Raw genomic sequence first — 72,089 nt, 5'->3', positions numbered from 1 at the left:
TCTTCGTAGTTTACGAAAACACGAAATAAGCATGTGGCGCGAAATAGGATCGCACAAAAGTATTTGTCCGCCACCAATCGGAGCCATACGCATTCTTCGCAGTTTACTTAAACACGAAATAAGCAGGTGGCGCGAAATAGGATCACACAAAAAGTATTTGTCCGGCACCAAACGGAGCCATACGCACTCTTCGCAGTTTACGAAAACACGAAATAAGCAGGTGGCGCGAAATAGGATCACACAAAAAGTATTTTTCCGGCACCAAACGGAGCTTTCCCCAGGTGGTCGAAATTATTCCGGAGCCCTCCACTACGGCACCTTCCTTCCTTTCTGTCACTCCCTTCCTTATCCCTTCCCTTATAGCGTGGTTAAGGTGTCCAACGATATATGAGACAGATACTGCGCCATTGCCTTTCCCCCAAAAACCAATTAAAAAAACAAAAAACGGAGCCATACGCACTCTTCGTAGTTTATGGAAACACGAAATAAGCAGGTGGTGCGAAATAGGATCACACAAAAAATATTTGTCCGGCACCAAACGGAGCCATACGCACTCTTCGTAGTTTACGAAAACACGAAATAAGCAGGTGGCGCGAAATAGGATCACACAAAAATTATTTGTCCTGCAGCAATCGTAGCCATACGCGCTTTTCGCAGTTTACGAAAACAGGAAATAAGCAGGTGGCGCGAAATAGGATCACACAAAAAATATTTGTCCGGCACCATACGGAGCCATACGCACTCTTCGTAGTTACGAAAACACGAAATAAGCAGGTGGCGCGAAATAGGATCACACAAAAATTATTTGTCCTGCACCAATCGTAGCCATACGCGCTTTTCGCAGTTTACGAAAACAGGAAATAAGCAGGTGGCGCGAAATAGGATCACACAAAAAGTATTTGTCCGGCACCAAACGGAGCATACGCACTCTTCGCAGTTTACGAAAATACGAAATAAGCAGGTGGCGCGAAATAGGATCCCACAAAAAGTATTTGTACGGCACCAATCGGAGCCATACGCATTCTTCGCAGTTTACTAAAACACGAAATAAGCAGGTGGCGCGAAATAGGATCCAACAAAAATTATTTGTCCGGCACCAATCGGAGCCATACGCACTCTTCGTAGTTTACGAAAACACGAAATAAGCAGGTGGCGCGAAATAGGATCGCACAAAAAGTATTTGTCCGGCACCAAACGGAGCCATACGCACTCTTCGCAGTGTACGAAAACACGAAATAAGCAGGTGGCGCGAAATAGGATCGCACAAAAAGTATTTGTCCGCCACCAATCGGAGCCATACGCATTCTTCGCAGTTTACTAAAACACGAAATAAGCAGGTGGCGCGAAATAGGATCACACAAAAAGTATTTGTCCGGCACCAAACGGAGCCATACGCACTCTTCGTAGTTTACGAAAACACGAAATAAGCAGGTGGCGCGAAATAGGATCACACAAAAAGTATTTGTCCGGCACCAAACGGAGCCATACGCACTCTTCGCAGTTTACGAAAACACGAAATAAGCAGGTGGCGCGAAATAGGATCCCACAAACAGTATTTGTCCGGCACCAAACGGAGCCATACGCACTCTTCGCCGTTTACGAAAACACGAAATTAGCAGGTGGCCCGAAATAGGATCACACAAAAAGTATTTGTCCGGCACCAAACGGAGCCATACGCACTCTTCGCAGTTTACGAAAACACGAAATAAGCAGGTGGCGCGAAATAGGATCACACAAAAAGTATTTGTCCGCCACCAATCGGAGCCATACGCACTCTTCGCAGTTTACTAAAACACGAAATAAGCAGGTGGCGCGAAATAGGATCACACAAAAAGTATTTGTACGGCACCAAACGGAGCCATACGCACTCTTCGTAGTTTACGAAAACACGAAATAAGCAGGTGGCGCGAAATAGGATCGCACAAAAAGTATTTCTCCGCCACCAATCGGAGCCATACGCATTCTTCGCAGTTTACTAAAACACGAAATAAGCAGGTGGCGCGAAATAGGATCACACAAAAAGTATTTGTCCGGCACCAAACGGAGCCATACGCACTCTTCGCAGTTTACGAAAACACGAAATAAGCAGGTGGCGCGAAATAGGATCACACAAAAAGTATTTTTCCGGCACCAAACGGAGCTTTCCCCAGGTGGTCGAAATTATTCCGGAGCCCTCCACTACGGCACCTTCCTTCCTTTCTTTCACTCCCTTCCTTATCCCTTCCCTTATAGCGTGGTTCAGGTGTCCAACGATATATCAGACAGATACTGCGCCATTGCCTTTCCCCCAAAAACCAATTAAAAAACAAAAAACGGAGCCATACGCACTCTTCGTAGTTTATGGAAACACGAAATAAGCAGGTGGTGCGAAATAGGATCACACAAAAAGTATTTGTCCGGCACCAAACGGAGCCATACGCGCTTTTCGCAGTTTACGAAAACAGGAAATAAGCAGGTGACGCGAAATAGGATCACGCAAAAAGTATTTGTCCGGCACCAAACGGAGCCATACGCACTCTTCGTAGTTTACGAAAACACACGAAATAAGCAGGTGGCGCGAAATAGGATCACACAAAAATTATTTGTCCTGCACCAATCGTAGCCATACGCGCTTTTCGCAGTTTACGAAAACAGGAAATAAGCAGGTGGCGCGAAATAGGATCACACAAAAAGTATTTGTCCGGCACCAAACGGAGCATACGCACTCTTCGCAGTTTACGAAAACACGAAATAAGCAGGTGGCGCGAAATAGGATCCCACAAGAAGTATTTGTACGGCACCAAACGGAGCCATACGCACTCTTCGTAGTTTACGAAAACACGAAATAAGCAGGTGGCGCGAAATAGGATCGCACAAAAAGTATTTGTCCGCCACCAATCGGAGCCATACGCATTCTTCGCAGTTTACTAAAACACGAAATAAGCAGGTGCGCGAAATAGGATCACACAAAAAGTATTTGTCCGACACCAAACGGAGCCATACGCACTCTTCGCAGCTTACGAAAACACGAAATAAGCAGGTGGCGCGAAATAGGATCCAACAAAAATTATTTGTCCGGCATCAATCGGAGCCATACGCACTTTTCGCAGTTACGAAAACACGAAGTAAGCAGGTGGCGCGAAATAGGATCACACAAAAAGTATTTTTCCGGCACCAAACGGAGCTTTCCCCAGGTGGTCGAAATTATTCCGGAGCCCTCCACTACGGCACCTTCCTTCCTTTCTTTCACTCCCTCCCTTATCCCTTCCCTTATAGCGCGGTTCAGGTGTCCAACGATATATGAGACAGATACTGCGCCATTGCCTTTCCCCCCAAAACCAATTAAAAAAACAAAAAACGGAGCCGTACGCACTCTTCGTAGTTTATGGAAACACGAAATAAGCAGGTGGTGCGAAATAGGATCACACAAAAAGTATTTGTCCGGCACCAAACGGAGCCATACGCACTCTTCGCAGTTTACGAAAACACGAAATAAGCAGGTGGCGCGAAATAGGATCACACAAAAATTATTTGTCCGGCACCAATCGTAGCCATACGCGCTTTTCGCAGTTTACGAAAACAGGAAACAAGCAGGTGGCGCGAAATAGGATCACACAAAAAGTATTTGTCCGGCACCAAACGGAGCTTTCCCCAGGTGGTCGAAATTATTCCGGAGCCCTCCACTACGGCACCTTCCTTCCTTTCTTTCACTCCCTCCCTTATCCCTTCCCTTATAGCGCGGTTCAGATGTCCAACGATATATGAGACAGATACTGCGCCATTGCCTTTCCCCCAAAAACCAATTAAAAAAACAAAAAACGGAGCCATACGCACTCTTCGTAGTTTATGGAAACACGAAATAAGCAGGTGGCGCGAAATAGGATCACACAAAAATTATTTGTCCGGCACTAATCGGAGCCATACGCACTCTTCGCAGTTTACGAAAACACGAAATAAGCAGGTGGCGCGAAATAGGATCACACAAAAATTATTTGTCCGGCACCAATCGGAGCCATACGCACCCTTCGCAGTTTACGAAAAACGAAATAAGCAGGTGGCGCGAAATAGGATCACACAAAAAGTATTTGTCCGGCACCAATCGGAGCCATACGCACTCTTCGCAGTTTACGAAAACACGAAATAAGCAGGTGGCGCGAAATAGGATCACACAAAAAGTATTTGTCCGGCACCAAACGGAGCCATACGCACTCTTCGCAGTTTACGAAAACACGAAATAAGCAGGTGGCACGAAATAGGATCACACAAAAAGTATTTGTCCGCCACCAATCGGAGCCATACGCACTCTTCGCAGTTTACGAAAACACGAAATAAGCAGGTGGCGCGAAATAGGATCACACAAAAAGTATTTGTCCGGCACCAAACGGAGCCATACGCACTCTTCGCAGTTTACGGAAACACGAAATAAGCAGGTGGCGCGAAATAGGATCACACAAAAAGTATTTGTCCGGCACCAAACGGAGCCATACGCACTCTTCGCAGTTTAAGAAAACACGAAATAAGCAGGTGGCGCGAAATAGGATCACACAAAAAGTATTTGTCCGCCACCAATCGGAGCCATACGCACTCTTCGCAGTTTACTAAAACACGAGATAAGCAGGTGGCACGAAATAGGATCACACAAAAAGTATTTTTCCGGCACCAAACGGAGCTTTCCCCAGGTGGTCGAAATTATTCCGGAGCCCTCCACTACGGCACCTTCCTTCCTTTCTTTCACTCCCTCCCTTATCCCTTCCCTTACGGCGCGGTTCAGGTGTCCAACGATATATGAGACAGATACTGCGCCATTTCCTTTCCCCAAAAAACCAATTTAAAAAGAAACGGAGCCATACGCACTCTTCGTAGTTTATGGAAACACGAAATAAGCAGGTGGCGCGAAATAGGATCACACAAAAAGTATTTGTCCGGCACCAAACGGAGCCATACGCACTCTTCGCAGTTTACGAAAACACGAAATAAGCAGGTGGCGCGAAATAGGATCACACAAAAATTATTTGTCCGGCACCAAACGGAGCCATACGCACCCTTCGCAGTTTACGAAAACACGAAATAAGCAGGTGGCGCGAAATAGGATCACACAAAAAGTATTTGTCCGCCACCAATCGGAGCCATACGCACTCTTCGCAGTTTACTAAAACACGAAATAAGCAGGTGGCACGAAATAGGATCACACAAAAAGTATTTTTCCGGCACCAAACGGAGCTTTCCCCAGGTGGTCGAAATTATTCCGGAGCCCTCCACTACGGCACCTTCCTTCCTTTCTTTCACTCCCTCCCTTATCCCTTCCCTTACGGCGCGGTTCAGGTGTCCAACGATATATGAGACAGATACTGCGCCATTTCCTTTCCCCAAAAAACCAATTTAAAAAGAAACGGAGCCATACGCACTCTTCTTAGTTTATGGAAACACGAAATAAGCAGGTGGCGCGAAATAGGATCACACAAAAAGTATTTGTCTGGCACCAAACGGAGCCATACGCACTCTTCGCAGTTTACGAAAACACGAAATAAGCAGGTGGCGCGAAATAGGATCACACAAAAAGTATTTTTCTGGCACCAAACGGAGCTTTCCCCAGGTGGTCGAAATTATTCCGGAGCCCTCCACTACGGCACCTTCCTTCCTTTCTTTCACTCCCTCCCTTATCCCTTCCCTTATAGCGTGGTTCAGGTGTCCAACGATATATGAGACAGATACTGCGCCATTGCCTTTCCCCCAAAAACCAATTAAAAAAACAAAAAACGGAGCCATACGCACTCTTCGTAGTTTATAGAAACACGAAATAAGCAGGTGGTGCGAAATAGGATCACACAAAAAGTATTTGTCCGGCACCAAACGGAGCCATACGCGCTTTTCGCAGTTTCCGAAAACAGGAAATAAGCAGGTGGCGCGAAATAGGATCACACAAAAAGTATTTGTCCGGCACCAAACGGAACCATACGCACTCTTCGTAGTTTACGAAAACACGAAATAAGCAGGTGGCGCGAAAAGGGATCACACAAAAAGTATTTGTCCGACACCAAACGGAGCCATACGCACTCTTCGCAGCTTACGAAAACACGAAATAAGCAGGTGGCGCGAAATAGGATCACACAAAAATTATTTGTCCGGCACCAATCGTAGCCGTACGCACTTTTCGCAGTTTACGAAAACACGAAGTAAGCAGGTGGCGCGAAATAGGATCACACAAAAAGTAATTGTCCGGCACCAAACGGAGCCATACGCACTCTTCGTAGTTTACGAAAACACGAAATAAGCCGGTGGCGCGAAATAGGATCTCACAAAAAGTATTTGTCCGCCACCAATCGGAGCATACGCACTATTCGCAGTTTACGAAAACAGGAAATAAGCAGGTGGCGCGAAATAGGATCACACAAAAAGTATTTGTCCGGCACCAAACGGAGCATACGCACTCTTCGCAGTTTACGAAAACACGAAATAGGCAGGTGGCGCGAAATAGGATCCCACAAAAAGTATTTGTACGGCACCAAACGGAGCCATACGCACTCTTCGTAGTTTACGAAAACACGAAATAAGCATGTGGCGCGAAATAGGATCGCACAAAAAGTATTTGTCCGCCACCAATCGGAGCCATACGCATTCTTCGCAGTTTACTAAAACACGAAATAAGCAGGTGGCGCGAAATAGGATCACACAAAAAGTATATGTCCGGCACCAAACGGAGCCATACGCACTCTTCGCAGTTTACGAAAACACGAAATAAGCAGGTGGCGCGAAATAGGATCACACAAAAAGTATTTTTCCGGCACCAAACGGAGCTTTCCCCAGGTGGTCGAAATTATTCCGGAGCCCTCCACTACGGCACCTTCCTTCCTTTCTGTCACTCCCTTCCTTATCCCTTCCCTTATAGCGTGGTTAAGGTGTCCAACGATATATGAGACAGATACTGCGCCATTGCCTTTCCCCCAAAAACCAATTAAAAAAACAAAAAACGGAGCCATACGCACTCTTCGTAGTTTATGGAAACACGAAATAAGCAGGTGGTGCGAAATAGGATCACACAAAAAATATTTGTCCGGCACCAAACGGAGCCATACGCACTCTTCGTAGTTTACGAAAACACGAAATAAGCAGGTGGCGCGAAATAGGATCACACAAAAATTATTTGTCCTGCAGCAATCGTAGCCATACGCGCTTTTCGCAGTTTACGAAAACAGGAAATAAGCAGGTGGCGCGAAATAGGATCACACAAAAAATATTTGTCCGGCACCAAACGGAGCCATACGCACTCTTCGTAGTTAACGAAAACACGAAATAAGCAGGTGGCGCGAAATAGGATCACACAAAAATTATTTGTCCTGCACCAATCGTAGCCATACGCGCTTTTCGCAGTTTACGAAAACAGGAAATAAGCAGGTGGCGCGAAATAGGATCACACAAAAAGTATTTGTCCGGCACCAAACGGAGCATACGCACTCTTCGCAGTTTACGAAAATACGAAATAAGCAGGTGGCGCGAAATAGGATCCCACAAAAAGTATTTGTACGGCACCAATCGGAGCCATACGCATTCTTCGCAGTTTACTAAAACACGAAATAAGCAGGTGGCGCGAAATAGGATCCAACAAAAATTATTTGTCCGGCACCAATCGGAGCCATACGCACTCTTCGTAGTTTACGAAAACACGAAATAAGCAGGTGGCGCGAAATAGGATCGCACAAAAAGTATTTGTCCGGCACCAAACGGAGCCATACGCACTCTTCGCAGTTTACGAAAACACGAAATAAGCAGGTGGCGCGAAATAGGATCGCACAAAAAGTATTTGTCCGCCACCAATCGGAGCCATACGCATTCTTCGCAGTTTACTAAAACACGAAATAAGCAGGTGGCGCGAAATAGGATCCAACAAAAATTATTTGTCCGGCACCAAACGGAGCCATACGCACTCTTCGTAGTTTACGAAAACACGAAATAAGCAGGTGGCGCGAAATAGGATCGCACAAAAAGTATTTGTCCGCCACCAATCGGAGCCATACGCATTCTTCGCAGTTTACTAAAACACGAAATAAGCAGGTGGCGCGAAATAGGATCCAACAAAAATTATTTGTCCGGCACCAATCGGAGCCATACGCACTTTTCGCAGTTTACGAAAACACGAAGTAAGCAGGTGGCGCGAAATAGGATCACACAAAAAGTATTTTTCCGGCACCAAACGGAGCCATACGCACTCTTCGCAGTTTACGAAAACACGAAATAAGCAGGTGGCGCGAAATAGGATCACACAAAAAGTATTTGTCCGGCACCAAACGGAGCCATACGCACTCTTCGTAGTTTACGAAAACACGAAATAAGCAGGTGGCGCGAAATAGGATCACACAAAAAGTATTTGTCCGGCACCAAACGGAGCCATACGCACTCTTCGTAGTTTACGAAAACACGAAATAAGCAGGTGGCGCGAAATAGGATCACACAAAAAGTATTTGTCCGGCACCAAACGGAGCCATACGCACTCTTCGCAGTTTACGAAAACACGAAATAAGCAGGTGGCGCGAAATAGGATCCCACAAACAGTATTTGTCCGGCACCAAACGGAGCCATACGCACTCTTCGCCGTTTACGAAAACACGAAATTAGCAGGTGGCCCGAAATAGGATCACACAAAAAGTATTTGTCCGGCACCAAACGGAGCCATACGCACTCTTCGCAGTTTACGAAAACACGAAATAAGCAGGTGGCGCGAAATAGGATCACACAAAAAGTATTTGTCCGCCACCAATCGGAGCCATACGCACTCTTCGCAGTTTACTAAAACACGAAATAAGCAGGTGGCGCGAAATAGGATCACACAAAAAGTATTTGTACGGCACCAAACGGAGCCATACGCACTCTTCGTAGTTTACGAAAACACGAAATAAGCAGGTGGCGCGAAATAGGATCGCACAAAAAGTATTTCTCCGCCACCAATCGGAGCCATACGCATTCTTCGCAGTTTACTAAAACACGAAATAAGCAGGTGGCGCGAAATAGGATCACACAAAAAGTATTTGTCCGGCACCAAACGGAGCCATACGCACTCTTCGCAGTTTACGAAAACACGAAATAAGCAGGTGGCGCGAAATAGGATCACACAAAAAGTATTTTTCCGGCACCAAACGGAGCTTTCCCCAGGTGGTCGAAATTATTCCGGAGCCCTCCACTACGGCACCTTCCTTCCTTTCTTTCACTCCCTTCCTTATCCCTTCCCTTATAGCGTGGTTCAGGTGTCCAACGATATATGAGACAGATACTGCGCCATTGCCTTTCCCCCAAAAACCAATTAAAAAACAAAAAACGGAGCCATACGCACTCTTCGTAGTTTATGGAAACACGAAATAAGCAGGTGACGCGAAATAGGATCACACAAAAAGTATTTGTCCGGCACCAAACGGAGCCATACGCGCTTTTCGCAGTTTACGAAAACAGGAAATAAGCAGGTGACGCGAAATAGGATCACACAAAAAGTATTTGTCCGGCTCCAAACGGAGCATACGCACTCTTCGCAGTTTACGAAAACACGAAATAAGCAGGTGGCGCGAAATAGGATCACACAAAAAGTATTTGTACGGCACCAAACGGAGCCATACGCACTCTTCGTAGTTTACGAAAACACGAAATAAGCAGGTGGCGCGAAATAGGATCGCACAAAAAGTATTTGTCCGCCACCAATCGGAGCCATACGCATTCTTCGCAGTTTACTAAAACACGAAATAAGCAGGTGGCGCGAAATAGGATCACACAAAAAGTATTTGTCCGACACCAAACGGAGCCATACGCACTCTTCGCAGCTTACGAAAACACGAAATAAGCAGGTGGCGCGAAATAGGATCCAACAAAAATTATTTGTCCGGCATCAATCGGAGCCATACGCACTTTTCGCAGTTTACGAAAACACGAAGTAAGCAGGTGGCGCGAAATAGGATCACACAAAAAGTATTTGTCCGGCACCAAACGGAGCTTTCCCCAGGTGGTCGAAATTATACCGGAGCCCTCCACTACGGCACCTTCCTTCCTTTCTTTCACTCCCTTCCTTATCCCTTACCTTATAGCGTGGTTCAGGTGTCCAACGATATATGAGACAGATACTGCGCCATTGCCTTTCCCCCAGAAACCAATTAAAAAAACAAAAAACGGAGCCATACGCACTCTTCGCAGTTTATGGAAACACGAAATAAGCAGGTGGTGCGAAATAGGATCACACAAAAAGTATTTGTCCGGCACCAAACGGAGCTTTCCCCAGGTGGTCGAAATTATACCGGAGCCCTCCACTACGGCACCTTCCTTCCTTTCTTTCACTCCCTTCCTTATCCCTTCCCTTATAGCGTGGTTCAGGTGTCCAACGATATATGAGACAGATACTGCGCCATTGCCTTTCCCCCAGAAACCAATTAAAAAAACAAAAAACGGAGCCATACGCACTCTTCGCAGTTTATGGAAACACGAAATAAGCAGGTGGTGCGAAATAGGATCACACAAAAAGTATTTGTCCGGCACCAAACGGAGCCATACGCGCTTTTCGCAGTTTACGAAAACAGGAAATAAGCAGGTGGCGCGAAATAGGATCACACAAAAAGTATTTGTCCGGCACCAAACGGAGCCATACGCACTCTTCGTAGTTTACGAAAACACGAAACAAGCAGGTGGCGCGAAATAGGATCACACAAAAATTATTTGTCCTGCACCAATCGTAGCCATACGCGCTTTTCGCAGTTTACGAAAACAGGAAATAAGCAGGTGGCGCGAAATAGGATCACACAAAAAGTATTTGTCCGGCACCAAACGGAGCATACGCACTCTTCGCAGTTTACGAAAACACGAAATAAGCAGGTGGCGCGAAATAGGATCGCACAAAAAGTATTTGTCCGCCACCAATCGGAGCCATACGCATTCTTCGCAGTTTACTAAAACACGAAATAAGCAGGTGGCGCGAAATAGGATCACACAAAAAGTATTTGTCCGACACCAAACGGAGCCATACGCACTCTTCCCAGCTTACGAAAACACGAAATAAGCAGGTGGCGCGAAATAGCATCACACAAAAAGTATTTGTCCGACACCAAACGGAGCCATACGCATCTTCGCAGCTTACGAAAACACGAAATAAGCAGGTGGCGCGAAATAGGATCCAACAAAAAGTATTTGTCCGGCACCAATCGGAGCCATACGCACTTTTCGCAGTTTACGAAAACACAAAGTAAGCAGGTGGCGCGAAATAGGATCACACAAAAAGTATTTGTCCGGCACCAATCGGAGCCATACGCATTCTTCGCAGTTTACTAAAACACGAAATAAGCAGGTGGCGCGAAATAGGATCACACAAAAAGTATTTGTCCGACACCAAACGGAGCCATACGCACTCTTCGCAGCTTACGAAAACACGAAATAAGCAGGTGGCGCGAAATAGGATCCAACAAAAAGTATTTGTCCGGCACCAAACGGAGCCATACGCACTCTTCGTAGTTTACGAAAACACGAAATAAGCAGGTGGCGCGAAATAGGATCGCACAAAAAGTATTTGTCCGCCACCAATCGGAGCCATACGCATTCTTCGCAGTTTACTAAAACACGAAATAAGCAGGTGGCGCGAAATAGGATCACACAAAAAGTATTTGTCCGACACCAAACGGAGCCATACGCACTCTTCGCAGCTTACGAAAACACGAAATAAGCAGGTGGCGCGAAATAGGATCCAACAAAAAGTATTTGTCCGGCACCAATCGGAGCCATACGCACTTTTCGCAGTTTACGAAAACACAAAGTAAGCAGGTGGCGCGAAATAGGATCACACAAAAAGTATTTGTCCGGCACCAAACGGAGCCATACGCACTCTTCGCAGTTTACGAAAACACGAAATAAGCAGGTGGCGCGAAATAGGATCACACAAAAATTATTTGTCCTGCACCAATCGTAGCCACACGCGCTTTTCGCAGTTTACGAAAACAGGAAATAAGCAGGTGGCGCGAAATAGGATCACACAAAAAGTATTTGTTTGGCACCAAACGGAGCCTACGCACTCTTCGCAGTTTACGAAAACACGAAATAAGCAGGTGGCGCGAAATAGGATCCCACAAACAGTATTTGTCCGGCACCAAACGGAGCCATACGCACTCTTCGCCGTTTACGAAAACACGAAATTAGCAGGTGGCCCGAAATAGGATCACACAAAAAGTATTTGTCCGGCACCAAACGGAGCATACGCACTCTTCGCAGTTTACGAAAACACGAAATAAGCAGGTGGCGCGAAATAGGATCGCACAAAAAGTATTTGTCCGCCACCAATCGGAGCCATACGCATTCTTCGCAGTTTACTAAAACACGAAATAAGCAGGTGGCGCGAAATAGGATCACACAAAAAGTATTTGTCCGACACCAAACGGAGCCATACGCACTCTTCGCAGCTTACGAAAACACGAAATAAGCAGGTGGCGCGAAATAGCATCACACAAAAAGTATTTGTCCGACACCAAACGGAGCCATACGCACTCTTCGCAGCTTACGAAAACACGAAATAAGCAGGTGGCGCGAAATAGGATCGCACAAAAAGTATTTGTCCGCCACCAATCGGAGCCATACGCATTCTTCGCAGTTTACGAAAACACGAAATAAGCAGGTGGCGCGAAATAGGATCGCACAAAAAGTATTTGTCCGCCACCAATCGGAGCCATACGCATTCTTCGCAGTTTACGAAAACACGAAATAAGCAGGTGGCGCGAAATAGGATCCCACAAACAGTATTTGTCCGGCACCAAACGGAGCCATACGCACTCTTCGCCGTTTACGAAAACACGAAATTAGCAGGTGGCCCGAAATAGGATCACACAAAAAGTATTTGTCCGGCACCAAACGGAGCATACGCACTCTTCGCAGTTTACGAAAACACGAAATAAGCAGGTGGCGCGAAATAGGATCACACAAAAAGTATTTGTCCGACACCAAACGGAGCCATACGCACTCTTCGCAGCTTACGAAAACACGAAATAAGCAGGTGGCGCGAAATAGGATCACACAAAAAGTATTTGTCCGACACCAAACGGAGCCATACGCACTCTTCGCAGCTTACGAAAACACGAAATAAGCAGGTGGCGCGAAATAGGATCACACAAAAAGTATTTGTCCGACACCAAACGGAGCCATACGCACTCTTCGCAGCTTACGAAAACACGAAATAAGCAGGTGGCGCGAAATAGGATCGCACAAAAAGTATTTGTCCGCCACCAATCGGAGCCATACGCATTCTTCGCAGTTTACGAAAACACGAAATAAGCAGGTGGCGCGAAATAGGATCGCACAAAAAGTATTTGTCCGCCACCAATCGGAGCCATACGCATTCTTCGCAGTTTACGAAAACACGAAATAAGCAGGTGGCGCGAAATAGGATCGCACAAAAAGTATTTGTCCGCCACCAAACGGAGCCATACGCACTCTTCGCCGTTTACGAAAACACGAAATTAGCAGGTGGCCCGAAATAGGATCACACAAAAAGTATTTGTCCGGCACCAAACGGAGCATACGCACTCTTCGCAGTTTACGAAAACACGAAATAAGCAGGTGGCGCGAAATAGGATCACACAAAAAGTATTTGTCCGGCACCAAACGGAGCATACGCACTCTTCGCAGTTTACGAAAACACGAAATAAGCAGGTGGCGCGAAATAGGATCGCACAAAAAGTATTTGTCCGCCACCAATCGGAGCCATACGCATTCTTCGCAGTTTACTAAAACACGAAATAAGCAGGTGGCGCGAAATAGGATCACACAAAAAGTATTTGTCCGACACCAAACGGAGCCATACGCACTCTTCGCAGCTTACGAAAACACGAAATAAGCAGGTGGCGCGAAATAGGATCACACAAAAAGTATTTGTCCGACACCAAACGGAGCCATACGCACTCTTCGCAGCTTACGAAAACACGAAATAAGCAGGTGGCGCGAAATAGGATCGCACAAAAAGTATTTGTCCGCCACCAATCGGAGCCATACGCATTCTTCGCAGTTTACGAAAACACGAAATAAGCAGGTGGCGCGAAATAGGATCGCACAAAAAGTATTTGTCCGCCACCAATCGGAGCCATACGCACTCTTCCCAGCTTACGAAAACACGAAATAAGCAGGTGGCGCGAAATAGCATCACACAAAAAGTATTTGTCCGACACCAAACGGAGCCATACGCACTCTTCGCAGCTTACGAAAACACGAAATAAGCAGGTGGCGCGAAATAGGATCCAACAAAAAGTATTTGTCCGGCACCAATCGGAGCCATACGCACTTTTCGCAGTTTACGAAAACACAAAGTAAGCAGGTGGCGCGAAATAGGATCACACAAAAAGTATTTGTCCGGCACCAATCGGAGCCATACGCATTCTTCGCAGTTTACTAAAACACGAAATAAGCAGGTGGCGCGAAATAGGATCACACAAAAAGTATTTGTCCGACACCAAACGGAGCCATACGCACTCTTCGCAGCTTACGAAAACACGAAATAAGCAGGTGGCGCGAAATAGGATCCAACAAAAAGTATTTGTCCGGCACCAAACGGAGCCATACGCACTCTTCGTAGTTTACGAAAACACGAAATAAGCAGGTGGCGCGAAATAGGATCGCACAAAAAGTATTTGTCCGCCACCAATCGGAGCCATACGCATTCTTCGCAGTTTACTAAAACACGAAATAAGCAGGTGGCGCGAAATAGGATCACACAAAAAGTATTTGTCCGACACCAAACGGAGCCATACGCACTCTTCGCAGCTTACGAAAACACGAAATAAGCAGGTGGCGCGAAATAGGATCCAACAAAAAGTATTTGTCCGGCACCAATCGGAGCCATACGCACTTTTCGCAGTTTACGAAAACACAAAGTAAGCAGGTGGCGCGAAATAGGATCACACAAAAAGTATTTGTCCGGCACCAAACGGAGCCATACGCACTCTTCGCAGTTTACGAAAACACGAAATAAGCAGGTGGCGCGAAATAGGATCACACAAAAATTATTTGTCCTGCACCAATCGTAGCCACACGCGCTTTTCGCAGTTTACGAAAACAGGAAATAAGCAGGTGGCGCGAAATAGGATCACACAAAAAGTATTTGTTTGGCACCAAACGGAGCCTACGCACTCTTCGCAGTTTACGAAAACACGAAATAAGCAGGTGGCGCGAAATAGGATCCCACAAACAGTATTTGTCCGGCACCAAACGGAGCCATACGCACTCTTCGCCGTTTACGAAAACACGAAATTAGCAGGTGGCCCGAAATAGGATCACACAAAAAGTATTTGTCCGGCACCAAACGGAGCCATACGCACTCTTCGCAGTTTACGAAAACACGAAATAAGCAGGTGGCGCGAAATAGGATCACACAAAAAGTATTTGTCCGCCACCAATCGGAGCCATACGCACTCTTCGCAGTTTACTAAAACACGAAATAAGCAGGTGGCGCGAAATAGGATCACACAAAAAGTATTTTTCCGGCACCAAACGGAGCTTTCCCCAGGTGGTCGAAATTTTTCCGGAGCCCTCCACTACGGCACCTTCCTTCCTTTCTTTCACTCCCTCCCTTATCCCTTCCCTTATAGCGTGGTTCAGGTGTCCAACGATATATGAGACAGATACTGCGCCATTGCCTTTCCCCCCAAAACCAATTAAAAAACCAAAAACCAGGCCATACGCACTCTTCGTATTTATAGAAACACGAAGTAAGCAGGTGGCGCGAAATAGGATCACACAAAAAGTATTTGTCCGGCACCAAACGGAGCCATACTCACTCTTCGTAGTTTACGAAAACACGAAATAAGCCGGTGGCGCGAAATAGGATCTCACAAAAAGTATTTGTCCGCCACCAATCGGAGCATACGCACTATTCGCAGATTACGAAAACAGGAAATAAGCAGGTGGCGCGAAATAGGATGACACAAAAAGTATTTGTCCGGCACCAAACGGAGCATACGCACTCTTCGCAGTTTACGAAAACACGAAATAAGCAGGTGGCGCGAAATAGGATCCCACAAAAAGTATTTGTACGGCACCAAACGGAGCCATACGCACTCTTCGTAGTTTACGAAAACACGAAATAAGCAGGTGGCGCGAAATAGGATCGCACAAAAAGTATTTCTCCGCCACCAATCGGAGCCATACGCATTCTTCGCAGTTTACTAAAACACGAAATAAGCAGGTGGCGCGAAATAGGATCACACAAAAAGTATTTGTCCGGCACCAAACGGAGCCATACGCACTCTTCGCAGTTTACGAAAACACGAAATAAGCAGGTGGCGCGAAATAGGATCACACAAAAAGTATTTTTCCGGCACCAAACGGAGCTTTCCCCAGGTGGTCGAAATTATTCCGGAGCCCTCCACTACGGCACCTTCCTTCCTTTCTTTCACTCCCTTCCTTATCCCTTCCCTTATAGCGTGGTTCAGGTGTCCAACGATATATGAGACAGATACTGCGCCATTGCCTTTCCCCCAAAAACCAATTAAAAAACAAAAAACGGAGCCATACGCACTCTTCGTAGTTTATGGAAACACGAAATAAGCAGGTGGTGCGAAATAGGATCACACAAAAAGTATTTGTCCGGCACCAAACGGAGCCATACGCACTCTTCGTAGTTTACGAAAACACGAAATAAGCAGGTGACGCGAAATAGGATCACACAAAAATTATTTGTCCTGCACCAATCGTAGCCATACGCGCTTTTCTCAGTTTACGAAAACAGGAAATAAGCAGGTGGCGCGAAATAGGATCACACAAAAAGTATTTGTCCTGCACCAATCGTAGCCATACGCGCTTTTCGCAGTTTACGAAAACAGGAAATAAGCAGGTGGCGCGAAATAGGATCACACAAAAAGTATTTGTCTGCACCAATCGTAGCCATACGCGCTTTTCGCAGTTTACGAAAACAGGAAATAAGCAGGTGGCGCGAAATAGGATCACACAAAAAGTATTTGTCCGGCACCAAACGGAGCCATACGCGCTTTTCGCAGTTTACGAAAACAGGAAATAAGCAGGTGACGCGAAATAGGATCACACAAAAAGTATTTGTCCGGCACCAAACGGAGCCATACGCACTCTTCGTAGTTTATGGAAACACGAAATAAGCAGGTGGCGCGAAATAGGATCACACAAAAAGTATTTGTCCGGCACCAAACGGAGCCATACGCACTCTTCGTAGTTTACGAAAACACGAAATAAGCAGGTGGCGCGAAATAGGATCACACAAAAAATTATTTGTCCTGCACCAATCGTAGCCATACGCGCTTTTCGCAGTTTACGAAAACAGGAAATAAGCAGGTGGCGCGAAATAGGATCACACAAAAAGTATTTGTCCGGCACCAAACGGAGCCATACGCGCTTTTCGCAGTTTACGAAAACAGGAAATAAGCAGGTGACGCGAAATAGGATCACTCAAAAAGTATTTGTCCGGCACCAAACGGAGCCATACGCACTCTTCGTAGTTTACGAAAACACGAAATAAGCAGGTGGCGCGAAATAGGATCACACAAAAAATTATTTGTCCTGCACCAATCGTAGCCATACGCGCTTTTCGCAGTTTACGAAAACAGGAAATAAGCAGGTGGCGCGAAATAGGATCACACAAAAAGTATTTGTCCGGCACCAAACGGAGCATACGCACTCTTCGCAGTTTACGAAAACACGAAATAAGCAGGTGGCGCGAAATAGGATCCCACAAAAAGTATTTGTACGGCACCAAACGGAGCCATACGCACTCTTCGTAGTTTACGAAAACACGAAATAAGCAGGTGGCGCGAAATAGGATCGCACAAAAAGTATTTGTCCGCCACCAATCGGAGCCATACGCATTCTTCGCAGTTTACTAAAACACGAAATAAGCAGGTGGCGCGAAATAGGATCACACAAAAAGTATTTGTCCGACACCAAACGGAGCCATACGCACTCTTCGCAGCTTACGAAAACACGAAATAAGCAGGTGGCGCGAAATAGGATCCAACAAAAATTATTTGTCCGGCACCAATCGGAGCCATACGCACTTTTCGCAGTTTACGAAAACACGAAGTAAGCAGGTGGCGCGAAATAGGATCACACAAAAAGTATTTCTCCGGCACCAAAAGGAGCCATACGCACTCTTCGCAGTTTACGAAAACACGAAATAAGCAGGTGGCGCGAAATAGCATCACACAAAAAGTATTTGTCCGGCACCAAACGGAGCTTTCCCCAGGTGGTCGAAATTATACCGGAGCCCTCCACTACGGCACCTTCCTTCCTTTCTTTCACTCCCTTCCTTATCCCTTCCCTTATAGCGTGGTTCAGGTGTCCAACGATATATGAGACAGATACTGCGCCATTGCCTTTCCCCCAGAAACCAATTAAAAAAACAAAAAACGGAGCCATACGCGCTTTTCGCAGTTTACGAAAACAGGAAATAAGCAGGTGGTGCGAAATAGGATCACACAAAAAAGTATTTGTCCGGCACCAAACGGAGCCATACGCGCTTTTCGCAGTTTACGAAAACAGGAAATAAGCAGGTGGCGCGAAATAGGATCACACAAAAAGTATTTGTCCGGCACCAAACGGAGCCATACGCACTCTTCGTAGTTTACGAAAACACGAAACAAGCAGGTGGCGCGAAATAGGATCACACAAAAATTATTTGTCCTGCACCAATCGTAGCCACACGCGCTTTTCGCAGTTTACGAAAACAGGAAATAAGCAGGTGGCGCGAAATAGGATCACACAAAAAGTATTTGTCCGGCACCAAACGGAGCATACGCACTCTTCGCAGTTTACGAAAACACGAAATAAGCAGGTGGCGCGAAATAGGATCGCACAAAAAGTATTTGTCCGCCACCAATCGGAGCCATACGCCTTCTTCGCAGTTTACTAAAACACGAAATAAGCAGGTGGCGCGAAATAGGATCACACAAAAAGTATTTGTCCGACACCAAACGGAGCCATACGCACTCTTCCCAGCTTACGAAAACACGAAATAAGCAGGTGGCGCGAAATAGCATCACACAAAAAGTATTTGTCCGACACCAAACGGAGCCATACGCACTCTTCGCAGCTTACGAAAACACGAAATAAGCAGGTGGCGCGAAATAGGATCCAACAAAAAGTATTTGTCCGGCACCAATCGGAGCCATACGCACTTTTCGCAGTTTACGAAAACACAAAGTAAGCAGGTGGCGCGAAATAGGATCACACAAAAAGTATTTGTCCGGCACCAATCGGAGCCATACGCATTCTTCGCAGTTTACTAAAACACGAAATAAGCAGGTGGCGCGAAATAGGATCACACAAAAAGTATTTGTCCGACACCAAACGGAGCCATACGCACTCTTCGCAGCTTACGAAAACACGAAATAAGCAGGTGGCGCGAAATAGGATCCAACAAAAAGTATTTGTCCGGCACCAAACGGAGCCATACGCACTCTTCGTAGTTTACGAAAACACGAAATAAGCAGGTGGCGCGAAATAGGATCGCACAAAAAGTATTTGTCCGCCACCAATCGGAGCCATACGCATTCTTCGCAGTTTACTAAAACACGAAATAAGCAGGCGGCGCGAAATAGGATCACACAAAAAGTATTTGTCCGACACCAAACGGAGCCATACGCACTCTTCGCAGCTTACGAAAACACGAAATAAGCAGGTGGCGCGAAATAGGATCCAACAAAAAGTATTTGTCCACTACCAATCGGAGCCATACGCATTCTTCGCAGTTTACTAAAACACGAAATAAGCAGGTGGCGCGAAATAGGATCACACAAAAAGTATTTGTCCGACACCAAACGGAGCCATACGCACTCTTCGCAGCTTACGAATACACGAAATAAGCAGGTGGCGCGAAATAGGATCCAACAAAAAGTATTTGTCCGGCACCAATCGGAGCCATACGCACTTTTCGCAGTTTACGAAAACACGAAGTAAGCAGGTGGCGCGAAATAGGATCACACAAAAAGTATTTGTCCGGCACCAAACGGAGCATACGCACTCTTCACCGTTTACGAAAACACGAAATAAGCAGGTGGCGCGAAATAGGATCACACAAAAAGTATTTGTCCGCCACCAATCGGAGCCATACGCACTCTTCGCAGTTTACGAAAACACGAAATAAGCAGGTGGCGCGAAATAGGATCACACAAAAAGTATTTGTCCGCCACCAATCGGAGCCATACGCACTCTTCGCAGTTTACGAAAACACGAAATAAGCAGGTGGCGCGAAATAGGATCACACAAAAAGTATTTGTCCGGCACCAAACGGAGCATACGCACTCTTCGCCGTTTACGAAAACACGAAATAAGCAGGTGGCGCGAAATAGGATCACACAAAAAGTATTTGTCCGGCACCAAACGGAGCATACGCACTCTTCTCCGTTTACGAAAACACGAAGTAAGCAGGTGGCGCGAAATAGGATCACACAAAAAGTATTTGTCCGCCACCAATCGGAGCCATACGCACTCTTCGCAGTTTACGAAAACACGAAATAAGCAGGTGGCGCGAAATAGGATCACACAAAAAGTATTTGTCCGGCACCAAACGGAGCATACGCACTCTTCGCCGTTTACGAAAACACGAAATAAGCAGGTGGCGCGAAATAGGATCACACAAAAAGTATTTGTCCGCCACCAATCGGAGCCATACGCACTCTTCGCAGTTTACGAAAACACGAAATAAGCAGGTGGCGCGAAATAGGATGACACAAAAAGTATTTTTCCGGCACCAAACGGAGCCATACGCACTCTTCGTAGTTTACGAAAACACAAAATATGGTCGCATAAAAAGTATTTGTGCGCCACCAATCGGAGCCATACGCACTCTTCGCAGTTTACGAAAACACGAAATAAGCAGGTGGTGCAAAATATGATCACACAAAAAGTATTTGTCCGGCACCAAACGGAGCATACGCACTCTTCGCAGTCTACGAAAACACGAAATAAGCAGGTGGCGCGAAATAGGATCACACAAAAAGTATTTGTCCTGCTCCAAACGGAGCAAACGCACTCTTCGCAGTTTACGAAAACACGAAATAAGCAGGTGGTGCGAAATAGGATCACATAAAATCTGTTCAACTTCGGGGGGAGCGTTCACGGAGCCTCCTCGTTCGCTATAAACGAGTGTTGCGGCCAAAGTTGTTTATTGTATCTGAGACAAACTGCCCTTGCCCTAATGCATATTTTGGCAGTAGCACCGCACTCGTTCGTAATAAGCGAACGTTCGTTATATGTGCGGCCGTTGTATGTCCGTTCGACTGTATTCGATTGTACTTCAATAAAACATTGTGTTGAGCTAGTTGGTGATTGATACTTGGAACGAAGACACTGCAAAAAAGGCAACCATAGTAGAGAAGACGACACAACACATAGAACGCAAAGAGCGTTCTTTGTGTCGTGTCGTCTTCTCTTATGTGGTTGCATTTTTTGCACGGTTCTCGTTGTATGTATTCGATTTGTATCCTATTTTGTTCTATCACTATTCGATTCGTTTTATTTTATTTTTTTTTGCTACTGACAATCATGATGAGCCTTATTCGATTCGGTTTGGCAGCGGTACTATTCGCACACTGCTACAAATAAATATGACATCACGAAAGACGTCATATGACATGTCATGTGTGTAAACAGGACCGACTGATGACACCTACCACTGAAAAAATGACTCAGAAACAGCTCTTGATGTAAAAAGGAAATTTACGCACAAGAGATGAAATCAATAATAGATCAGAACGGCACAATCTACAATATCGACTTGTTGTTGCAGACTGTTTTCAATTCACGCGAACTCTGCTTTGCGGGAATATTGCGGATAAACACACATTTAAATTACAAACATGCATACTACGTACGTAGGTAAAAACGTATGCACTATCATGAGCACTATGAGTAGGAACACGGATAGCGCTTGCCCGACGGCCTCGAGCCTTACTTGTACGTGGTGGCCAGTTTCAGAAACTAAGTGAAAAGGGGGGTGCGCTCTTCTATATCACAGAAGCAGGGAACGCAGCAGAAACCTTTCGACAATGTTGCAAAAAGCGGCCGTACTGCATCGCCATGTGGAGTGTGAGGCTATCTGCCACGCGTACCCGTGTTCCTGCTCATATTGGTCATGACAGTAAAGCCGACCAAATATTTAGCTAGTGTGCATGACGGCCTTTTTTTCTCTGCTCCTGCGCTTCACGACCAACAAAACTTGCGGAAAGCAGAATATTAAGCAGGGACTTAATGAGGCTGTGCTTAGATTTTATATTTTTGCAAGTTTGCTCCGTCATAAGCTGCAGAGCACGGAAAAGGCGGCCGTCACGCACGCCAGCTAAATATTTGGCCGTACATCATTTGTGAGTGGCTAGGAGCCCACGAGATTTTTTTCCGGTCCATACTGCGTAGCTCATTGAGCATCTCGATCTTTAGAAATTCTGGGAACGCGTAAGTATCGTTAAGAGTGTAATGGCATAGCGTTGCTAACTATGCAGCATGAGGTGGTCGCATAAAGCCCCTAAGCTATCGCACTGAACGAACATTCCTCAGTGATTGAGGGGCAGCGGTTCGAGTCCTAGCTCGGCTGTTTTTTTTTTCAGCGTGATTGTTTTTCTTTCTTTAGAGGCACTACGAAATGGTGGTGGAATAATGTCACTACCCTGGAGACCAATGAGACATTGTGTAGTGACGTCATCACTAATGCACTCTGGGGTCGTTGTGCAGTGCTTTAATTACCCGTGCGAGGTCATGTGGATGTGACGTCACTACCCTCTGGACCAATCGGGACTTTCTCAACACAAAGCGGATGCCGGGTTTTTCGCTGAGCGGGACTTTCAACGCGGCCGCGATAGAACTGTGATGTAGTTAATGGGCACATGTCAGCTCATTAGCTACGGACATTGAGCATGGACACACACACACAAAGCAGAAATGTAAACGAGGACGTCGACGGAAGCGGCATGAAAATGAGTAGCAGCATGGAAAACATTCGTCTTGCGTCTCAGTCCAGCGATGGTATTTCCTTCCCTTACGGCGCGGTTCAGGTGTCCAACGATATAAGAGACAGATACTGCGCCATTTCCTTTCCCAAAAAAAAAACAATTAATATTAATATTATTATTATTATTATTATTATTATTATTATTATTATTATTATTATTATTATTATTATTATTATTATTATTATTATTATTATTATTATTATTATTATTATTATGGTAATGGTAGCGTCGGCTGGTGAGGTAGGTGTTCAGTGGCGAAGCTGTTAAAGGTACTGCGGCGGCTCGGAAGGTGAGCATCAGTTGCGGGGCCTGCAGCCGTGCGATGTGCCGTGGAGTCGGAAAGTGCCGGGTGGCTGGCAGCGAGGATTCGGGTGGAAGGTGGCGTGGTGCTGTGCAGGAGGCCAGTCCGCGTACGTAGGAGGCCGGGCGGCCCTGGCGAGCTGGTCTTGAAAGTCGAGCCCCGAGAATATGCGTCCCGGAAGAGTGACACAAAGCAAAAACCACGCTCGTACCGAGCTCTGACCAACTGCTCGCCTTCGGACGCTCACGCGCACTTGGTCTCTGGCGGAGTGGCACATATCCACTGTGGGGGATTGGCCAGGGTTCCTTGCATATTGAAACAATAGTGACACATTTTATGCAGCTAAGGTAGACGTGGGTTAAATTCTGTGTTAAAGTAAGTAATTTTAAATATTTAACCAACAAAGGAATCTCTCTGGCGAAATGATATAGTCATGAAGATAACCACACACTGTTTTTAGGACATATCCCCTGGCACTTGTCCCAAAGGACTGAAGAACCGAAATAGAAAGTGGAAGTCCTAAACAAGTGAGGGGAATCTACAGATAAGCTCTACGTTGTGAATAAACCGCCAAGAGAGGAGAAAATGATCAAGTGATTCAGTTTCTTCACGTGGTTCACAAAGATTCGGCAGAGAGAATACCGATCGACACAAATAAAGATTTAATTATGGTATTCTGAACCGCAAGAGTGTCATGGACACCTCGCCCTGCTGTGAGCTGCATAAGCGGACAATCCAACGGAACGTCGAATGCTGAAAATCCGCTGTAGCAAGGAGCGGCTCATGACTCAAGGAGTGCAGTCGCAAGAAACATAGAAAGCGTGCTGTCGTCAAATGTACAGTGTTTCGAATAAATGGAACCACACGCCCGCAAAGGGCGAGCTTTGCTAAAAAAACAGTCATAACATTATCATAAATATCTCAATGTCCAGGTGCCCCTTGAAAACGCAATCCTGTAACATGCAGTGGAATGAAAAATTTTAGGTAACGGCTCAGAAGAGCGTCCCTCGAGACTGAGCCTTCGAGCGGAGTCAGGACAGAGAGGCCATCAGCAAATATAATGACCGGAATAACATTGCAAGGGATTTTTTGTAAGGCAAACCGAGTCGCAGGAATTCAGCAAGTAATATATACGTGTAATCAGGTGCCCAAAATGAAAAACTCCAATTAAGATTCCGGGAATAAATGACAATAGCTGCTTTTTCGTTTTGCTTGGAGGCATCTGGAAAACTGCAGTATTGATAAAAAAACTGTCCTAACACTACTCTATAGGTTCGGTTTACACATTTGCAGGCAAATTCTTTGCATTTATTTAGAGGGTGTAGTCATAGTGAACAGAAGCTTCACTCCGCAGATTGTGAACCTGTACTACAGGACTGATTGTGACATATTTTCCACAGCAGAGATTCTGTGAATACAATCTGTGGGAGCTCATACCTATAGGCCTCACAGTACCAGGAAACAGAGCTCGGCTTGTCGTAAATATGGGTCTATGCAATCCTGAAATAGGATCTAAAGCTCTCAGAAAAATCCGCAGATATAGTAGCTGAAATCATGAGTTCAAATCGGGTATCTGCACATTAAAGAGCATAACAGTATTTGCCACTGTTTTTGATAGTCCATGACAAAGGCGCAGAGCGCCTTTTTCCAAAAGAATACAAGGTTGAAGCTTGTACCTTGGGCAAACATAAAAAAGAACGCAACCTAATTCAAATAGCGCGCGTACATTACATTTATCAAGAAAGAGCAAAGCGCCACGACGACGCATGCCGAATTTTTTGTGGCTGGTCCTCACCATCCTGCCAAGGGCGCGCTCACCCTTAAGCACATTTCCGCCAGCCTAACTGCGGGTCGTAGATAATACCGAGTTATTGTACCGAACCAACAAAGTCGGACCATTCTTCAAAGAGCGAAGAATGCAATGCTCTTCTTCCACTTTGCATCTTCATTCTTGTAAGCACGAGGCGCCACAATCCGCATCATCACAAAAACATTCTCGTGAGCCAGGCGGCACACACGCTTCGTGCGCGAACTGATAAGGCATCGGTATCAAATACAAAAGAGGGAACAATACCCATATCGCAAGACGGTGACCGATGTCTCGCAGCCCGCCGTGACGGGAAAGAGTAGATAGCTCCGCCCCCCGCCCCTCTCCTTCTATTCCCAGCCCTCTCCGTCTCTCGCACACACCGCTGCCCTCTACTAACTACAATGTTGATGAAGCGCTGCACAATCCGGTGTCGCGCGGAGTTGCGCAGGTTGAGTGATAGCCTGCTCCTGTGCACCAGGTCTTCAGGAAGGCGTTACCAGAAGGACGTCGCATCAAAGCGGTCTGGACGCGCCCAAAGTGAAGTGCGAAACGGAGAAAGCTTCGGTGCCCGCAACCCGATGCGTGATGCTGTGCGTCAAAGGAACCGCCGGCCGCGCCCACAGGATGTTTGCTTCTGCCGTCCTCGTCGTTGCATTGGGAGCCCTTGTTTGGATGTCGGCGTACGCCGCTTCGCTGACGGTGCCCAAAGGTTAGCACAACGCGCAGGAAACGGATGGTACACACTGCGTGCAATGAGTGACTGGGTTAAAATGGCTTTCCTCGGAGATTAAGCAGACATGGACTGCAACACTTCCGGTAGAACACATCGTGCTGAACCAAAATGGATAACAAAAAATCCGCAACCGAGAGCGCTGCTTTCTATTGGTGTAGCAGTCTCTTTAATTTTGTCATTTGTACCGCAAAATATGCTCGAAATAATGAATTTCAGTATGATTTTAGTAAGTGCCTTAAATATCAATTAACGCGATAGCGTTAAGGAGATCGTGTCTCAGAAAATCCGGCGTCGCCGACTGCGTCATCGGCGTCGTGAGCAAAAGATGCCCAGAGAAGCAAGCTATAGGAGGCAGGTGGACCACCCAAGTCACGTGACCTTGCGGTGTCATCACATCCTGCCCATCGGATTGTGAGCAAACTGTCCGCCGTGGCACGTGACAGTTAAATTATTGATTAGTCGCTCGGGAAGCGAAACCTGTGTCGCACAAGGCCCATCTATGGGAGCACCTGCCATAGCGCGCGGGCACTGGCACATCGCTTAACCGCTGCACCACTGCGCCAGGAATTATATGATGACTCCAAGGGACCTATGACTGTAGAGTAGAGAATGACAAATTCTGCATATATGGGAAGTAACCCAAATATGCTATCGCGTCTTATCCTAAAGGCGGTGCTTAAGTGTCCCCTGCAGTTTTTCGAAAATAACATTTCACTAAATACATCAAATATTTTTCAACAATATCTCTAATTACTTTTGTAACACTTGTGATGATTTACGGAGTTTCGGCTAAAGCCAATAATGATGCTTAGCCTCTCTACAGTCCGCCCAAAGCTTTTATCCTCTTTAAAGCCCTCGTTCACGAATACATTTATTTGTCTTTGCACCCTTATTTTACCTCAAAATAATGCACCCCTCGATCATGTCAAACTACTAAGAACTCTTCACAGTATTCATATAACGTTTTGAAGCCTGCTCTGTGGCGTGCTTTGACAAAAATATTTTTTCGCATTAAATTCAGCGCCTCATCCTAAATTAACTATGAGCTTCTCCTGGTCATGAACTACATAATTTGTTAGAAAAACAATGGCGGTTCCTTACTGCGTGTTTATTATATACTGAACAGACACTTCCGCTAATGACGCTACAGTTTCCACACCATTTTTTTTTTTCAGTGCGGTGCCGTACAACTTTGAGCTACGGTATGCCGAGGTAGTGCTTTCCTCATTTGACATCCGTGAGCTGTACTCACAAGCTAACTTCAGCACAGTTACATGACATACAGACATATTTTCTAATTTTCTACTTTTACTGTGAACGGTCCTGTACCGTTCCCTCAGCCCTGGTGTTCTGCTCGTGCTAGAGTAGAAGAGGCGCGACTTGTCAATAAATGCAGGAGTGAAGGCTCAACAATTCTCATCGAAAGAAGAAGCTAATCACAAGACGGAACTCTAACACAAAAACCGTTAACTGCCTCTCTTCTTTCTATGAGTACAGCATTAGAATATTGTTTTCGTTTGCGGCGCTGTGATTTCTTAGTATTACAGATCCATAAGGGCCGCAGGCTGTGGTTCCTGAACGCTTTTTTTCTATTTTCACCCTACTATAGATAGGAAGCAAAATACTGCCGAAAAAAATAGCAAAAATTTGTTTAAAAGTCCTACAACGAAAATGGCGCTGCGCGCATATTTAAAGGTCGTTTTTACAGCGATCGGTGCATGAAAGAATTCCTTCTTCGGTGAAAAAGGTGTCATCCGAGCGTTATGTGCCAATGAAAATAACTCGCCTCACTGGTGTTCTCCCTTTTCCAGCCCACAGTCGTTGTCGTGCGCGATGTGTTGGGGTGCCTCATACCCCCCCCCCCCCCCCCCCTCTCCTTCCCATCACTAAGCGTCTGACCTGGCAGCGCCTGTGATTCGGTCTGGCAAGCTGTCCGAACTTTTCCCCTTCCGTCAGAAACATTTGGCCTTTGTTTTCTAAGGCAGTCTTAAACGCTTGTTGCAAATGATCGAAAAACTTTAAAAGCAAGATTTTGTTGCGCATCGAAAGAATACACCATTACCTTCCACATTTTTGTAACAGTATACCTTTAAATGTGCCAATATTCAAATTTTTTGTCCAAGAATGCTGGGCACGTATTCAGAGAAGTGTGTAAAAGTTACTATGTTCACATGATCTCAAGGGGTTCGCTGGAGGTGCACTCCGAAAGATATGCTCCAAAAAACGCGACTTCAAAACATACTTGCTGGAGCGCACATGTTCGGAGCCTTTGTAAAGAGATGTGTAGTTTAATGCAGCACCGCGTAACGCGTAAAGTTTTCAGAGTCCACGCAGTCTGTATTTGTGTAAAAGATGTAGCCCACTTGTGACCGCCCTCTTAAGACCTCGCTTGCTTCGCTTCAATCGCCTCATGCCCAACAATTCTGGACAAACTCATTTTTGAACGGAAAGAGTTTATCAACGTAAGTTTTTGATATATTTTAACATTTCACTATAACAATCAATTTACATGGAAATTCCCCGTCGACAGGCTTGCATTTTTCTGCTATTAACGTTTTTGTAAACTCAAAAACGTTCCCCATTGGTTTTCTATGGCAGGCTAGACTGTTCGGTGCGAGCGATGGAAAAAATATAAAAGATAAATTTTGCTTCACATGAGAAGAATAGACTTTTACCTTCAATATTTTCATGATAGTGCCTCACGATTATTTGATATTCAAAGTTTTTGTTTAAGGATGTTGTACATGAGGGAAACCAAATTTGAACAGCACGCGGGAATACATTTGTGCGTCCCCACTTTAGGAACATGAGAACACTGACCAGAAGTTGCCTTGACAGTTACTTATTCCGAAAAAAATGAGCCGAGATCACCTTCGTTGTGTCTGGTAACTCTATTAAAAAGGATTTACTGCGGCGCGTGCAGGGGAAGGGTACTGGTGGGGTGACGCGGGGAAAATATATGAGCTTCATTCGGAGAAGCTGATTTGGTCAGTCTGACGAAACATTTATTTATTCACTTATTTTATAGAGGCGCGAGATACGTCGCTATAGACAGACGCGCGTGAGAGTAACGAGCGAGGTGCTACGGCCACCGCCACGAAGCCGAGCAGCGGTGAAACTGATCCTTTATTTCGCGCGCATGGCGCGTTGAGGAGGCCGGCGGTAAATCATAAACATCCGGTGGCTGCGGTAGGAGATGCTGACGGCGGGGCCGGAATCGGATCCTCTACAGATATATTTATTTTTTCCGAGTACCACCTGCGCCGAACGGTGTAAGAGAGGAAGAGAAAATAGAAGCTCTTTAATGAAAAAAACAGATAATTTAGCCGGCGTTTAAAAATCACTGCCATGTACACTCTGCGCGAGGAAGGGAATTTAGGAGGTAAAGGTAGAAGTAGAGCGTTGCGGAAAATGTATAATAGAACAAATAAAAAAGGAAGAAGGTAAAATGCACCCATGAAATGCGTACTAATGTGCATCGGTGAGTAATGATGTTACATATGAAATTATGAAGTGCATAATTCGACAAATGGGCTAGCAAAGCTGAATACGTGAACAGTGTATGATGATAACATTTTAGGTGAAATTATAGCTTGTCAAGATGTCCAATGTCCTTTAAATATACAAAGATCATTCCATGTCTCTTCTGCCTAGCACAGGCTGCGGGACCTAAAACACTGTCCATTGTTAGAGGCACTGGGGGCTTCTCCATGCAATGTTCGTAGTACGCATGCTCGTCAGCTTACGCAGGTCACTCAAGCAGGGTATGTTCCAGAGTTTCTATCGAGCAGCAGTTGTCACAAAGCGGACTGTTCATTTGAGAGAAACGCTATCACAAGCAGTTGGCAAGTGCAGCGTTCAGACGAAGTCGGTGATAAAGTGCTTTCCAGACGGCGAGTAATTTTTGGTGGGAGTCTTGATCTGAGATCAGGGTCGACTAAGTACAGAAATTGATACCGATCTGTCGGCAAGCTCTGGAGCCGATAAGTTTCTTCGCAAGCAAGTCTTTTAGCCATTCGGAACGCATCAGATTTCATGAAGAAGGTCCGAATGTTTCTCTGATGTTGGGACCATTACGGGCCGCTTTGTCTGCTTTTTCATTGGCCAGAAAGCCGCAGTGTGCTGGTATCCACTGAAATGTTTCGCAGTGGCCTGCTACAAGAGCCGTACGATGTAGATACCCGATGTCAAGGAAAACAGGCTGATGATCGGTGTTCTTCAGCAGGCTGGACAGGATCTGCAGGGATGCTTTGGAGTCGGTGAAGATAACCTATCGGCCGGGGGTTCGGCGCAAGGTATAAGAAACAGCTTATTTAATGCCCTGAAGCTCAGCGGTCGTAGAGTATGTTTCCCGCTGCAGCCGGTAAGAAAGGACATGGCTTGTTGAGGGCACGTAAAGACCACAGGAGGAGGTTTCTTGAGTAGTTGACCCGTCGGAGAAGATGTGGGTGGGATGCGTATATTCCTCGGGTACGTAGGCTAGAGTACCTTGCAGAAGCGCTGCCTGTGGCATGCGGCTCTTTGCATTTACACCTGGAATAAACTTCTTCACCTTTAGAGACGCGAGTGTCGAGGAGGGAAAGGACAGAGGTAGTAGTTTCTGTGGCTGATTAATAGTGGGGAGGCGTAGGAGCTGCACAGCTTGGCCACAGGCACAGTTGCAATGAGTTAGGTGGACACGGTGTAGGAACTGCTTCTTCCCTTGGATGACACCGCGGACGTGTGTAAACATAGTTTCCTGGGTGGCAAACAAATACAGCGGAGACAGCCTGCTTCCGGTAATGTTCCTGATGCAGAGGAACACTTTGGAATACCAAGGCATATCCGCAGGCAGTTGTTCCGCATGGCCTCGAGAATCTTGTGGCTTGTTGGAGATAATCTTTGAAGCACCGGTAGACAATAGCGCAAGGTTCCTTCAACGTAGGCTTTTCAAACAGAACCATTACACAGCATTTGCTGCCCCACCGTGTTCCCGCCATGAACATGAGAACTTGCTATGCTGCACTGATCCTCTCGCGAAGTTTTTTGATCTGAGGTTTCCAGACCACTAGAGATTACTGTCTATCACAACACCTAGAAATCGCTGTGATCGCACATAAGGTAGTGACCGTTCACCTAGGAGGAGCGGGTATCTCGTCATCATTTTTCTTGTAAAACATATAGCAACACTCTTTTCTGGCGAGAAACGAAAACCAAGGGAGGCCAGGTACATCGAGATGTCCAGTAACGCTCTCTCATGACGTTTATAGGTAATACAGCGTGAACGTGACACATTCCAGACGCAGATGTCATCTGTATAAACCGTTATGCGCAATCCTCGCGGAAGGCTTCTTGTTATGTGTATAAGAATAATATTGAAAAGGAGAGGGCTGAGCACTGCTCGCCGAGGTACGCCCCTATCCACTGCGTGAAAGAGCGTTGGGCCATTTTGAGTGCTCATAAAAATTTGTCGTCATTTTAAACACTGACCAATCAATTTGTACAGCTTTCCCCCGAGCCCAAGACTCCTCACGGCCGCGAGAATTGCATGGTTAAAAGCAGAGTCAAAAGCGGCCTTGGTGTCAAGGAAAACGGCTTTTGGGATGTACCCAGCAAGAAGGAACAGTCTGCGTTGCCCTTACGTAGAGCGCCCGGGCGGCACACTTCCCTGCAAACGAATCCATATCTCGGTGTAGCTGTTACGTTCCAGAAGCAATACTTGCGCGGAAGTAGTGCCAAATAGACCCGAAAAACGATGTAGACATCAGCACTTAGCCCAGAAACCAGGGGCCGCTCTCTAATTTTAGTTTTTGCTACCGGGTGCGGGCTGCTCGAGCGCTCTACGCAATGGCGACGCAGACTGTATTCTTCAAGTGATCAGGCGAGGGGGATGACATTATCAGTCGCCGACCTATTTTGACGAAACTCGTTCATTTCTTGGGGACACTCATTTCGGCTTTCGAGGATCATTCGCTCTATAAGCTTACCTACGCAGTTCAGTCGGGCGATGGGACGGAAGGATGCGTAGCTTGTTGGCTCGTTAGAAAGCACAATTTTCGCCAGCTTTCACTCTGTGGGGACCTCACCAGTCATCCAGGAAGAATTGTAATATCCCAGGTGTCGAAGACGCGAGTTTTTGGGTAGCTTTGCGACTGCGTCAACTTGATCGTTACCAAGAGACGTGCGCCTGTTCCATTCCGCGATAGCTGTGGATAGCTCTTAAATTGTGAAAGGCGGTCCAACGATGGCACTGCCGCCTGTGGAATGCCTGATTGAGCATCTGCGGAGTGTGTCGAAGGCACTGACCCTACTGAGAGTGGTCTGCAGTATTCTTCTGAGACTTCTTTTAGGGATTTTCGTTCATGCAGAGAAAGTAGAGCGAAGGGGTGAAGCTGTCTGAGTGGCATACACAGACCGCTAACGATCCGCCAAATTTTAGTTACTGGTTGGCGCACATCCAGCGTGGAACAAAAGTCAGGCAATCTTTACCAACTGAGTTTATCCAGGTAGCGCCGCATGTGTCGTCGTTCCCGTCGGCAGGCACGAAGGTCTACAATATTTTTGGAGCTCAAAGCTTATCTTTCTGGTCGCCTGCGAATCGCGCACATCCTTTGGAATACCTCATCATTTGAAAGTTGCCTATCATTGTCAGGTGTAATTCTTGCACTTTTGCAGGCAATGAGCCATTGTCGATGTCAACTCCTCATTCCGGGTCACAGCAGTAATTCCTCTGCTTTCAGCGTCGTTGTAGGCATCCCAGTCTGTAGAATGTATAAGGAATTTCTTCTTTGGCGCCATTTGCGCGCGGACAGCTGATATGATGAGTGGGTAATGTCCACTTCGACGTGTTTCGAAGTAGGCGCACCAGCAAAAGTTGTGGGCAAATAAACTTGTCACAAAGGTAACATCGATGCTGCTAGCAGTCATCAGGCCTCGGAGGTACGTTATACTGTCATCATTTAGCGGCTCAACTGAATATGTTCAAAGAAGTTCTGCAAGCTTGGATTTTCGGGCACATGTGTGTGAACCGCCCTAAATTTAATTATGAGCATTGAAGTCACCGGAAATAATATGTGGAGAGGGCGTCCTCGCTATCAAGTTTTCAAGCCTTGGAGCATCGAATGGTTTGCCTGGCTAGAGATATACTCCAATGAGAGTGTACACTTGTCTGCTAATTAGTGTTACAGCGCACACGTATTCGTTGTCACTGCGAGGCGGGACATCAACCGAGAAGGCCGGGATATCATTGTAAAAGCCTATCAGCAATCTGCAGACGTCATCTTGTCCTTGTGAATGGTGAAAGTGGTACCCGTGCAGTCGAAATTTTTCCTCGACGCGCGATTCGGAAATGATTATGAAAATTAAGTGTTACGCTCGCACGAGCTGCCGGAAATCGGAAAGTTTCGAGCGTAAACCACGCGCGTTCCACTGAAAAAAAGTGCATGTGCTAAGGATGTTGCGAATGGTCAGCTATGGTGAAGCTGTCGCTGTTGAAACCATGATTATTGTTTTCTGCTATTACGCCTCCTAGGAGCGCAGGAGGCCGACACCAGCGGCTCCATGGCAAGTACAGCTTCTCCTTCTGGGAGAGCTCGTGATAAGGGGTTGGTGCGGACAAGAGCTTTGATGGCTGCAAACAGCATCGGAATCAGTGGGCATGTGATATCTTGTTCAGTGCTTCCGTTTTGCTGCCTTTCAGTGATAATCCTGTCGGTTTGCGGCCCCTTAGACTGATAGCGAGAGTGGCCGTTTGTCGGGGCTTGTGTCGAATGTGCGTTGAAGTAGGCGGCGTACAGGCGGGCTTGTCAAGTTTCTTTTTTGCTCCTGCTGCATATCTGTTTCCAGCTCTCCTTTCTTGTAGCGTTGATGCATCTTGGGTAAGATCGGGCGTATTCGCGAAAACCATCTCAGGGTTAGGCTATGGTTGATATCGCTTGGGCGGTTTCCCTTGAACTAGCTCCATAGTGTGTGCAAGTGTAACACCTTTCTCTTTAATGCGCCCTCCGTATGAAGCATGGTGTGGTCCATTGCAGTTCGCGCACTTAGGTTGCGATTTGGATGTGCATTCCTTGTGCGAATGGTGCCCAGCGCAGAGAACAAGGCCTGTGCAATGTTTCGAGATATGGCCATGCCTCTGACTTTTGCAGCATTGTGCTGCTCCCCCCCCCCCCCCCCCATGCTCAGTTATAGGGTAACAGCAGAATCTAAGTGTTACTCTTTTAAGCAGTGGTGAACCCTTGGCGAACTCCAATATAACTGTTCTACGAGATAACTCCCTGACCTTGCCAGCATACTCAGGAACGTGAGCGGCGAGCCTCCTTGCTTAGAGGGCGCCTTGATCGTGAAGGTATTCTTGTAGGTCTTCGTTTGAGTATGTGATTTAAATATCTCGAATTTTTTCATAATTAGCCATGTATGAGTATGATAGTGGGTGAGAAAACAAACGCGGGTTAAATACAACCTAGTCGAAATCAAGAGGAAGAAATGGGCTTGGGCTGGGCATGTGATGCGAAGGCAAGGCAACCGCTGGTCCTTAAGGGTAACGGAGTGGATTCCAAGAGAAGGCAAGCGTAGCAGGAGACGGCAGAAGGTTAGGTGGGCGGATAAGATTAAGAAGTTCACAGGCATAGGGTAGGCGCAGCTGGCAAAACACCGGGTTAATTTGAAAGACATGGAAGAGGCGTTTGCCCTGCAGTGGGTATAGTCAGGCTGATGATGATGATGATGACGATGATGATGAGCAAATAACATGGACTCCACAGTTACTCCACCCAGTTTAGTGACGGCGAGCAGGCGGTTGGCGGCGTGTAGTGTTGAATCTTTAACCATGAAGCTTCCAACCTTGGTAATTCAACGGCTGAGAGTTTTCTCTTGAGCCGACTTTACAACCACCGACGCTACGACGTTGGGGTTCACATTTCATAAGTTTCCTCCTCCCGTGGTAGGCATGAAGGCTACAGGAACACCAGCAGCTCTTTTTTTCTTGTGGGATACAACCGCGAAGGATGCCTGGTGACCTTAAAGACATCGTAAGTGCTCAAATAGAATTATACTAACCGGTGACTTTAATCTTCTCGGCATATCATCGGAATTCTTCAAAAGTGGTAATGTGGATAGCGCTTGCGCAGAGGCCCTTTTGGACATGACTTTTAACTTTGATCTTAAGCAGATTATCTTTCAACCCACACGTGTCACCGAGAACTGCCAAAACAACAAATCATTCTAGACCTTACTTTAGTTAGTGATAAGCTTGCCTGTGAAGGGCTTTTTTCGGAAACAGTTGATGGCTTGGCTGATCACAAGGCGACCAAGTCAACTTTTACATGCGAGGTAAAGTCCGTTGAAAGAATAAGAAGGTTTGTCTACGATTGGGATCGCTCTGACGACCTCAGAATTCTTGAATATTTGGAACAGTCTTATGACGAGTTTCATCATCATTTTAGTGATTCTGACGTGTCGACCGAAAAGCTGTTGTTAATTATCAAAAATAACATTCAGCACTGCTCGACAAAGCATGTGCCAACTAAAGTCAAGAGTATACGGAAAGTTGACCCCTGGATAACGCGAAAAATCATACAGGTGAAACGCAAAATTTCCAGGCTGAGGAAACTCAGAAACAAATTTTAATTGCCTGGGTGCACTGAGAAAATTCGTTAAAATTCCCGTGCGCTCAAAGTAGCCATAATGTTAGCGAAAGCAAAATACCAAAATGTTACCCTTAGTAATTTGTTGAAATCTTCCCCTAAAAAATTTTGGCGATACCTTAATTCAAGGTCCCATAAGCAATCAAATCTACCGCCAAGTGAAGCTCTACTTAGAGCAGAAGAGTTTAACCGTTATTTTAAATCTGTATTTACTGCTGACAATGGCATATTACCCGACAGAGACCCACTGATATCTTGTGGAACCTCAAAACATGAGGAAATAAGAGTTACTGAACCTGGCATCCTTTCCTTGGTGCTTGCCATTGATGTCAAAAAGGCCAGTGGTCCAGACAATATTCCAAATCCTTTCCTTAGAAGATACGCAATATGGATATGCAAATACCTTAGGCTTGTCTATGAGAAATCACTTAAAACTAGTGAATTACCACTCGACTGGAAAGTAGCTAAAATAATTCCTGTTCATAAGAGTGGAAGTTATGACAACACTTCGAATTATCGCCCCTTTTCTATCACTTCTACAACTTGTAAAATTCTGGAACACGTTATTCTGAAATATATCGTGACTTACGTGGAAGTAAATAATTTCATTTGCAGCAGCCAACATGGTTTCCGTAAAGGCTTGTCTACTACAACGCAATTAAATGAAACCTTTCATGACCTCGCCTTAACTATTATAATCGTGAGCAAACGGACATTTAATTTTCCGATCTATCCAAAGCATTTGACAGAGTATTGCTCCCAAAAATGTTTCGCAAACTACACATATTGTTTGTTTTTGGGAATATAACACAATGGCTTCAAGCTTATCTGACAAATCGATTCCAGTTCGTTGAATATGAAGGGCAACGTTCGGGATGTGCTGAAGTAGTGTCCGGCGTGCCTCAAGGCACAGTATTAGCTCCATTTCTTTTTCTTATCTTCGTAAACGACATGGCAGACAACATCGACTGTACGTTCCGTATGTTCGCAGACGAATGTATCATTTACAAAGAAATTAGTAACTATGAAGATCAATTAATTCTTAACAACTCACTAGTGCATGTTTCCGAATGGTGCAAACACTGGCAGATGACGCTTAACTTAGATAAAACTGTCTCTATGACAGTAACGAGGAATGAATGAATGATAAACTTTACTGAATTCTTTTGGTCAGTTCCGGAGAGTCTCCTTGCAGCTGCGTCTTGGCGCTTGCCGCAGCCGCCGCCGCCGTCGGGAGCTCCTTAGAAAGGGTGGACTCTCATTCCAGGGCTCCACTGGTCCTGTCCACCTCGCACGCGTGCTGCACCAATGCCCTTTGGGCGGTGAGCTCGCTGCTGGTGAGCAGTCCCTCCCATTGCTCCGCACTCGGGTTAGTCTGTTTGTGGAAGATGTAATTGTGTTTACACTCCCATGTGACGTGGTAAAGTGTCGGGACGTCCCCGCACCAGGGGCAGCTGTCGCTGTACTGGGTGGGGAACATTTTGCTTAGGACGTAACGAGGAAAAAAATCCACTAATATTTACTTATGGCATTGAGAACCAGAAACTAAATAAAGTTGAAGAACATAAGCACTTAGGAATTTTGATCTCATCGGATTTGAAATGGAATAAGCATGTTTCGTATATATCATCTAAAGCACTTACTGCGCTCTATTCGTTGAAGAGTTCCTTAACATCTGCTGCACCTGACACCAAATAAATAGCGTATACCTCACTTGTTCGTTCAGTGCTAGAATATAGCGTAATTTGTTGGTTTCCGTCGACTAACCACTGCATTGATCAATTAGAAAGCGTTCAGCGAAAGGCCATTAGAGTCATCTGTAACAAGTATCGCCGTAGCGATTCCCCTACAGCACTGTTACGCAAAGCTGGTCTTCCAACAATACAGAATAGGGCCAAATTCTTGCGGCTTAAGTTTATTTTTCTACTTTTAGATGATGGTTTCAAAATAGATAAAAATAAGTACTTGTCATTTTCTAAATAATTAAACTCGAGAACAAAGCTTACTAAGCACATTACCGAGTACAGATTTCATAGTGACACATTCAAATCTTCGTTCTTTCCACAAGCCATCCGAGATTGAAATGCGTTGCCGAATGATGTAGTCACCTGTAATTCGTTTTATGCTTTTTATGCGAAGCATAATAGGGACACTACTTAGCTCAACCATAGCCCAGCCTGGCGCGGCCGCGACCACCAAGGCTAACTCCCGCTCCTCCCGCTAGGGGCGCTGCAGCCGAGCACGTGGTCTGACGTCATGACAGCTGTGGAGAAACGGGGCTCAACTCGTGCGGTCGCCGCGCGGCCGCTACCACGAAGGCTAACTCCCGCTCCTACAGGCGATTGCTAAACAACGAAGAGACTAGCCTGACTTGCGGGCAGGCGATACCGAATCCCTTTCACAAATCTATTATGCTTCGCATCCTAGGCTTAACCTTAGCTAAGCCAGGCCATTTTTTGGAAGGATTGTCAAATCTTGAACCGGAATAAGTGCACTGTGCTGGAAATGTTTGTTTTTATTTTGTTTTATCTGCACATGATTTATCGAATTGTATTGCATTGCCTTGTTCTTTTTCAAGTTATTTTGCAAGCAATTATTACTATTTTCATTCCTGCACTAACCTGACCATAAACTTTTTTTTATGTGTGTATGTAATTTCTCCCTGTCCTGCGAAAGTCTCCACAATGAGGCTAGCAGTATGTTGCAAATAAAAAATAATAAAATCTCCCTTGTATTATCGCCCAAGGGCTCGCAAGTGGCTTGTTCTTCCCGCAGTCCCTTGTTTGCTGGGCCTTGGCCTATGGCCGGAGCTACAGAGGCCACCGAGCAGTGGTTGCCACTGCAGCAAGGAGCTCAGCCGCCGGAGACGTACCACGTCGGGTCGGGTACGACGCCGAGCGCCCAGAGGATCGCTTGACATGCTTCTCCTGGTCAACGGGCAGCCCCAGCTCGTCCCATGGCAATTACACAAGCCAGAAAAGATCTAAGAGTACACAGCCTGCGAAGGAACACTGAATATTAGGGACTGGGCTCGGAACAGTTACTTTGAAAGTCATAGAGGAGAAGCGCAAGAAATGACAACGAAGTTCCAACAAAAAATATAAAGTCATAGAGTGAAATCAAACAAGTCTACACTTTAAAAACAATTACCCTCTTGGGCATTGAAATTCCTCAATACACCCTTACCACTTAAATTATGAGTGAAAATGCCGGCCAAAATCATCTCTAGTGTTCGACGGGTGTCAAGCCGAAAATAAGCCTCACAGTCGACGGGGCGAGTACGTACAGTAGTGAACAAAGGGATATAATATTTAAGTTTTTAAATATTAGTTTTTACCGCACTAAAATTTGTCTATGAGGTTGGTGGAATAACAATATGAGACTTTTTACTCAGTAGCAACCAATATTTTATCATCACCATAAGCCACGAGTCGTTCCCACAGCAAATTTATTGAACTGCTTTCTGCGCTGCGTGAAGGTATCGGCGATGATATCTTTTTAATCACAAAATGAGGAAAGAATTTCATAAATTCTTTTTCAAAATAACCTAATGCATCAATACTTCACACGCGAGCCTTTTCTGGCGACAACTGCTTAATCGCGCCGAAGCATGGAATCCAGGAAGCTGTCAGTGAACGTCCAGCCCAGGGTCTCCACACTTGCAGCAGCTTCTAGACTTCATGCTCTGCGCCGCTATTTTTTTTTGTCTCTCAGATTACTCAGGACGCTTACCCAACAATATAGAATTGAAATACTCGGTAGGACGGCTTGACCACTTCATAAGGTCCACCGTCTTCTTCTTCATCCTATCTTTCACAAGCGCAGAAAAGTGCTTCAGGTCGTACTCCTTTTGAAACACATATTGAAACCCAAGTTACTTGCGTGCCTGTGCAAGCATAGCCTTCTCAAGAATGCCTTGAAAAATCTCTTCGCTCATAGTACCTTGGATATACATAAGGAGACAAACACCAGGAGCGGAGATTCAGCCCTGTGCCATTACGTTCCCACGTCTGTGGTTTAATGTGTTAACCTGACAATGGGTTTAGGATTATGGGGGTTTGACGTACCAAAGTGACTCAGGCCATGAAGGACGCCGTATTGGACAGATCCGGATAATTGCGACCACCTGGGATTCTTTAACGTGCACTCACATCGCACAGTACACGGGCCTCTAACATTTCGCCTCCACCAAAATGCGACCCCGTGGGCGGGATCGAACCCGCGTCTGTCGGGTCAGCAGCCGAGTGACATAACCAATGAGCCACTGCGGCAGCCCGCGCGCTGACGAGGTCCATATAGATAGCGTTTGGGGCGGCGTATACAATGGAATTCCATCATTAACGCATGACAAGAACTTCCATTTATCTAATTAAATCACTCTTTCCCATTCCAATTCTTTGCATAAGATGTGCGGCGTTTTAACTGGACTCCTGCCGTTCAGTTCAGCACATCGCACATGACGTCTCACCGTTCATGGAGTTACAGCAGAGCATGTTATTAGGGTCAAGTATTCCGAAATGTCGATTACAGTCAGAGTTTTTCAGGCTCGCGCGAACAATGTCTTTCTCAGCAACTTCGTCGGTCTTTCTGGTGTGTCTCCTGCGAAGATCGAGAAACCTAACCTCCTCTGAACCTACATCTCTTCAAAGCTTGTGAAGGCCTGGACTGTGTTTCTCCCAAATGCACTGAAATCTGTTAGTTTTTCATCAGATAGTTGCTGCCGCAGGTATCTGCTATTGAGGAGCCCTGATGGCGTTACGTTGGCCTCACACTCCTCCCATCGCTTAGAAAAATATGAAGTAATACACGTACCCGCCGGTTATGTCACCTGAAAGTGGCAGCAAGTTAATAATGATTTCGAACAGACGGAAAATGAACGCAGTGAGAAGCGGCCATCAAAAGATAACTTGATGATAACTTCCATTTTCTTGCAATTCTATGCACACGCTGATCTTCCCTGAGTGAGTTTAGTCGAAATTTGGTTGTTAGTTTTAAGCTCACATCCCATGGGGAGCGCAGAAATGAGTGAGTTTATTGTAGCGGAGAAGTTATTTTGATGTAATGTTTGACCACAGTAAAAATAAAGCCTGGCCATTTTTTATCACAATTAGGGATAATAGCCAGGCATGAAAGGGGGAAAGGTGTTAGGGGCTCAGGGTATGCCTGTGCTGTCTGCCTTGTTCAGGTCGCCTCTGCGCTAGCTGCGCTGTTTTAAAAATGATCTTAAACCAGCGTGCCCAGTTATCAGCGTTGTTGCAGTATTAGGCTGCTGCTTTGGTGTAAGGGTGTCTCGGCTTTACTGCTTTATTAAGTTTTGGCGCAACACTGTTCTCATGTGTTCATTTGCAATTTCGTATGGCTGTAGGATCGAAAGTAATGCGAAGCCTTTCAAACACTACTCGATTCTGGGCCTCGACTCTGGCAGTCTTGGTGCCTAGGTAGCATAAGAGGGCTATCGCACAACTTCCATCCTGATGGTTCGATCGCCTTCCTACGTGGCACCAGCGGTAATACATGACGTACTACGTGCGCCGCTATGGACGAGGGTAGCTTTGACGAACACTCTAAAGTTGCGGTTACACTACACATAAATATCCTCTAAAGCAGAAGATTGGGAAGCCGGTGCCGTAGCTCAGTTGGTAGGCACCGGACACGAATATATATATATATATATATATATGTATATATATATATATATATATATATATATATATATATATATATATATATATATATATATATATATATATATATTAAGGAAGCCAACAGTCACCGAAACCAAGGTGCATATAGGAATGTTTCTTTTTTTTAATTTGTAGTGCCAGTCAATTGGTATAAAGAAAATTACTTCGGATCCCACCGGTGGCATGGTTGTTTTTTTCTGCTGCTTTATAAGTAATTTTCTTTGAACCAATTGACTGGCACTACAAATTTTAAAAAAAGAAACATTCCTTTATGCACATTGCTTTTGGTGACTGGTGGCTTCCTCAATATGTTTGTCAAACGAGCCCCTCATTTCATTTGCCTTGTCTGCTAATAGCTTAGCGAGGGTCTCGGTTCTGGAAGTCTTGAAGCCATAGGTAGCATAAGAGGGCTCTCACACAGTTTCCGCCCTCGCCGTTAGATGACGTTCTACGTCACATTCGCGGTATTACAGGACGTGCTACGTCCACAGCTATGGACGAATGGGGCGCTGGTGAACACTCTCAAGGTTAGCGAACACGCAAAACATCAATACCCATGAAAGCAGCAGATTGCACAGCCGTCGCCGTAGCTCAGTTGGTAGAGCACCGGACGCGATATTCGGAGGTCGTGGGTTCGGACCCCACCGGCGACATGGTTGTTTTTTCTGCTGCTTTATAAATAATTTTCTTTAAACCAATTGACTGGCACTACAAATTTTAAAAAAAGAAACATTCCCCTATGCACATTGGTTTCGGTGACTGTTCACTGCCTTAATATGTTTGTCAAACGAGCCCCTCATTTCATTTGCCTTGCCTGCTAATAGATTAGCGGGGGTCTCGGTTCTGGCAGTCTTGATGCCATAGGTAGCATAAGAGGGCTCTCACACAGTTTCCACCCTCGCCGTTAGATGACGTTCTACGTCACACTCGCAGTATTACAGGACGTGCTACGTCCACCGCTATGGACAAGAGTGGCGCTGGTGAACACTCTCAAGGTTAGCTTACACGGTCGCTAAGGGAGAAATAGGAACCTGTTACATACATGGGAACAAGTCTTGGGTGGTGGAACCACGCCATAGAATACTTTGTATACAGGCCACTTATCATATTTGTGCAATGTCTTCCCAGGCTCTGGTCGGTGTTAGAAACTACTTGTCAACAGTGTAAACACCATGATTTACGACGAGGTCGAAGCGGTCGTGTCAACATCAGGGGAGAACGATGCATTGGTAGGGGCCTCAATGGCGCTCCATGCAAACAATCTGACATATGTTCGGCGTCCGCGAATCACGTACAGTGTACGCACGCTCTAGATTTGACGGATATATAGTTGCATCACCGATATTCTGCTTATGTGGACAACACTAAACGGCGGCAACAATAAACAATAAACCGCCTCTTCCTTTTGTCGATGCATTCTGGCTGGCATATATTCGTATACCATCCGCGTCAAATGAAGCGGCAACAGGATAACTGAAACGTCTAACACAGCAACACAAAAAAAATTGAGTTCTGCCAGGAAATACTGACTGAGTTAATGAACTTCAACGCAGTTGTCTTCGCGCCATATAAGTGAAAGTAAATAGTCTTGTACGCATTCATTATAGCCCTCAAAGCATGTACTATTGGTGACAAAAGTTTGCGGGACGCGAGTGGTAGGAAAAACTTTTGTTGTAGCTTCACCTCGATATCAAGTCGCCTGATATTGTACGAAGGCATTAAAGGCCTAAATGCTCCTTCCTCTCTTCACCATATCAGGCGACTGGGTAGCGAGGTGCGGCTCCAATGGACGTTTTTCCAAGAACTCGCGTCCTGGAAACTTTTGTCCCCAGTAGTATGTACGCTAAGCACGGACCTCAAACATTTTGTTGCTCGCCAACGCTTCCTGCCTCCTATTTCTCACATCTCATTCATGCGCTATTCAATCTTTTCATGTTGCCGAAATAAGCATTCTAGGAGCCTCCCCGAGCGACGCAACAGCGCTTCACGTTTCTCTTCGCTACGGCCTACGCGTGCACTTGGTTACACGGCGCCGGTGTGGTTGAACTTTGTTCCGAGTATTGCGCTCTCCGCGAAAAAAGCGCTTGTCTTGAGTTATGGCTGTCGTTCTAGCCGACTGTTTTTTCCTCGCGTTTCACCCGAGGTAATTTATGTTGTCCCTGAGCCGCCAGCGCTAGGTCTGCGTTGCTAACATTTGTTGCAAACGTGTGCATAAAACTCATCCTGATGGGCTGCGCGCGCGCCCATTAAAATATGCAGCTTTAATCAGTCCGCATTACTGAAGTGCTTGTTTCTAATTTTACTGATAGTTAACCACAATCGCCGGCGTCGAGCTTCCTAAAGAATGGCCTCCGAGATGCTTTAATCACTCGCAGGCCAGACGGCACAAAAGGCGGAGGCAGTCTATATAGCTGCTATCCTACGAGAACAAGGTACACAGGGACGTGCTACTCGTGCGTGTTTGACGTAACATCCCGCTCATTGGCTTAGAGGAGTATGCTTTCTTTTTTTGACCATGACATTTAGATTTTTTTACTGCTGCATTTCGACAGCTGGCATGTATACTCTTACAAGATTCAAATTTGCCCAAAGCATCTGCATTCACGTGCGCAGACCAAAACACAAACAGATGATATTATTGTTCATTGTTCTTTTAATAAAAAAAAGCTTTAGTATAGTGGCAGTGTGTGTGCTTCAAGCCTCTGTCTATGCTATACCGGATGTTTCACTGAAGATGTTCTGCAATTTTTATTTAAAAATATGCTTTTTAAGTTAGAAAAGTGCGTTTATTGGTAAATCAAGATCAGCTGTGTAGCGCATCAGAATACAGCTAAGACGTACTACTACTAGGCTGGTTAATTTACATTCAGTAAACTTCTCAGCTATAATCGGTAGCCTTCTTAATTATTGAGAGGCGTGTAGCCCACCGTATGTAATGTCCATATCAGTTCTTAGAAATTCGAAAGCGCAGTTACCCTCGGCGCTGTGGCGCACCTAATTCAGGCTGCATTGCGCCAAAATGCATGCGCTTTCGAGAAGCTTGCAGGCAATGCCATTTCTCTAGCGGGATACACGCATCTCAGTAATTAAGGAGCCCAACATTAATACTTCAAAATTAACTATGCAATATTTGTTAATCAGCTTTCTAGTTAGCACGTCTTAGCTGTATTTTGCTGCTCTACAGCGTTGGCAAAGCTATGCCGAAAAAGCGCTGTTCTATCTAAAAAGTTTGTGTTAAAAAATTGCAGAATATATTAAGTGAATCACCCGATATAGTAATCTGATAGGCTTACTATGGTTAGTGGACGCTGCAGATAGTTGTAACGACTGCAAAGGATATATCTACATCCGTTCATTAGGCGTTTCTTTGGCTAAGGCATCTGACTTCCTTGTGCCCTACTCATTGCCAAGATAGCTTGCTTGCACGGTGTTACCAGAGAGGCCTCTAAGAGTTATGAATAACTGCATTCGTCGATCGGCTCACCGCCAAGATCATCCCCCAGTTGGCAGCAGCATGCCGCAGGCTCTGACGATTTTCAAGAGCAATAGAGGGTACGCCGCCGTCGAGCGAAGAGGACTCCGTCTATGATCAGCCTGGGCGCTTTAAAAACGTTCCTTGATTCCGCGATTTTTCGCTTAAGGTGAGCACCTAGCTTCAACTAAATAATTTGTATTAGTAGGGCTAAAGTTGAGAACCGGTGACAAACTGGAGATTGTCGACCTCTGTCTGCAAACGTCCGCCTTACATGCGGAGCCGCACATGATCGCCGCCCGCTTGCAGGACGTTTTTAGTGACGTCACGATCGCCAGCGCTCAGTTCCTGTACGGTGGGAAAGTATGAAATATGCAAGCACTAATTGGGTTTATTGCTCTGCGAAATCACTGTGTAACTGTAAAAACGAAAACAGTACACGACGGTTTTGCTTTCGACCATGGTGTGCTTGGAGTTCAATCCAGCAAGCAACCTTCTCATGCGTACAGTTGTGATCAGGCTGTTTAGACAGCTCGAGCGGTGCGCTGCGGAACAAATCATAGCGCTCCAATGCTGTGTTAAGGACAGTGTGTTCGTTCCTTGCTAATATTTCTTTTCAGCTTTGCTTCAGCGCTAGTGCTGGCCGTAGGACGCAGTGCCTGCTGTTAGTTTTCGCTTCGTTTGCTTTGCAGAGGACCGCTCGACCGTTCCGATACAATCCTTGTCACGCCGAGCATCGAGTCCGGCGCGAAGGCACCGGTATAGGCGAGTGCTCCTCTTCCTGTTACCGGTAACCAGCTACCCAGGCGCGAAACGTATTAAGTGCAATTTACGCACCGGTCTAGGGTGTATACGTGCCCATTGCCGGCGAGTGAAGTAGATATTTAACGCGACAGCGTTAACGCTCCACTCACCAGAAAATCCGATGCCGGTGATGTAGACGTCGGCGTTGTACGCGAAAAATCACAGGCATGGCTCTGGCAGGTGGTCCCCAGAGAGCAACTTAGGAAGTAGGTGGACCACCTAGAGCACGTGACCTTGCGGCGTCATCACAACCTTCCCACCAGAGAGTGAGCATACTGCCCACCGTGGCAGGTACCAGTTGTATTAATGATTGGTCGTTCGGGAAGAGCAACCTGTGTCGACAAGGCAAACCACTAGTAAATTGCTGATCAGATAAGCTGGGCGGCACTAAAAAGCCATTGGCGTACCGTCAGCATGGCGGTTTAGAACTGACTAGGAGTTTTGTCAGCCCATATTATTTACACTCCAGCAACGCACTAATTTGCTGATTTTTATTCCACACATGACGAACTCAGCACGTCCGTCATGTGTCCTAGATAAGTATACACCATCTTACCTGCTGCTTCTATGATGTTCTTTGGCGCAATAATAAATCCACATGTATAACCTAATAAGCATACTGTGTGCATTAGCTAAAGAAAATTTTGTTTGGTACGCATTTACTAATTAGAAGATAATACATTTCTGTCAACGCATTCTCCGATTGCTTAACTAATCATTTCTTCGCGGCCATCTAAGTTAGTTTTAGTCATCATGCGTTTACAGGCACCACCACCACCGGACAGACCTACACGGTCTTTGAATACATCCTGTTCGTATGGACAGCACATAATTCCATCATGTGCTCTATTTACCACGGCCTTGCTTTTTTATTACGCTTCCTGGTCCCGAAATTCGAATGGCTGCTTTTTCAGCCTGGACATAACGACACTGTATTACAATCTTTAAACATGATACCTGTCAAGCATTAGGAACGTGAAATTTTCAGAATGCATTATCTCTTAATTCCGAAAGTTGTTATTAATTATATTATACAATATTCTCGGCCACACTTCCATGAAATTCACTATCCACATTCAAGAAATTTCATAGATCTTTTTTCTATAATAGATGTAGTATTCACGTATTCATTATGATTTAGATTATTCGGCTATTAAGTATGCATTTTGTGCAGGGTTTCTCCTTTTGTGGGCTTTTATATACCTTTGTGCTCTCATAAATTCCCTTTTTTCCTTTCTAATTTCATTTTGCATTATTTCAAGTACCTTATTCTATCATCTATCTTAATATTAGCCGTGGTTTATCTTTGTGCTCTGTTCTGGGGTATAGCTTTGCACTATCTTTTTCCATGCACTCTAATTTTTACGTTCCCTAGTTTGGAACTGTGAAACCTAAATTCAAACTTTCCTGAACGTAGCTCACTTGCTCTAATTCTAAAACTCTCCCTCTTTTTCAGTATTATGGAAATACAGGCATATGTGTGGCTCGGTGGGTCTCGAGAAGGATGCGCCTGCCGAAGGAGACCTGCCTACGACAGCGCCAAAACAGATCTGGTTCATCGAGAGCTCCGGCCTCAACGGGACCTGTCTCAACGAACGACAGGCCTGCGCCGTCGAATCGGCTGCCGTGCACAACCCGTACCTGCAGGTCAACCTCATACTCACAGGCTCCCAATCTCTATCGTGCCACACGCTGACACTGCTGAATTCTTCCCTACCGAACTTCCACATCGCCTTCGTCGACGTGGAAGTCGAGTTCAAGGGCTCTCCCCTGGACCCGTGGTACAAGAGTGGCATCTGGAAGATGGCGAAGAACAAAATGGAAGACCTGAGCGACGCCCTGCGGTGGCTCGTGCTGTGGAAACGCGGAGGCATCTATCTCGACCTCGACGTGGTAGTGCTCCAGTGTCTGGACGAATACGACAACATGGCCGGGTTCGAAGATTCGGTATACCCTGGACCTGCCGCGCTCGCGTTCCAGAAGGGCCACCCTTTTCTCACCACTGTGCAGGAGTAGTGAGTTCATTCATTCATACTTCAGGGGGACGAAAGACACATGGGGGGGGGGGGGGGGGCTGCGGAGCTCCCTACCGATAGACATCCTTCAGAGGTTGTCGCTTTCGAGCACCGCCGATTGGATGTGGAGGCGGCGGCGGCTGCGGCGTTGCTGCCGGCGCACCACATCTACACCGACGGGGCTTACACCTCTCTATCTGCGGGCGCTGCTTTTGTGGCGTTTGGCGTGCGCGGTGACCTGCGGGCGGTCGGCCGTTTTCGGGTTGAGGGTGCTACATCTCCATACGCCGTGGAGCTGGTCGCCTTTGCAGAGGCGGTCACCTATGCGCGTACACTTCCGGGTGCGGCGCCGGTATTCTTTTATACCGATTGCCAGGCAATCCTTTCGGCCTTGGCTACCTATGCCACACACGATTCAAAGATTGATAAAATTAAATTAGACCTCTCCGCTTTGAAGACCACCAAAAATTTCCAACTATTTCATGTGCCAGGACACTCCGATGTCCTCGGCAACGAAATCGCAGACTTAGTGGCCTCTCGCGCCAGCTTGTCGCCGCGGGTGCGGAGTGTACTGCGCTCGAGAGTCTCGGTTAGGGTGGCGTTTCGCGCCGTCGTGCGTGCCAGGTGGGCTGCATGGTGGCGCGAATACAACGAGGGAACTGGGATTTATTCCTGGGTCCCTGACGTTTCCAGCCTACCACTCTCTTTTCCACCGTCGCGCCCTCTGGTTTCCCTGTTGACCGGGCATGGCAGGTTTACGGCCTACCTGCACAGATTCCGCATAGCTCCATCATCGGTGTGCCCATGCGGGGCCCCGGATGGAACGGTACATCATTACTTAACAACATGCCCTCTCACGCGCGCAATTGTGGCCGCATTGCCCGGTCACGGGGAAACTGATTCCACCCGTCACTGGCGCGGATGGCTCGATAACCCCCGTTATTGTGCCATCCTTTGCCAGGTGGTGGCCACGGTGAGTGCGCTTCTCCCCGACTACGTTCGGGGCCGCGTCTGATTTGACGAACCCAGTTTTTACCTGCAGCGTTTTACCGCGGGCCAGGCCTTCGAGCTTTCAATATTTTTACCCTTCCACCCTTTCGGCCGAGCCACCCTCTTTCAGCCCTCTAAGGCTGTGCTGAGATTTTTTTTTTTTTTTGAGGGCGCGTCCTCGAGGCACCCTCTCTGCTTTCGCCCCACAAGGGCTTCATTCATATTCGTTTCTGTTGAGGGCGCGTCCTCGAGGCGCCCTCAACTCATCTATCTTCAGCCAGGGCTTCATCGTTTTGGCCCGCCTCTAAGAGCGTCACTGGCGCGTCCCTGGGACGCTTTCTCTTGTTGCCGCCTCCTTTGAGGGCTCATTCTTCAGACACCCTGGCTTTGTCTTTTGGGCCTTCTTGGCCTTCCTTTTTTTTGTGTGAGCATTTCTCTTGTTTTTTTTTGTTTTTGCGTGTTTTTTTCCCCTCTTCGCATGTGTTGTGTGCTCTTTTCTGTGTTTTTTTTGTGTTGGCTTTGCCTGTTCTCTCATTTCTCCTTCCTTTGTGTGTTTCATTTGTCATTTTCTTCCATTGATTCATTTTACTTTGCTTCCTTCTTTTATTTATTCATTTATTTATTTATTTATTTATTTATTTATTTATTTATTTTCTTTTCATTTGTTTTCCCGTGGTATTGCGGTCTCTCAGGGGGGTCTTTCTGGCCACTCGAGGTGGACGCTTTAGTCGTCTGCCCTTCTGAAGACCGCATGCTGCGGTTTTGTCTGTGTGTGTGCTTGTGTACAGGAATGTGTTTTTAACGTGTTTTTGTATGTGTGTGTGTTTTCTTTTGCATTATTTTCTAGATCACATCATTCTTTTCCGGCATTTTTTTTATTTTTTGCACTTTCTATTTATTTATTTTTTTTTCCTGTGCACTTGTCTTCTGGGTTCGGGAGCGCTCTCGAACTGATCGGACGTGTGCCAGCGAGCTCCTGCCCATCTGCCTGGCACCGTCCTCGGGCTCGTGCTCTTTCCGCCCAGGCTTTCACTGCTGCTGGTGTCCTGGGACTGAGGACCTTCTTCACGTGTTCATCGTCTGCCTTCTCTTCACTGCTTTCCACTTCATATTTTCATTTTCACGCTTTCTTTTATTTTTTCTTTTGTTTTTTTGTATGAGTGTTTTTTTGTGTTTTTTTTTCTTTTTTCTTTTCCCCCTTTTTTTTCGGGTACCTTCATCTTTTATTAAAACAATTCATCATTCATGAATAAAACAGCTCTCGCGGGAATTTTCATCCCTCTGTGCTCGCTGCGCCCTTAGGACATCGTTTCGGTTACCGTGCCCACCATTTTTTTTTCTAATTGGCTTTTCCACCAAATTAAACCTTTGGCCGCTTGGGCCCTGTTCATTTTTATTTAATTGGTTTAAGCCTGGTGATGCTTTTTGCAGGTACAGGCAACTTCTCATTCCACTTTATTTTTGTTGTTACTTTCGATTTTAGCCGGGAATGAGACTTCGATTGGGTCGTTCTACCCCGTGCACTACAACCACTGGAAGAAGCTGTTCGACAACGCCTCGACGGAGGAAGTGCTGCGGACCGTTGAGGACAGCTTGGTCGTGCACCTGTGGAACAAGCTGAGTGGCTCACTTGCCATGCGAGTGAGCTCCGGGTGCGCGTACGACGTGTTGGCGCGCACTAACTGTCCGCAAGTCTACAGATTGATGCAGTCCAAAGGAGTTGTTTAAATGCTTCCCAAGCTTCGTTTTCGGCTGAGAGTAAAAAAAACTGCGTATTGTGCCGCCTAAGGCAACCTCGAACCAGGTGCAGGAGCCAGAAAGCGCCCAATCTGGATGCGGTCTCGCGTGCACTGGTTGCGCCAAGAGATACGCTCCGATAAGAATGGTGGCGTTCATCTTTTATTAAGGATCATAATCACAGCCCATGAGTAAAACCAGGAGATTGTGAGAGCTGAACTCAGTATGAGCGTCTATGTAAAAAGCATAGAAGGCAAGCAAAAAGCTTGCCTTTTTCCCGAGTGCTGTGCCTACATATTGGGCCTCCTTTATTTTATGACAGAAGCAAGATAAAAATCCAGGGATTTCCTAGTGAAATTCAAGCGTACCTATCGGCAGCTCTCGTACGCTAGTAAGCATTTCGTTGAAGACATCAGGTGTAAACTTTCAGCTCCAGGGTTATCCAAAACGCTTCCAGCGAGAAAGCAAGCGCCACTGAGTTCCTAAACTGCGAACTCAATGTAACCGACGTCTCCTTTTTCTTTCCCCAGCCTTTGTTTATTAGGCATGCTGGTTAAAATTACGCTTTTATTTTGAAAAATAAAAACAACAGGCCATGAGCGACGCATAAAAGCCGCGTTTGCAATAGATAACCGATTATTTTGAAAGCAAACGAAGTAGCGGTTGGTTCTAGTAGCGGTTGGAAATCTGTGTAAACACGGCTTGTGTTTACGCTGATTCAATCACCAGGTGGGCACAAATGAAAAACCAATTTCCGTTTTCAGCCTGCTAATTAGCCAAAACAAAGCATTGGACATTTCAGTTAGTGGCGTGCATGTTTATACTGGAAATATAGAAGCACTTGTAATTCTAGACTCCCTCCTTTAGCAGAATTCTCGCTGTATGACCTTGTCCCGAAATATTCGTGTCCGAATTTGCAACTCACTCTTCGTACTGCTGCGGGAGCGTTTCTTCCGTTTCGTTAGACGGAAGTGAAAAGGGAACATTTATCAGTTTCACCTGTTTCTCTATGTTGGTGGCAGGCGAAAAGGCCAACGAAACAGCTCCGTCACACATGAGACGATCTTTGGGTGGGTATACACCGGATTGTATGCGTAACTACGTGGTTTGAACAAAAAATTTGGAGGCGGATGCCACAGCATAAAGGCTCACTACTGGAAGTACGCCAATGATGGCAGTCAGAACGAAGGCAACAGTTACCTCTGACACTCAATCCGTCTGGTCGCTTAGCCTACTTGCTAACGCGATTTTCATGTGCCGCACACTATTTGCTTCTAAAAAATAAAACAAAACCTAATTTTGAGTCCACGTAAGTTTAAATTGCGAAAGTGAATGCTTCGAGCTTGGAAATGAGTCTTTCCATCCTTTCCTCAAGTAACTTGTCATTAAAATAAAAAAAAAATACACGATGTGCTTCGCGACTCAAAGTAGAGAGCATGGCACAAGTCTTTATTGTTTAAAATTTCTTATGCATTATGCGTACATACTGGAGCTTTTTGTGGTCACTATGAGCGCCGCTTGGATGACAAAAAGAATTGCTCTGGCTCAACTCAGCTGCTCTAGCTCAACTCAGGGAGCGGAGCTCGGTTTAACGTGGTTACACTCAGTTAGGCCTGTGTTAATCTTTATTGCAGCGCACAGTTATTCTTTAGTGTTAGGCAAGCCTCTGTTCTTTCTGCAAAGTAAGGTAAAGACCGTCGTATGGTTCGAGAAGTATTTTGCCACAGTTTCAATCCGAAAACTTCCAGGTGACATGCAGGCGGAAACTTGTAGAACGACAAGTGTTCCTCTGGGTGGTTCGCACCGCAAGGTCAGAGGCGAGAGACAAACCAGTCTTCTTACATCTTCTTAACTGGGAGACTAGGCTCGGTTTTGTTAGTCTCCGAAGAGTAGTATTGGGGCAGTCTCTGTGCTGGTAATAGGGCATGCACGTAGCCACAACATCCAAGGCGTCCCCGACGGAGGTCTCAGGTGCTACATATACACCTTGTTGTTGTTGCTGCACGGACCTTCCAACTGGCTATATGTACAGCCACCTCCGCTGTCTCTTGCGGATAGAGAAGGAGGACAGGGGAGTGGGGAGAAAGAGAGAAGGACTGAGAAGGGAGACGCCTAGAGGCGTCATTTATTATGCATACGATGGCGGGACAGCCGATGAGGTCCGACAGGGATTTCTGAAGCGCAACCACGGGAATCCGGTGGTGGATGCTCGCCGCCTCGGACAATCAATGTCCGTCCTGGTGACTTTCGCCGCCAAGAAGGCTCCAGACACCATCTACTATTGGGAGAGTCCTTTCCGTGCGCACCCGTACAGGGAGCAGGTCAAAACCTGTTTCAACTGCAGAAGAGTAGGTCATCGGGCGGACGTCTGCTACAAACCCAGGACGCCACTGTGCCGCAGATGCGGCGAAGAACGCCCTCCCCCAACCGAAGGGTAAGAGCACACGTGCACGCCAAAGTGCATTGTGTGCAAAGGCACCCACAACACCGGCAGCAGGAACTGTAAGCATCGCTTTGTAGACCACCGCCCCAGACACAACCGTCAACAAAACAAAAAAAAATGAGGAAAGTGACCAGCAGTCCGGACACAAGTCGCATTTCAGAGACAAGGCCGGCAATCGATCGTCGAGCCACCGTCGGGGCAGCAATTCCCGCGGCAGCTCCACCTCCATCCCACCGCTGTCGTCGAGCCAGGGTGCCAGTTCGAGGCAGGGAAGCAAGGACAGACGGAGGAGTGCGAGCAGGAGCAGGAGTGGAAGCTGCCAGAAGAAGCAGGTGAGCAGGCCGGGTGCGGCCTCCCAAAACTATACGGCTTGCAAGAAGGAGCTCATAGCTAAAACACAGTCCAGAGACGAAACCATTGCGCAAATTCAGAGAGAGATGGCCGAAATGAAAAGGCTGTTTAAATCGCTACAACCCCAGGACGCCACTGTGCCGCAGATGCGGCGAAGAACACCCTCCCCCAACCGAGGGGTAAGAGCACACGTGCACGCCAAAGTGCATTGTGTGCAAAGGCACCCACAACACCGGCAGCAGGAACTGTAAGCATCGCTTTGTAGACCACCGCCCCAGACACAACCGTCAACAAAACAAAAAAAAATGAGGAAAGTGACCAGCAGTCCGGACACAAGTCGCATTTCAGAGACAAGGCCGGCAATCGATCGTCGAGCCACCGTCGGGGCAGCAATTCCCGCGGCAGCTCCACCTCCATCCCACCGCTGTCGTCGAGCCAGGGTGCCAGTTCGAGGCAGGGAAGCAAGGACAGACGGAGGAGGGCGAGCAGGAGCAGGAGTGGAAGCTGCCAGAAGAAGCAGGTGAGCAGGCCGGGTGCGGCCTCCCAAAACTATACGGCTTGCAAGAAGGAGCTCATAGCTAAAACACAGTCCAGAGACGAAACCATTGCGCAAATTCAGAGAGAGATGGCCGAAATGAAAAGGCTGTTTAAATCGCTACAACCCTCGCCACAGCCATGCCCCACGTATCTCGCACGCCTCCCTCTCCCGAGCTAAGTGCTATACCCTCCACCAGTAACGCGATGCAAACGAATAGCCGAATTAACCTCAAAAGGCCGGCTCATTCCGACGACGGCTCCGGATCGAAATGCGCTGCCGAAGCGTCCCAAGAGCACAGCCCGCAACCGACAATCAAACCTAAGGCTACAGACAAGATAAGAGCCGAAATCAACGCCCTCGAGAACAAATTTAGCGGTCTAGAGGAAAAATTAACAATCTTACAAAGGCAGTAACCTAGCGTGCTGCAAACATCGGTACATTTTTCAATTAAGTATTGGAGCGCCTCGCGGCCTTGGAGGCCAGCCGTAACGTAATGACACCACACGCGACTTTGCCCGTAATCATCCCTCCCGTATCCCACCACGGTCCCTCGCTAACAAACTGTGGTATGGCAATAGATCTGCAGGGGGTTCCGCAACAAAGGGAGAACCTGCAGTTTCACATCCAAAACCTGGGTAGACAACCGGACGTGATAGCCCTTCAAGAAGCTAGCGGCCAGGCGAAATTACCAGGCTATAAAGCAGTCATTCCCCCCTCGAACGCAGTGACGGCGGCGACGACCCCGTTCACCGCTACCTTTGTGCAACGCTACATTACGGCGATACAACACACTATAGACAGTTCTAACTAACAATACACGTTACTAGAAATTGTGCCACGGAAAAAGGGAGACGCAAATCTCTTTATTCGGAACTTATATAGTTCCCCGAAAGACAGAGGTTCAGGCATTCCCGACCTACTGCTTAAATCCACGCGTCTGACCATCAGGGCACAACTCCTGGTGGCACGCGACTTTAACGCCCAACATTCAGCTTGGGGTTATCGTAGAAGCAGCCCCAAGGGCACCAAGCTATGGCAAACCATCCAAAACTTGGGCCTCACAATTCTAACGATCCTCAAGAAAACACGCGGGACGGAAATAGCGTTAGCATAGATACCTCACCGGATCTCACACTCTCAAAAAACATTCGCGACGCTCGCTGGTCCAACACGAAACACACCCTGGGAAACGACGATTACATACTTGCCACGACAATTGACACGAAATTGCACAAACTGCACTCCATGCGCACTCGCATTACCGACAGGGATAGGTTCAGACGCTTACGAGAGCACACTGCCCCAGGTCAGATCAACAACCTAACAAAGTGGATCGCTGCACTCAAAGACGACGTCACGACCACCACGGTCGAGACGCCTGCTGAGGAGCCGAATAAAACGGCAGACTCTTAACTCCTCCACATGTGGGAAGCGCACGCCAGCCTGCTAAATCGCTGGAACAAACAGAGACACAACAGAAACTAACGCAAGCGTATGGCGCAACTCGAGCGCCAAATCGAAACATGCACGCTAGAACAGCAAGAAAAACAATGGGGTCAGGTCTGTGATAATATGAATGGGAAAATGGGATGCAAAAAGATATGGCTCTTGCTCCACCACCTGCTCGACCCAACACACGCAAAATCCACACAACGCGACCAACTCACGAGACTAATTCACCAGCATCAGGGTACAGACGCAGAGCTACTCGCTGAACTGCAAAAATGCTACCTGAAAACGTCGCATACAGACCCCCTACCCGCATACAAGGGCCTCCCGAATGAGACCCTGGACGCGGACATAGTAGATGCCGAGGTCTGATTTGCTCTGGGTCAGCTCCGTACCACATCCGCGGCGGGACCGGACGGAGTGTCGAATAAGACGCTGAGAAACCTAGACCCCAAGTCTGTCGCGGCTCTGACAGACCTAAGGAACACCTGTTGGAGGAAAGGCGAGATCCCTCAAAAATGGAGGCATGCACGGGTGACCTTCATCCCCAAACCGGGAAAGAAACTCTCGATCGAGAATCTGCAGCCCATCTCCCTCACGTCTTGCACCGGAAAACTCATGGAGCATGTCATCCTTAACCGATTGCAAAATTACGCGGAAGACCTCGACCTACTTCCTCCCACAATGATTGGCTTTAGGGCTATCCTGTCCACGCAGGACGTGATGCTCCAGCTTAAGAAGGACGTGCTGGACCCTCCACGCGGGACCAGAATGAAGGCAGTGCTCGGGCTAGACCTGAACAAGGCCTTCGACAACGTCTCGCATGAGGCCATCCTCACGAACCTCTCTAAAATTGACCCGGGAGAACGGACATTCAATTACGTCCAATCATTCCTATCCGAGCGGACCGCAGAACTTGCATTAGGTGGCCTCAAATCGGGGCCCATTCCTCTGGGAAGCCGAGGCACGCCACAAGGCTTGATGCTCTCGCCTTTCCTCTTTAACCTTGCACTCATTACACTACCCCCAAACTCGCCGCCTTGCCGGGGCTGCAGCACACCTCATACGCGGACGACATCACCCTGTGGGTGACCACTGGGAATGACGGCCATATATTAGATTCACTGCAGCAGGCGGTTGACATAGTTGAAACTACGCGTCGGGAGCAGGCCTTGAATGCTCGCACTCGAAATCGGAACTGCTGGTTCTTAGGGCGAAGCCACGCGGTAGAAACGCAAACCTGACCCCGCCGAGCCCTCTGAATGTATATGTGCAAGGACTTCCGGTCAAGGAGGTCCAAACCATACGCACACTGGGCATGTACATACAGAGCAATCGCAAAAACACTGAAACAATCAACAGCCTTACGGTCACGGTTAATCAGACTGTGCGGCTAATCAGACGGATCTCCAACAAAAGACGAGGCATGAAAGAGAAAGATCTATGTCGACTTGTGCAGGCTTTCGTGCTGAGCAGGATCGTCTACTCCCTCCCTTACCTGCAACTGCAGCTCGCGGAAAGAAAGAAGGTCGACGCTGCAATCCGGCAGGTCTACAAGGCGGCCCTTAGGCTCCCGCACAGTACGTCCACGGAAAGGTTGCTGGCCCTTGGGGTACACAACACACTCTCGGAGCTGTGTGAGGCGCACCTCGTTTCCCAGCTCGGACAACTCACTCGAACGAGCGCGGGAAGGGCCATCCTATACAGACTAAAGATGTGCGAACAGCTCCCAGAGAGGGACTCGAAAACGCAATTACCCACGCACATCAGGAAAGCTCTTTTCATTAAACCCCTACCCAAGAACATGCACCCCGCGCACCACGAAGGCCAACGCACAGCGAGGGCTCGTGCCCTACACACCAAATACGGCCGGAACGACAATGTGGCGTACGTGGACACAGCGGAATACCGGCAAACCCAGAGAAAAGCGTGTGCACTGGTTGCGGTGAACGGGAAGGGCACCCTGTTGGCGGCCGCGTCGTTAGAAACCACCTCCTCCGAGACGGCGGAGGAAGCGGCAATAGCTTTAGCTATAGTGAACACGCGTGCTGATATTATACTCAGCGACTCCAAAACAGCCATTCGCAACTTCGCGAGGGGCCGTATCACATCTACCTCACTCCGCATCCTTCGAAACACCCCCCTTCCGATTAGAGAAGTTGAATTGGTCTGGGTCCCGGCCCACTCGTCTAATCCGGGGAATGAGGCGGCTCACGCGCAAGCCCGAAGTTTCGTCGACCGGGCAGTCAGTCAGCGCGTCCTCTGACCCGAATCTCACGAGGCACGAGTTGATCTCATTTCATGACATCACCCATCACTTTAGGCTGGAGAGACGCGTATATCCCCCTCCCCAAAAGCGCAGGAAGTTACCTGGCGCCGACTGCAAACACGCTCCTTTCTGAATCCGGAAGTTCTTGCCCTCATGTACCCTGGCCAGTACGACCCAAACTGCCATAAATGTGGTGAAAGGGCCACATACGACCACATTCTCTGGAACTGCGCAAATGATCCGCCTCCAGTGGAGTTGCTACAGCTCCCTTCTCCCGAGCGGTGGGAGGACGTGCTGGTCAGCTCGGACCCTAACCTTCAAGTACGGGCAATCGAGCGGGTCAATGAGGTCGCCGCCAGCCATGGGCTGGCGGCCATCTAGTATGTGTCTCCTGCAACCCGCTCTCGACGCAATAAATGTTTTACAATCAATCAATCGCCGCAGCGATCGTCCAGCCGGCGAAGCGGCTAGGACGGCTTTACCTCTCGCTTTATCTGTAGGCGGAGAGCACTGCCCTTTCGTCTAGCAAGAGCCAGTCACTGGTTGAACCACGTCACAGAAATGGCGAGAGTGAACGGTTGGAACGACGGCCGGCTTAGCGGCGGACTTGACTGCGAAGCGCACTGCTGTGGCGGCGGCGCGCCTCCAGTTCGAGGTCACTTTCGAAACAGATTTGACCTACAGCTCTGCGTGCTAGAAGTGGAGCTTAGCTAAAAAAAAAGGGCTCAGAAATTTTTCAAAAGTATAGCAGCCTCCCGCCCAATTCCACAGCAGATAAAATTGGAAGGTACACTTATACTCCGCTCTAAAGGTATGTCGCGATAGCTTTAATGGGTTAACGCCCACGTATGCCAAATTGGTATTTCTCTACCTCATATTCATAGATCGCTGGGATCCCTCTTACCACTCCGTGCTCAGTGGTGTAGCAGTTAAGTAATGCGCCACTGCCGAGCGATGGCAGGTGCTGCCACCGCTCCAGGTTGCTCGACCCAGATTGTGCGACCCAGGTTGCTCTTCCCGAACAACCTCTCGGGACGGAACATTCATTTAACTGCCACGTGCCACGGGGTTCAGTTTGCTCACCATACGGTATGCGGGTTGTGATGGCGCTACAACGTCACGTGATCTAGGTGGCCCACCTGGGTTGCTTTACCGCGGACGACGACGCCCTCGGATTTTCTGTAGAACAGGAGACATAATGCTATCGCGTTGGTATTTTAACAGGCACTTGGATTAAGCTGAGTGAGACAGTTTGTACATTCTCAACTGTTGTGGCGTATAGCTCCTTCAGGTGCCTCTCAACCCCAGACAGACTGCCAAGACTACCGTTTCGCTCTCATGATGCGTTTGAGGGGAGGAGACAGTAAAAGGTGAGATATGCGAACACAACCTCGGAATGTCTCGCTCATAGCTAGCCCTGTAAGCATTCAGCACAAAACAGCAAGAAATACCGAAAAAAGAAAATATTTGCAAAGCAGTATTCTTCATTGACCTCAAACCTACCCTTGTGTTGAAGGGGAGAAGGGCTGTAGGAAACATCTCCTGTTATTTCACTTACTTCTTAATTAAAATGGTTACTTATCTTAATCATTTAAACTTATCACATGATTTGGGATAAAAGAGCTTAACTAGGTTATTAAACCTCTTTAAACGCCATATGATGGCATTTATTTTCAGATATTCTGAGCAGTAGTCGTTATATGTAAGCCGACGCAATGAACGTACTTATATACGTGAGGCAATGTTCGCATCACCTTCCCCACTTTAGGCAATGCTGCTCCAACGCCGCCGCACATTTGAAATGATAGTGGCGGCAATGTAGCAGCAATTATTCGCAAAACCAGCAAGAAAGGTCACGGAAATGTTGTCAGTGCACCCTAGAGTAACCATGAGCGGAAAATAAAAACCAAATAACGCATACACCTAACGATTTATTTAAGAAAACGCATCTTTCTTGTTCTTCTGTCAAAATCGAACATAAGTTAGGTCCCAACACAAAACAAGCGATCATGGTTGGATCCTTGCATTTTTAAATGTCTACAAAAAAGCAAAAACTCTCGGGGTGCGGAAAAATAAAAACAGAGTCAAGGCACCTATACGCACCCATGAGATGAGCGCACAGAAAGAAAGACTGGTAATACATGCGTGTGACCACCAGACGAGAGTGGGGTTCGTGGCCCATGCACCTCTTCACACACCATCTTGAGCCCCCAAGAAATAGGACCTTCTAAGGAAAAATGAAGAAAAAGGCAGTTTTAATGGACCCTTGCTTGTGCCACTGAAAAGGTATTACGTATGTATGAGTTTTTGAAGTCTTGACCGGCTTCATACGGCAAAAGTTGGGCAGGGGCACTGTGAACACCGTTCAGTGGGTGGTATGTCGTAACGGAAAACTCCCATGTTCACTTGCGGGCCTGAAGCTTGCGGCAAAGGTGATTCAGGCTAAACCTAAGCCCTGCATGCGATAGTATCAATGCTTATGTCCTCAAGCAGGAAAAAGTTTTGCAAACATCTTGGCCCTAGCGAAAATACCAGTGCAAGTACAGCCCCCGTCAAAAGTATACAGCCCTAGGGGCTTGCGTCAAACCTGTTTGGCATTGCTACCTAGCGTATCAACGAGTCCAGACTTTGGGAGAATTGAGGACGCAAAGCTCCAGGAGCAGCACCAGCCGTCGAAGATGATGAAGCCGAAGTGTCGTCGAATTGAGCTCGCTCCTCGTGCCGGCGTCACGCGCCGTTCGGCTGCATGCTATCAGACGTCCTTGCACTTGAGCCTGTAAATCAATCATTCCCTTCATCATGCCGGCCTCATACTAATAGGCGCGACAAACTGGTGACCCAGACGTCCACTCGAACACGCGCCCCCACTATGGCCAACGCCGACGACAAACCCTCCGCCATGCCCGGTGACGGACCCTCTAGTGCAGTGGCTGTCCCTTCGTCTTCCCCAGTTCTCGCCGGCCGATCCTCAACTCTGGCTCGCTCAAGTCAACAGCCAGTTCACTATTGGCCGCATCACCAGCCAGGCGCAGAAGTTTCATCACGTCGCTGCGTCGCAACCACCTGAGATTGCCGTCGAAGTCCGCGACCTCCTCATAACTCCGCCCGCCTCGGCCCCGTTTGACACGTTGGCTGCTGAGCTCATCAAGCATGTGTTCGAACTTGTTGCGGGCGATCTGTAAACGGCCTGGAGCAAGGCGACGGGCTCGAGCGTGTGTGGACGGGCCAGTGGTCACAATGTGATGCGTGACCTGGTGTTTGACGGGCAGTAAGAAGTTGGAAGGACGGAGCAGAGAATGTTATTCTTCCAGGAGAATCTCGTAGGCCGACTGGTGTGAGCTTGGTATACTGGCAAACGGTTCTCGAAGACGGAGGCCCTGAACAGAGAGGTTCGTCGCGGCGTCCACGAGACACTTGCTGTGCATGTTGACCAGCAGATTGTGGCGGCGCAGGAAATCAGCTCCGAGGATTCGGCAACATACGTCTGCGGCGAGAAAAACCCACTGAAATATACGTCGGAGGCCCAAATTGAGCGTGAGAGTATGTTCGCCGTACGTAGCGATGGGAGTGAGCTTTGCGGCTTGTAGCGAAGGGCCAGTGCGGCGAAAAAGTGAGGATGTAATGCTGCAGGGGAGGACGCTCACCTCTGCTCCAGTGCCGACGAGAAAACGGAGGCCCGAGATGTGGTCGCGAATGAAGAATAAGCGGCTGTTGTCCGGGGTGACACCACTATGCCATTCCCCTTTCGAGAGATTACGGTAGCTGACGATGAATAACGATGCATGCTGCAGGGTTCACAAGCAAACCGCTTGGGCCCTAAGCTGTTGACGTGGGGAGTATACGTATTGCTGCAATACGTTTCTCTATTTGCGGTGCCGCCGTGGTGGCTGAGTGGTTATGGTGCTCGGCTGCTGGCCGGAAAGACGCATGTTCGACAACTGCCTTTCATTGCATTTCGATGCAGGCGAAATGCTAGACGCACGTGTGCTGTGCGATGTCAGTGCACGTTAACGAACCCCCGGTGATGAAAAATTCCGGAGCCCGCCACTACGGCGTCCCTCATAGCTTAAGTCGCTTTTGGACATTAAAACTCGTAAACCATAAACCACCTATTTCCTGTATACGTTCCCTACTAGTATGTTATGGGCTTGAATTGGAAGCAACATGTATCATTTGGAAGAATTCCTGCACTCCGGCTGCAGAAGTGGATGTTCGCTGCCTGGTGACGAACTGTGCAGGAACAAGGGCTTCAAGGACATGGATTTTCGAGGAAGGGGGACTAACGACAACAAAAGAAGAGGATTTCTGCAAGTGGCTGACCGACAAAAATAAGAACAGGAGCCTCCTCCAGTTCATGCACGAAAATACCTTAGACGATTTTCGACACTATACAGGAAACCCAAATCATGTATTTATGGTCAATGTGCGAAATAAAAAACAACTGCGCTAATTTATTTTACGTCATTATACGCAGCTGGCTTCAATTTGTTTTTATTTATAAAAGTAACTCGCAGGGTCCATTCAGTTGTAACACTGCGTGAGGTGTGGGGAAGTAAAGGGAACAAAAATAGAAGTCTGTGAGTGAGATTTTGTAATTAGTACAACCTGATATAGCTGTAGTTTAAAAAGCTAGGTCCACAAATGGTCATTATACAACCGTTAAACAAAAAAGAAAATGCGGGAAAATACCTTGCAGTAGTTCAAATTAGAAAAATATATCAATGATCGTTTTCCTAAATACGGCTGAATCACGAATATTAGTGATCACCAGACCACTCCAAAGTCGTATAGCACGTGGAAGCACTGAAAAATTCAATGCATTAGACCGCCGAAACAAGTGCGTGACACTTTGCTTGTTAGCAGGGTGTGACAGAAGAGAGATGCCGGCGAAAGAGGCAGAGTGGATGGATGCTGACTGCAGTGTATTTTACGTAGCAGACATATCACCGCTATCTTTATTCACCCATTTAAAGATGGAAGACAGTGGTTATGGCGTTCGGCCGCTGACCCAAAGGACGCCGGTTCGATCCCAGCCGCGGCGGTCGAATTTCGACGGATTCGACAATTATAGAGGCCCGTGTACTATGCGGTGGCAGTGCGCGCTAAAGAACCCCAGGTGGTCTAAATTATCCGGAGCCTTTCACTACGGCGTTCCTCATAGCCTGAGTCGCTTTGGAACGCTAAACCCCCATAATCCATAAAGATGGAAGGAATATCAATGACTTCATGTTAGTCCCACTGGAATGCCGGTTTTAATCGCTGACGAAACGTGCGGCGCTGTCCTGAATGAATCCGAAAGAGCTGATTAGATATGCTTGGTGCGGTCACCAAAATGGAAGGTGCGAATTCAACCTGAACGCGAGCGAATGTTTGATATGCGAACTTGCGTGCAATTGTGGCCGCTTCCCAAAGGTTGCGTTTCAGATAGCCGAGCGTACGCGAAGCGTTTGCAGTAATTGTAGTACTGTGGGTAGACCGGGAGGAAGGGGAGCAAGTTTATTTTAAGAAAAGAAGAGAAGGTCCTCAAGGGTAGGTTCCTACTTGTCCAAGAGTCCACTGGCCTGGGCCTGACGGAAAGCTCTGTCCACTAGCCATGTTTGGCCAGCAGTTTGAGCAGCTCGCAGAGCGGCCTCGCATGAGGAGGGGGATGAGTTGGGTATGGGGGAACTGCCATGGGTTGGGTGCAATCCCACAGGTAGTGTATGAGGGCGCCCTTGGCCTCTCCACATGTTAAGCAGAGTGGGAGGGTCAAGGTAGGGTAATAGTGATGAAGGAGGTAAGGTGAGATGTAGCGGTTTGCCTGCAGCTGCCGCCAGACCATACTGTATTTTTAACCTAGTGTACGGTGAGGTGGTACGGTGAGCTACTGTTTTCGTAAGAGTGGTGATTTGGTGGTATGTGAGTAGAGCCCGCGAGATTTCCTGCGTGGGCTTGGGTGTCCGATCTCCCGGAGCTCAGAGGGATTGGTGATGTTGGGAGTAAGGCGAAGGCCGAGATGTTTATAGAAAAAATCGGCAATTATAGGACTAGATTTAGCACGTACGAGAAATCAGAATTTTATCAATGGCTGGTAAAAGTCATGTGTTAGCATTTATCGTTATTTATGGTGATTTGCCAGACTGGGCATTACTTAATAATACGACCTATTCACAATTGCAGCGTGATGACCGGTTCTTATGCGAGTTTTACGATATATTATACAATCCCCACCGAAAAGTAAAACTGTTGAGGTGAAATAGATGGTAAGCCATCAGTGGAATAAAAAATAAACACGTTGGAGGACTCCTGTGCTGCGCTTATGAGTTGACGCGATAGTCCGGGCCGTTTGGTGCGTCATCTGATGCTGATGCGACTGTATAGAATTTTTTTACAAGATTATTTTATTAGGACGACGATATACACCGATACTTAGCATTAGCAAACATTGTCTTTCTATTCTGAGCAGTTTCACAATTTTAAACCCTCTTTTTCCAAATTTTTTCATTTTCATTTCTTTAATTATTGAATTAATTAGAATTATTTCATTAATTCATCATCGCCTATCACACATCAACCAACAATGAATCACTAGCACCACAAATTACCATGATGAGATTTTTTTGCGCAGTCTCTAAATATTTCCGGTCAATGCAGCGGTCAATGCAGACCACGACGCTGCGCCCAACGTAAGTATTGGCTGCACTGTCAGCGAAACACTCCCAGTAGTCCTTGCGAAAGCACGTGACTTCTGGCACACTTTTCGGCGTGCAGCTGGGATAGCGAGGGCCTCTCCTGAGCGTTCCTTCATACATGCCCCTATACAAGAGGGCGCCGTAACGCAATATACAGTAGTGATCAAAAAGATGATATATATTTTCATTTTTATTGGACAGTTTATAATATCAGGAATATAAAAGATTATTTTGCTATTTCTGAGTATATTACGAGTAAATAGTGCCTTCTTCTTCAACGACCAGTTTTTGGGAGCGTAACCTTTAGTTTTTTTTTCTTTTCTGCCCTTTCATAACCTCTTCGAACCGCATTATTTTTGTGCCTATTCTAAATTATTATTAAATTGCTGTCGTTTTCAGGTGCAATATTATGCGTTTACAGGTATTTCTGCACATTTTGATAAGCAGTGGGTGGAGTGCGATGTTGGCATACCGGAATGGAGACCGGTCAAATGGCAAATTTCCGCGGCCACAACTATGAAATAACACCATCAGCTTCAATTGGATTTCAGATTAGCACAGTGAGACTCTTCACAAGTTCTGAAGAGTTATAGGTGCATCGCAGGTTTGATTTTTCTATCTTCTCAGTTGGCACGCCAGAAGGGCAGACCAAGTTTTTCAGAAAGACGTTGTTCGCGCGAGCCTAAAAAACTCTATGCTGTTTGTTGTCGACATTATGAAAGATTTGGCCCTGGTATGAGACTCTATAGAGAATCCATCCACAGTGAGACGTCATGTGAAATGGGCTGAGCCAAACGACCGGAGCCCAAATCAAGATTAGAGTGGACACTTAAACTCCACCTTAATAATATGAAGCGACAGAGTTAATGCGTTAATGCCCGCATATGCAGAAGTGGTAATTCTCAACTTTACATTCATGTGTCCCTAGGAGTCCTCATACCATTCCTTGTGCAATGGTACAACGGTTAAGAGATGGACCACTGCCCTGCGATGGCAGGTGCTTTCACCGGTGGCGTCTGCGACCCAGGTTGCTCTTCCCGTGCAACCTCTCGCAATCGACCATTAATTTAACTTCCACATGGTCAGGGTGGTTAGTTCGCTTACAATCTGGCGGGTACCTTGCGATGAGCCCACAAAGTCACGTGACCTAGGCTGCCCACCTTGGTTGCTCCTCCGGGGTTGGCTGCGTGGGGCAACCTATGTTAGTCTATTTATCGCTCACAACGTCCATGCCGGATTTTCTGGGTAACGAGGCGTTTAACTCTATCGCATTGAAACCCACATATCTATGAAAAGAACGGGGTTTCCAGGTTGATGTAGGTAAAGGGACACATGGGGTGGACAGGTGACGGATGGAAAAATGCGATTTCATTGGAAGAATTGAATTTCTTGTCGTGCGGAAATGATGGGGTTCGTTGTAAACGTCACCTCAAACGCAATTCATATGAACCTCATTATAAGCTTTCCACGTTCAACCTCAGAGGCCGTAACGTATCGGCACGGAGCAGATTCTCCGCTCGCGGAGTTTTTCTCCTAGACTTAATTCAAGGTACCATGTATTAAGAGGCTTATAATAGCATTCTTGAAAAGGTTAGGCTTTCATAGTAGGCAACAATCTGGGATTCAGATATGTGTTTCAATAAAATTACGACCCGAAGACCGCGGTCGTGGTCTAGGGGCCTGGGGTCCGCCTCAGCTGCGGAAGGTGGTTGGTTCGAAACCCACCGACGGCTACCCACCGTTAAAAATGGGTACAAGCGTCCCCCGGCTCGGCGCCCGGCTTCCTCAGGGGTGTGAGCTTGGAAGAGGCTCCGTAAACACCGCTGCAGCCTACGGGGGGCAATACCAGTTTCAAACACTCAGCCTGCGAAAGTTCTTCATGATTCAGATGAGAGATTCGGCTGATCTTGGCGTTCGATGAAGTTTAAATGAGCTCGCTCTACCGGAGTTCAACAGATGAGAATGTGAGTCCCAGTCTTCGAAGTTCAGCATGCTGCGCCTCACGGCCTAGTGGTCGCCTAGCCGTGGCCTAGCGTCTGGACGGCCGCTTCGGCTGCGGGAGGTGGTTGGTTTGAAACCCACCGCCGGACACCCGCCGGTAAAAATGGGTACAAGCCACCATCGGCCCGGCGCCCGGCTTCTTCAGGGGTGCGTGCTTGGGGGAGGCTCCGCAAACCCCGCTGCGCCCATTCGGGGAAAAAACCCAGTTTCGAACAACTCAGCCTGAAAAAGTGTTCGTGTTTCACTCCCAAGTGAAGAGTACGACTCCAGCGTCAAGTTAAACACTAAGGTCCTTCATCAGATGCGATTCAGAGTATCACTGCGGTCCTGGGTAAGTCCGGTTTTTCCGGCTGTCCGACTTTGTCAGGGCTCGCACAGTTTTCAGATTTGAAGGCGCGGGCTCTCTTCCAAGGCCATGCACCCTAGAAAGCCAAGCACCAGGCTGGGAAATGGCTTATACCCATTACAGCATTACCGGTGGATAACCGGCGGCAGTGGGAGTCGAACCATGTGCACCACCTCCCGAAGCCGAGGCGGGTGTTTTACCACAAGGCCGTGTAGGCGTCTGAAAAATTAGATGAAAAAGAGGTCGATGGATTTTACGGAGCGGACGAGCCGGTGTGCTGAGATTGTTTCAACCCAGCATCTTTTAGTAAGCACTGTGCTTTGTCTGACGGTCAAAAAGCTAGCAGTACCGGGCAGAAAGTGGACCAGCTGCTACAAAAGCGGGGAGCAGGCTAGACCTTCACTGACGTCTTCTTGGACTCCATGCTTCGACGGTGGCAAGCCATGATCGACGGAAAAGTCTTAAGCGTGAAGCACAGGCAAATAAGGTTGTTTTGAAATTGCATGCTTGAATTTATTGCCTCATTACGCAATAAAAACAGATATTATAGCCGATACCTTCACCCAGCACACAAAGCAGTTCTTCAAGAAATTTCCCCTGGAAATATATTGTGGGTTAATATGAAGTTAAATACTGGTTGCTTTTGCGTAAAAAGTCTGACATTCTCATCCTGTCAACCTCGTGCGCAAGGTTTAGTGCGGCAAAAAATTTAAAATGCACAAACTGACATATAACATCTTTTTCTTCACTACTGTATATATGTCCAAACTGCCCTCATGCTCCGCTTAACATTTGCGGCTCCTTTACTTTTCCAATTTCCTTTTTGCGACAACCAGAGGCAAGCGTGACAGGTGGCCGGACCCTCACACTTCTTTTGCGTTCTGCAGTGGTGCTCGCCGTTCAGAACCAAACACAGACGAGCCAGGGAAATGGGACCTCACAGCTTACCCTTCAGGAGATATTTGCTTTCGTCAAGAAGCTCTTCGCCATCTTCAGCCAGATGTCCGATGAAGACAGATGAGCAGGCTGTATGGATTGTATGTATGTATGTATGTATGTATGTATGTATGTATGTATGTATGTATGTATGTATGTATGTATGTATGTATGTATGTATGTATGTATGTATGTATGTATGCATGCATGTATGTATGTATGTATGTATGTATGTATGTATGTATGTATGTAAGTATGTATGGATGGATGGATGGATGGATGGATGGATGGATGGATGGATGGATGGATGGATGGATGGACGGACGGACGGACGGACGGACGGACGGACGGACGGATGGATGGATGGATGGATGTATGGATGGATGGATGGATGGATGGATGCGGCTGAACCCTTTAAATCGGGCGGTGGCTCAAGCCACCTAGCCATGGCTTATGAAATTTTACTCTTCTCTTGATTTTAGCCACCACTAAGATAACCTTCGCTTGGATATTTCTACCCGCTTAAAATCTACTTTCCCTTCACTGTCCTTAAACCCAATGCCTTGGATAAATCCGCCCCGCTGCTTTCCACTGTAGGGTGAAGCCCTTTACAGAAAAGCATCAAGTGTTCAGCCGTTTCCTCCTCCTCTCTGCACTCAACGCACAACGTATCTATCTCGTGGTACCTGACTCTATATGTCTTAGTCCGCAAAACTCCCGTCCTGGCATCAAACAACAAAGAGCTTCCCCTACAATCATCATAGATATTTTCTTTGGCGATTTCCTGCTTAAAAATCCTGTATGTTTCCAGTGGTGATTTCGTCAGCATCCCTGTTTTCTACAGAGCTCTCTCGGTTTATTTAACAGTTTTCTTGACCAATAATTGCTTATTTTCCCCCTACTGCTGTCTAGACATTTTCTTGTGAATTTTTTAGTTCGCTTTCTCCATTTCGTATCAACATTCCTTATATACAGGTATCTGAAAACTTTCATAGCCCACTGCTTTTCCCCCATTTTTCTCAATCGCTCCTCAAATGCTATCTTACTGCTAGCTTCTCTGCTCTCGAACGACGCCTATCCCATATCACCCTGTACCCCCTGATTTAGTGTATTGCCATGTGCTGCCGAAGCTAGCCTCACTACGCCACGTTGTTTAATTTCTAATCTTGCTTGAACATCTGGTCTCATGCACAGGACCGCATTACCGAAAGTCAGGCTAGGAACCATCACCCCTTTCCAGATCCCTCTTACCACTCCATACCTATTGCAATTCCACAGTACCCTATTTTTCATGACAGCAGCATTCCTGCTAGCTTAATTCATTATATATTTTTCATGCTCTGTCAGATACTCAGCACCGTTATTTATTCACACCCCAAGATATTTGTACTCATCCACTACTTCTAGCGCGAACTCCTGTATTCATTGCTCGCCGACCTCATCGTTAAATATCATGACTGCAGATTTTTCTTACTAAAATTGAAACCTAATCTATCTCCCTCTGTACCACATATGTCAATCAACTTCTGTAAATCTTCCTTGTTGTCAGCCATTAGCACTATATCATCGGCGTATATCAGTCCCGGTAATGACTGTTTAATCAATTCTCCTTGCTTGAAAAAAGAAAGGTTGAAGCCTAGTCCGCTCCTCTCTAGCTTGGTCTCCGACCCTTGCAGATACAACATGAACAACAAAGGAGACAGAGGGCATCCTTGCCTAAGCTCCCGCTGTATCTCTACAGGCTGTGACACATTTTTTTTCCATTTTTTAAGCACTCTGGTACCTATATATATATATATATATATATATATATATATATATATATATATATATATATATATATATATATATATATATATCTTTTAAAAGATTAATTACTCCCTCTTCCACATCCAATGTGCCCAGGATGTCCCACAGATACTCTTGATTAACGTTGTCGTAGGCTCTCTTAATATCCATAAATGCTAGCCATAGGGGCCTGTGTTCCTTTTCAGCAATCTCTATACACTGCGTCAATGAAAACAGATTGTCCTTCAACCTCCTTTGTTTCCGGAACCCATTTTGTAGCTCCCCTAGCACCCCCTCGTTCTCCACCCAAGCCTGCAATCTGTCCTTTATAATCGGCATCACAACCATGTAAACCACAGATGTCACTGTTATGTGACGGTAGTTACGTCAGCGTTGTCCACATTTTCCTTATATATCATGTTCATTCTACTTAATCGCCATTCATCGGGGACTTTCCCATCCACCATCATTTTATTCACTACCTGTATTATTGTTAACTTGGATTTTGGTCCTAGCTTCTTTATTACCATAATCGGAGTACCATCTGGTCCTGTTTACGTGCCACTAGGAACCTTCTTCTTTGCCCTTTCCCACTCGCTTTGCTCAAGTGAAGCTATTGCAGTAACCGGTCTATCCTCCTTCGGTAAATTATGTGCAACATTTCTTTCTTTAAAATTTTCTGTCATCCTTGTTCCTATGTGTTCTATCGCTTCATCTCCTTCTAGTCGAATACCCTGATCTATAACGATAAACCTTTGTTCTAGCCTAGTTTTATTACTCATTACATTTAAATGCTGGGCCCGCTGACATCGACGCTATCTGTAGGCATGCAGCGGAACTGCAAGGCGCGCTCCGCCGCGGGCGAACATAATCGTGACGCTCCAGCGGGTGCAGTGTCAACACCTGGGTATTCTTGCACCGTGCTTCACCGTCATCAGCATCAGCATACTACGCCCAATGCGGGACAAAGCCCACACTAGTCGACCTACGAGAACCTCTTGGATGAATACCCTTCTCTGCTCCACCTTTCCAACTTCTTACTGCCCGTAAAACACCGGGTCCCGCATCACATAGTGACCACTGGCCCCCCCACGCACGCTCGAGCCCGTCGCCTTGCTCCAGATCGTTTACAGATCGCCCGCAGCGAGTTCGAACACATGCTGAAGCTCGGCATTATCCGACCTTCATTTAGCCCATGAGCGTCCCTTCTACAGGCGGTACCGAAAAGATCCAGGGACTGGCGTCCCTGTGGTGATTACCGCGCCCTCAACAACGCTACCGTTCCGGACTGTTAATCCCTTACCTCACATTGCAGATCTTACCGCCGCTCTGCATGGTGCTACAATTTTCTCTAACATCGATCTCATCAAGGCCTACCACCAAATCCCTGTAAAAACATCCAAAGTACCCAAAACTGCAATCATCACACCATTCGGCCTCTTCGAATACCTCCGCATGCTACTTGGCCTCCGTAACTCTGACCAGACATTTCATCGCTTCTTGGACAAAGTTACAAGGGGTCTACCTTTCTGCATGGCCTACATCAATGACCTCCTCGTATTCAGCCGCGATACGGAGCAGCACTTGCAACACGTCCGGCAGCTTTTTCAATATCTCTCTGATTTCGGCCTGATCATCAACAGAGAAAAATGTGAATTCGTCAAGTCGGAGCTCCACTTCCTTGGCCACCGTGGCAATAGCTCCGGCATCCGGCCTCTCCCATCAAAAGTACAGGCCATTCAAGACTTTCCTCAGCCTGCCTCAATCCGCAAGCTCCGTCAATTTCTCGGCGTTATCAATTTTTATCGCTGTTTCATCCCTCACTCAGCTGCACTCCTCAATCCACTGACGGACCTGCTTCAAGGCAAGAAAGCAAACTCCGCACAACTGACATGGTCATCAGCTGCTCTGCATTCTTTCCAGGCCGCCAAAGCGAAACTATCCGACCTCGCTCTCCTTGCCCATTAAGCCCTGATGCACCCCTACGCCTCATGACCGACGCCTCCGACTCCGGCGGTGGAGCCGTGCTCCACCAGATCGTGGATGGTTCTTGGAGCCCTCTATCTTTTTTCTCTCGCATGTTTTCCGCTGCCAAAAGCCATATACAGTACTTTCGGCCGTGAACTCCTCGCCATGTACATGTCCGTGCGGCATTTCAAGCACCTCCTTAAAGGTCGGCAATTCCACATCGTTACCGACCACAAACCACTTATTTTTGTCATCAAATCGGGGAGAGATAAATTCTCGCCCCGTGAAATTCGTCACCTTTCGTACGTGGCAGAATTCACGACCGACATCAGGCATGTCAAGGTCTTGATAATGCCCCGGCGGATGCTCTGTCACGTGTTACTGCTTCCCTCGCCTCTGCTGCTCCCCCACTGAACCTTGACTTTGTCACCCTCACAAAAGCGCAGCAACATGACTCGGAAATTATGGACCTTTGCAAGAACCCTCGTTCACTGGTTGTCCGTGAAATTCTCCTCCCCGCGTGTCCCGTCCACATCACCTGCGACACTTCGGCCGGCCCTCCGCGCCCTTTGGTGCCCTCTTCCTTTCGTCGTCTAGTCTTCGACGCCCTCCACGGCCTGTCGCATCCCGGAATTCGCGCCACGTAGCATCTTCTCCCAAAACGTTACGTCTGGTCCGGCATCAACAAGGACGTGCGCGCCTGGGCCCGTGCCTGCCTGGCTTGCCAGCAGTCTGAAACTCAGCGACACACGACCTCCCCCTTCAGCTTGTTCCCTCCGCCGTCAGCCCGTTTTGACAACGTCCACATCGATATCTTGGGTCCCTGGCCACCTCCCGCTGGACAATCATATCTTCTTACTTGCATCGATCAGTTCACTCGCTGGCCCGAAGTGTTCCCTCTGCCTGACGCCACCAGCGACACCATCGCCAGAACCTTCGTCGCCGGCTGGGTCTCCCGGTACGGGGTTCCCTCGACGATCACCACTGATCGTGGCGCCCAGTTTGAATCTCCACCTTTTAACAACCTTATGACTTTACTTGGAACTTCCCGAATTAGAACTACTGCTTACCATCCCATCGCCAACGGTTTGATCGAGCGCTTCCATCGTTCGCTAAAAACATCCCTCAAAGCCCAACTCGACACCACCCACTGGACTGCCTCCCTACCACTGGTTCTGCTCAGCCTCCATGCTACATTGAAACAAGATCTTCGATGCACT

The 72,089-nt window shown here is 47.1% G+C and overlaps 1 protein-coding gene, 1 non-coding gene and 1 pseudogene across 2 annotated transcripts; all 3 read left to right on the top strand.

Annotated features, from left to right (window-relative positions):
• Positions 1 to 25,474: 25,474 nt before the first annotated feature.
• On the top strand, positions 25,475 to 51,385 carry LOC144119039 (lactosylceramide 4-alpha-galactosyltransferase-like). The gene is made up of 3 exons (XM_077651775.1): positions 25,475 to 25,760; positions 46,824 to 47,382; positions 49,856 to 51,385. The coding sequence occupies exons 1-3, from the start codon at positions 25,637 to 25,639 to the stop codon at positions 49,863 to 49,865; spliced, it is 693 nt and encodes a 230-aa protein (XP_077507901.1). The 5' UTR covers positions 25,475 to 25,636; the 3' UTR covers positions 49,866 to 51,385.
• Positions 41,672 to 41,744, top strand: TRNAS-CGA (transfer RNA serine (anticodon CGA)). Its single transcript has one exon. It is a non-coding gene; the product is annotated as a tRNA-Ser (tRNA).
• Positions 51,386 to 55,574: 4,189 nt separating the features above from the next.
• LOC144120037 (uncharacterized) lies at positions 55,575 to 67,198 on the top strand (annotated as a pseudogene).
• Positions 67,199 to 72,089: the final 4,891 nt, after the last annotated feature.

Source organism: Amblyomma americanum, chromosome 2 (assembly GCF_052857255.1).
Source record: "Amblyomma americanum isolate KBUSLIRL-KWMA chromosome 2, ASM5285725v1, whole genome shotgun sequence".
NCBI classification, from domain to species: Eukaryota; Metazoa; Arthropoda; class Arachnida; order Ixodida; family Ixodidae; genus Amblyomma; species Amblyomma americanum.
Note: the sequence above shows the minus strand (reverse complement) of the source record. Positions and strands in the feature narration are given on the sequence as shown.

Excerpts from the sequence above, each read along its gene's own strand:
- LOC144119039 (XM_077651775.1), top strand. The coding sequence starts at position 25,637 with ATGCTGTGCGTCAAAGGAACCGCCGGCCGCGCCCACAGGATGTTTGCT. Across the intron at positions 25,761-46,823 it reads TTCGCTGACGGTGCCCAAAG|TATTATGGAAATACAGGCAT; the intron begins GTTAGCACAACG and ends CCTCTTTTTCAG.